General features: G+C 35.6%; 2 protein-coding genes, 1 long non-coding RNA gene and 1 other non-coding gene across 9 annotated transcripts; 3 read left to right on the forward strand and 1 right to left on the reverse strand.

The window, feature by feature from the left end:
* Positions 1–9,644: 9,644 nt before the first annotated feature.
* Positions 9,645–13,503, forward strand: LOC102628770 (uncharacterized). 3 transcript variants are annotated; one of them, XM_006487450.4, is made up of 5 exons: positions 9,645–9,808; positions 10,779–10,989; positions 11,605–11,698; positions 11,791–11,895; positions 13,046–13,503. In XM_006487450.4, the coding sequence occupies exons 2-5, from the start codon at positions 10,829–10,831 to the stop codon at positions 13,313–13,315; spliced, it is 630 nt and encodes a 209-aa protein (XP_006487513.2). In that variant the 5' UTR covers positions 9,645–9,808; positions 10,779–10,828; the 3' UTR covers positions 13,316–13,503. The 3 variants fall into 3 exon arrangements, with proteins under 3 accessions (XP_006487513.2, XP_006487515.2, XP_006487514.2); XM_006487452.4 differs by having other exon boundaries at positions 9,648–9,808; positions 10,800–10,989; XM_006487451.4 differs by having other exon boundaries at positions 9,651–9,808; positions 10,767–10,989.
* A 1,258-nt stretch (positions 13,504–14,761) lies between these two features.
* Positions 14,762–18,229, forward strand: LOC102629422 (uncharacterized). Of its 4 annotated transcripts, XR_001508985.3 has the most exons (7): positions 14,766–15,142; positions 15,241–15,283; positions 15,892–16,094; positions 16,287–16,370; positions 16,655–16,778; positions 16,884–17,049; positions 18,039–18,229. It is a non-coding gene; the product is annotated as an uncharacterized LOC102629422 (long non-coding RNA). The 4 variants fall into 4 exon arrangements; XR_008051233.1 differs by lacking the exon at positions 18,039–18,229 and adding an exon at positions 17,657–18,032 and having other exon boundaries at positions 14,762–15,142; positions 16,655–17,049; XR_008051234.1 differs by lacking the exon at positions 18,039–18,229 and adding an exon at positions 17,714–18,032 and having other exon boundaries at positions 14,762–15,142; positions 16,655–17,049.
* Positions 18,230–29,633: 11,404 nt separating this feature from the next.
* Positions 29,634–31,404, reverse strand: LOC127899307 (uncharacterized). The gene is made up of 2 exons (XM_052432656.1): positions 30,147–31,404; positions 29,634–29,974 (listed from the first exon to the last, which is right to left on the reverse strand). Exons 1-2 carry the CDS (start codon positions 31,402–31,404, stop codon positions 29,634–29,636), a joined length of 1,599 nt encoding a protein of 532 aa, XP_052288616.1.
* A 22,316-nt stretch (positions 31,405–53,720) lies between these two features.
* LOC127899530 (small nucleolar RNA R71) lies at positions 53,721–53,829 on the forward strand. Its single transcript, XR_008051407.1, has one exon. It is a non-coding gene; the product is annotated as a small nucleolar RNA R71 (small nucleolar RNA).
* The last annotated feature ends 14,859 nt before the right edge of the window (positions 53,830–68,688 follow it).

The following is a 68,688-nucleotide window of genomic DNA, read 5'->3' on the forward strand; positions in this document are numbered from 1 at the left end:
AAAGAGGTTGTACATAAAGAGGAGATTATACACATTCTCCATGAAAGATGAAGTAGCCATGAAAGATCACGTGGATGAGTTTAATAAACTCATTCTTGATCTTGAGAATGTCAACATAATTCTTGAAGATGAAGACAGCGCACTCATCCTTCTAAGTTCTCTTCCAGAATCTTATGAACATTTTGTAGATACTCTCCTCTATGGCAGACAGACTCTCTCATTGAAGGATGTCAAAGATGCTATGGAATCCAAGGATTTGAAGAAAAGAGCAGAAGTGAAAGATCAAAGCAATGGAGAAGGTCTAGTTGCCAAAAGAAAGCCAGAAAAAAAATACAACAAGCAGAAGAAGAACAATAATCAGAAAGATAAAACTGAGAAAAAGAAGAAGAAGAGGAAGTGTTACTTCTGCCAAAAGGAGGGGCACTACATTAAGGATTGCTTTGAGAAAAAGAAACTGGAGGAACTGCAAAAGAAGTCAAATGGGAAGGCTGCTGTTGCCTCTGAGGATGAATGTGACTATGATGAAGCAGATGTACTGGTGGCTGCAGAAAGGCACCTAACTAGTGAGTGGATTATGGACTCTGGTTGTTCATTCCATATGTGTCCAAATAAAAGTTTCTTCAAGACCTTTGAAAATGTAAATGGTGGGAAGGTACTATTAGGGAATAACCTAGCTTGCAAGGTAGCTGGAATAACAACCATCAGCTTAAAAATGTTTGATGGTGTCACTAGAGACTTGTACCAAGCGAGATATGTCCCTGAACTGAAAAGAAACTTGATATCCCTAGGAATGGTTGACCAATCAGGGTGTATAATTAAGGCTGAAAATGGAGAGATACAGGTGTCAGATCAGGGTAAAATTGTAATGAAAGGGGTTAGGAAAAATGGGTTGTATATACTTGTTGGATCCTCACCTGTGCATGGGATCTCAGCAAGTGTGACCAGAGATAAAACCAAGCTCTGGCACATGAGACTAGCTCATATCAGTGAGAGAGATCTCAGAGAGTTAAGCAATCAGGGCTTGTTTGGTAATGACAAGGTTACTTCCTTAAAATTTTGTGAGAAATGTATATTTAGGAAGGCCACAAAACTGAAATTCAGTTTGGGGAGAAAAGAAACCAAGCAGACTTTAGATTACATTCACTCAGACCTTTGGGGGCCATCACAAGTTCCATCTTTAGGTGGAGCTAGGTACTTTGTGTCCTTTATAGATGACTTCTTAAGGAAGGTTTGAATTTATGTGCTAAAACACAAAAATGAAGTACTAAAGAGGTTTAAAGAGTGGATAACTCTGATTGAAAATCAAACTAATAAGAAAATAAAGAGGCTAAGGACAGACAATGGGCTGGAGTATTGCAGCAAAGAATTTGAAGATTTATGCAAATCAAATGGGATAACAAGGCATAGAACTGTCGCCTAAATTCCACAGCAAAATGGGCTACTAAAAAGAATGAACAGAACCTTAATAGAGAGGGTAAGATGTACACTGCTGAATGCAAATTTATTCAAAGGTTTTTAGGCTGAAGCAGTCACTACAGCTGCCTATTTGATAAACAGAAGTCCATCCTCAGCCCTAGGCTTCAAGACACCTCAGGAGCTTTGGTCAGGGAAGCCACCAGACTTGAGTAATCTGAGGATTTTTGGGTGTCCAGCTTATGCACACATAAAGCAAGGTAAGCTTGAACCAAGGGCTGTCAAAGGTTATTTTTTAGGTTATCCAAAGGGCATTAAGGGATACAAAATATGGACCCTCAATGGCAAATCATCCAGAATATTAATCAGCAGGGATGTCACCTTTGATGAAGAGAAAATGCTTCAGTCAAAGGTAGAAACTAATATTGAAGTTGCTGAAACAGAGGAAGCAGAAAGTGCTGAACAGAAGGTGGAGCACTCTGATGGTTGTAAGATTTCTGAGGAGCCAACAGAACAATCCAAAGAAGGGAAGAAACTATCAAAATTGAAAACATACCAATTAGCCAGGGATAGGGAGAGGAGAGCTATCAAGATACCAAAGAAGTATGGCATAGCTGACCTCATCTCTTTTGCACTAACAGTGGCTGATGAAGTAAATGGTAAAGAGCCCTTGAGTTATAAACAAGCAATGTGCTGTGGTGATAAGCTGAAATGGTATGTTGCAATGCAGGATGAAATAACCTCTCTAAAGAAAAATAACACTTGGATCCTAGTTGACAAACCACCTAACAAGAAACTAGTTGGCAGCAAATGGATTTTCAAATTGAAGGCTGGAGCTTCAGAGAAGGAACCACCAAGGCATAAGTCCAGACTTGTGGCAAAGGGATTCACACAAAGAGAATGAGTTAACTTCAATGAAGTGTTCTCACCTATAGTCAAATACAGCTCCATTAAGTTGATGTTGGCCCTCTCTGCATATCATGACCTGGAACTGGAGTAGATGGATGTTAAAACTGCTTTCTTACATGGTAGTCTTGATGAAGAAATTTTCATGGCACAACCAGAAGGGTTCATTGAGAGAGGATTAGAGGACAATGTGTGCTTATTGAAGAAGAGCTTGTATGGCCTCAAGTAATCTCCAAGGCAATGGTATTTGAAGTTTGATGAGTTCATGATAAGGCATGTATATTGCAGAAGAAAATTTGATAATTGTGTGTATTATAAATTCCTATAAAGTGGTGGTGGCATTTACTTACTTTTATATGTGGATGACATGTTTATTGCATGTAAACAAAAGGAAGAAATAAATAAGCTTAAGGTGGAGCTCAGCACTGAATTTGAAATGAAGGATTTAAGTGCAGCTACAAAAATTATGGGTATACAGATAATAAGAGATAGGGACTCCAAGACTTTGTATCTGTCCCAAGCAGATTATGTGAAGAAAGTATTAGCCAGGTTTAATATAGAAGACTCAAAACCTATTACAACACCCCTGTCAACTCACTTCCAGTTATCTAAATCTCTGGAACTTACAACTGATGATGATCTTAACTATATGAGGAAAATACCATACTCCAGTGCAGTTGGCAGCATCATGTATGCCTTGGTATGCACCAGACCTGACTTGGCACATGGAGTTGGTGTCACTAGTAGGTTTATAGGGAACCCTAGTAAAGATCACTGGAATACTGTGAAATGGATACTGAGGTACCTTCGAGGGACTGTTGTCACTTTTATTATGTTTGGAAAAATAAGTGGAGCATCACCTGAAGTTGCTGGGTTTGTGGATTTTGACTATGCAGCAGATAAGGATAGAAGAAGGTTTATAATAGGCTTTGTGTTTACTATGTGTGGAGGTGCCATAAGTTGGCAGTCCTCTCTACAATCAGTGGTTGCTCTTTCAACAACAGAAGCTGAATATATTGCACTTACAGAAGCTGTTAAAGAGACAATATAACTGAGAGGGTTGGTCTCTGAATTGGGGTTTAAACAAGAAGTTGTTATAGTTAGCTATGATAGCTCAAGTGCTATTCAGCTAAGTAAAAATCCTAAGTATCATGAGATAACTAAATATATTGATGTTAGAATGCATTTCATAAGGGATGAAATCAGCAAAGGAGTAGTGAATATGGTTAAGGTGGCATCTGAGGTCAATCCAGCTGACATGTTAACCAAGCCTTTGCCATCAGTCAGGTTCAGGGACTTACTGAATCTGATTGGGAGTGTTAGCTTGTGAAACAAACTTACTGCTGTTGTTGCAGTGAAGGGAGAAACATAAATAGAATTAAAACTAAGGTGGAGATTTATGAAGCCATAGTTAGTTATATTCGGTTATGGGCTTGCTGAGGTGGCAGGTGAGCTGGCATAAGTGGGATCCAAACGAGAGACAACAGTTAGTAATAACAGACTGATTCGTTATAGTGGATACACACTTGAGAAGCATACATATAAATAAGCTGTCTCTAAGCTAGTTTCATATGTGATAGAGAGAAAGAAACACTTAAGTAATAGAGAAAACGCTAAAGCTTAGTAAGGTTTTAATCTGTATTGAAGATTCATTTGTAATCCACCATCTTCTTGTTCAATAAAGCTTCTGTCCTAGTTGGCTTTTTACAGCCGTGGATGTAGGTTCCTTTGTGGAGCTGAACCACGTTAGTTTCTTGGTGTATTGAGAGTCTTTGATTGGTCTCTGTTTCTTTGTTCCTTTCTTAATCTTGCTTTTGTCAATTCTGGTTTCGTGGGTTGCTTAGTTCTTGTTTAAAAGTCTGGTAAAACTCAGTTGCCATTACATCTAGCTGTTCTGTTTGTAAGCCAATGCGTCCTTGATGATTTTTCCCACCTGATTGACTCCCATACTCTTGAATTGAATATTCAAGATCGAGCTAAGGTGGATGCATTCTTTGCTTTATTATTTTTTTTTTGTTAGCATTCTTAACTTTGGTAGGTATGCTTGTCGTTGTAGCAATTTTTGTTGACAATAGCACATGCTGAGACATCGATGAAGTCATTAAAAAACCAAGGGAAAGTGGAAGAACTTGATCGCGCCTTGGCCAAAGCTAAACTTGACAATGAAAAGACAGCAGGCGAGTGGGATCGGTTTAAGCATGACCTCAATGTTCTGAATGAGGAGAATGCTCACTAGGTAGAAGACTTAGAAATGAGAACCGATCTAGTGCTTGCAAGGATTCCAAGATTGATGAACTTAACAATGAATTGCAGAAAATTCGACCTAATGTTGATCGAGGCATTCGATTGGAGAAAAAGAAATTGAAAACTAAGATCATTTAGACTTGTCTTGAGCTATTCGAAAAGAAGCATATATACTTGGATTTTCAGTGGATGTTGGGAGCTTATATGGAGAAAGAGAAAACTAGAAGAAAGTCTTCGGGTGTAAGCCAAAAGAGAGCCATGACAAAACGGTCCAAGGTGATGGATTCGTTGTTGACTATCAAGAGAAGACATCTGAAGCTTGAACTTCTAAAGGCTATTGTAGTACTCGCACATTGTTGTGTTTTGAACTTATGGTGATCTAATATTGTTGAGCTTGACTTTGATTTTGCACTTGGACAATCTTTACGTATTTTGTATTTTGTGCTCCCTTTGTTATTGAGCTTGTCATTGTTGGGGAAAATCAGGTTTTTAAAATTTTATAAAACCTTTTAAGGACCGCTCTCATATAATATATAGGAATACGTAATCCAGAAATCGTACCTTGAAAATCCGAGTTGGCTTATTTCCACTGGAGTGATTTAGGCTTCTAGATCATGATCTGTCATCACCACTCCTGTTAGATCACGATCCATCACCACCACTCCTGTTAGATCACGATCCGTCACCACCACGCTTGTTAGATCACGAACTGTCACCAATGATCTTCCAGGTTATGACTCAGGTTCGATCTGCACTTGACGTGTGGGCGCCTTTATCACTACCAAAGCAACTAGCACGAGAAAATTTTTCTCTCAACAATAGAGAGAAAAATCTTTTTCTCTGAGTTGTATAAAGTGGCTTCCCCGTTTTTCTTTACAGAAAATAAGCTTTTTATATCACCCTTTAGTGAAAACCCTAGCCTCCAAATAATAAAAAACAAAACACACGTTCTTTGCTTTTTCAATAGGGGACCCACCTTGTAAAATAACATAAGGCCCCTTATACAAAAGCTAATTAAATAGAGCCTCCCACTAAATAATATATTTAGGCTTTTGACCCAAATAGCTAGTTATCTTACTTATTAGTCCAGTAGTGGTGCAGTCAATTAAATGAGCTAACCCGGGGATCATTTGGGAACATACAATAGTGGCTACAATAATTAGGCCTGTAATTAAACTAGCCCAATTATTTAATTCCAAATCTACTCCACTAAAAGATTGGATCTGACTTTCATAATTGTATGCTCGAATAATAATTCGTCCCAAGCCACATTGATTTCTTTACTGCACAATCCTTTGTACCACATCGTTAATTAAATTGATATCTCAACTGTCCAATCAATTTAATAACATCTTATTCCTTAATCCTTACTGGTTTTCTCTAATGATCATTTTCAACATACTAAATATGTTGACACACTCTGGCCAGAGAATTCTATGATCAAGTGCTGAAAACCTATCAAGAGATGTGTTGTACAAATTCTATATTGTTAATCCATAACTCCAATACTCATAATTGCTACCACCAAGATACCGGGTAATCTTGACCACAAGGATGTGCCGTGCCCATTAGTAACTCAAATGGAATAACAATTACAATCATAAAATCATAATTAACTCAAGATTAAGATTACAGTAAAATCAACGCTTATGAGATTTAATAAGTCTAACAGTTATTACAAAGTTAATTAAATCTCATATGTGATCCTGTTCAATGTAGTCGTACTACATCAATAAATTCATACATGATTAAGACAAATCATTCAATGAATTTATTACAGTCTATACCTAAATCAAGTGCCCAACTTTATTTATCAACTACGAACTAAATTTATTTAATCATAAGATAACTTGTATTTATGTCTTCTATGAATCCACATGGTGATCACATAAATACATATAATATGATTAAATGGACTTTAATATAAATATGAATGCAATTAAGATATTTGAATAAAATACCTCATTTATTTTATTAATCAGAAAAATTGTTTATTACAATTAAATAAACACATATGCTTTTAAAGAGCATATTTTCCCAACAGTCATTGCTTGGTCTCCATAATTTGTAAGCCAATTTGAGTTTTGACAAAATTAGATGACGAAAAACGTAGTTGACCCCGATTTGAATAAGATCATAGGATTTGAGAACGGATTTTAATGTACAAAATATTTTGACCTAAATCTCTATGGGATCGAATTAAATAACAAATAAAAATTAGACCTCAACAAGGCCAAAACAAGCAACCTGAATTTTAATAAGATTGGATCAATAATTTATTCACATCAATAAGGGTAAAATTTGTTATCTCAATCTCAATCTTAATCTGACTGGATCAACTAATTTATTCATGTTGGACCTCAACAAGGCAAAAATTAGGACTTGGATCTCAATAAGATCGGATTATACAATTTGTTCACGTTGGACCTTAATGAGGCCAAAATTGACAATCTCGATCTCAATGAGGTTAGACCAAATAATTCATTCATGTTCGACCTTAATAAGGCCAAAATTGATGAGCTCGATTTCAATAAGATCGGATCAAGTAATTAATTAACATTGCACATGAACAAAGCCAAATTTGACGGCATAACTAGAGCCTCTAATTATAGTGGATCAATTGGAATTGGTACTGGTGGCCGACTTCAGCTACGAAACATAGGGTTGAGATATTGTTTGTTTTCATTTACTGATAATTGTTTAGTTTTATATTAGTTTTATTAATTTCTTTGCATTTATTTTATTTTTTTATTCTTAAATCTTGACTATTTTTTAATATTTTGTAGGAATTTTAGAGGCCAATAATAATAATAACAATAAAAGCTGCAAATTGGTCTGAGAGTCCTCAAACTACAACTTTATGGATTATTGCATTTTTAGATAATTTTTTGAGGTCCATCAAGAATCAGATTTAGCCCAAAAGGATTGACTCTTGAAGAGCTAGCAAAATATCCTCTTTGGGCCCTAATTATAAATGGATTTTTGAGCTATTTTGCTACATGGACTAATTTCGTTATTGGACGGATGGTTTCGTATTTGGAAAAAGAGAGATAAAACAAATTTTACCAAGTCAATCAAGGATCAGGTGTAAAAGAATCAAACTTTGACATCAAGAATTATTCCAGAATAAAGAACAAAACAAGAACAGAGGATGTTTTTAAGAGAAGAACAAACTGCCTTAGCCATATTTCAATCAATAAGATCTTATTTCTCTCGTCTTTTGTTAGTAATTTTCTTTAATGAATTTGATTTCGCAGATGTTAGTCATATGTGAGTAAACCTTTTTTGGTTGAGGGTTGATTTAAAAACCCTAGATATGGATTTTAGACTAATAAAGTTTACCAATTTCTTTATCATTATCTAGAAAATATTAATATTGCACTAATTTAATGTTCAAGTATTGTTATCTTGTTTATTTAGGTGCGCAAGGGCGATGAATTTGATAGTGGTTTGATTGCTAGTTTAGGATTTTGATCCATAATTATCAAAGAATTAAAGAAAAGCAGTAGACTGTGATAAATTATTATGAGAAATTTTTGTTTGATTGCATGTGGCATGTAATTGAAGATAAACTAACTGAGCTTATGTGTTTGTTTCTTGATTGAACTGACATCTTCCTTGTTTTTAATGCTTTCATTAAATTAAATCTAGAGAGCTTATTATAAGTTATATCATGAAAGAGATTAAGTAAATAACTTATTTTACTTAAGTTATTTTTAAAAGAAAAGATCAAAATGATTGAATTTGTAATTATTTTAAAGTTGTTTTCAAAAGAAAGTAAAAATTTCTTATAGGTATTATAATATGGTGGTTCTTTTAAAAAGAAAGTGAATGTTAATTCTAATTATTATCTTAATTTTAATGTTTAGTGGTAGAAAATGATTCTTTAACCATCATTCTCATTATATTATAATACCTATTAAAATTAAATCAGCTTTCTAAAATTTCATATTTTCACTTTGATTTCTTTAATTTAGTTTACGTACCAATTCAACTCCAAATCCCATAAAATTTTGTGTCTTTATAAGCAAGTCATGAGTATTTCTAGAAAGTTTTAAGTTCATTTTACCAAGTTCAGATTTGATTTTTTTTTTCATTTAATATTCATTTAAGGTCTGTTTTGTGTGTTTTGCATTATTCATTGGGAATAATCTTTTATGGAAATGACCCTAACTACTATGCTCAATAACAACAATATTTTCAGGCAATGATTTAAGTAATACGCTTTTTAACATATCAGTTACAGGTGAGAAGTTGATGTTAACTTCGAGGATTTCAAAATTTTCAGGTTTTAGATGATTCTCATGTATGTTGTTTGTTTCAAGTTATTTTACATTTTAGATGTAGATCTAGATGAACCGAAATCATGTGCTTTGCAGCATTTGCCACAATGTTTAACAAACGAGAGATTGATTCGCCCAACTTATGAAGATTCTTCAAAATCTTGGTTTCCCTAATTTATGAAAATTCTTCAAATTCTCTTGTCCAAAAATATCAATGATAGGTTCAAGGGTAAAAGTATCGTTTTGATTCTTTCAAATTCTTCATTGATTGAACACATGCCATTTTTAAGATTTTAGAGTTCTGAATCTGAAGACCTCAAGAAGTGTATAAAGCGCAAAATGGTTAATTTGGTAATTTTGAAGTTCCGAATGGATGTCATTTTCAAATTCCTAGAGGTTGAAAATTTTAGGATGCCTCAATTCAAAACTGGGTTTAAAGTAGAGAAAGAGAGGTGAAAATGGACTCCGAGAGAGAGACTGGAATCGTGCGTGGTATGGTGTACAGTCTTATGTTGCATATATGTTGACTTTAACTGCGGTATGATAAGACGAAGAAAGCTCACTGTTAGTACGTAACATTGGATCTCTGCTTATCATGGGGATGGATCAGACGAATCCGAATCAGGACCCTCGTGTCGATAGTTGCTGACCTGGGTTGATCCGAACAGACTTTCCATCTCAGCCGCTGATTTTGCTCCAATTTGGCGCTCCAGATCGAGCCACATCACCCGAATTCTGAACCATTGATCAAGCTTCATCCAACGGTGAGATTTTCAGTGATTCTTTGATATTTAAAGAGGCCAATCCTTTGCACAATAACTGCTGTCAATTTAACGCACCAGCAGCCTTCAAGAATAATCTTTTGCAGAGAATTTGAAGAACAATTTGAGCAGCAATTTTTTAAGGGCCAATTTTAACGAAGGGTGATTTGTTTTGAGCTCAAACTGGAGGCACACATCTAGGTTTGTGCATTTATTTTTTATTTTTTGAAAATTTGTGAATTTATTTTATTATTTTGGTATTTCCAAAACTTAATTTTTCATCACCTAGGTCTTTAGAGCCGTAATTTAATGTGTATCATTTATGATTGAGTATTAATAATTTTGGGAAAATTCAATTAAGTGATTTAATTATATTTATTTTTCCGAAATTGTTTTTAATCGATTTTTCAAATGTATTGAGGCTATATTTTAGATATTGTTGAGCTCTCGATTTAGGGAAAGTTGTTGTTAATTAATTGCATGATTTTATTTCCCTAAAAATTTATTCACCTGAAATTTTCTGGAAAATATTTTTTCAATATTAGAGAATTTTTCTTGAGAGAATTTTTGTGATATATTTATTTGCTTCTTATGATAACAATCTAGTTTTAATTTTTGAAATAAAACACATTAATGGTCTTGATTTTCATATCTCGGATTTAACCTCGTCAAGTACTAGATAAATACACGCATACACAACCTCTTGTATTTTGATCTGGTGAGGAGATTGTTGATGTCTACGCACTATGCTTCATTCACATGGGAAAATTTGTGAGGACTGTGAGGGTTGACGCAATAGGATTTAGATGCGGGTTACATATGGATGTGATATTTTGTAACTGTTCTTTATCAGTTGTAAACACGTATTATTTTCATAGTGAATTGTTTCATCTACGCGTGCACATAATCATGTATCAAAGTTTTTATCCTAGATCACGACAATCAAAGGTTTTCTTATAAAAATCTCTGTAATGTGGATGTTCATTTTATTTACCTTATTTATTATTGTCATTGATTGATTGTTATATCATTTGTATAATTGTTGGTGGAAGTTGAAATTGACATTTTTGAGAATATTGGAAGTGCCTGTGTACTGTTGATTCACTGATTAGTTGTATAGTTGATTTATTGCATCATACCCATTGATAGAGAGTTTTAGAACTTTTCTCAGATGGTGTCAAGAATGTAAGAGGTGGGCAGAATCAAAGAAATGAAGAAAGGATGGATGATTTTGAGAAGAAAGTTACAATAACCGATGCAATGGAGATGGAGGAGATGGACATTGAACAAGCAAATAACAATTCTTCAAAAACCCTCCAATTACTCCGGACTTTCCTTGATATTCAGCAGCGTAGAGCCCAAGCTTATGCCAAGCTTAAACGGTACCCACCTCCTTTTCTTTATTTTTGTCATCTTATTATTATTATTGATATGATTTTGTATGTAAAGAAGTACTCAAGAAATTGCTAAAGAAAAAGAATCCTATTTGATATATTTCTTTCAACTCATGTGAACCGTGAAGATTCATGTTTATTGAGCCCTAGACATGCAATGAATTCCATGTTGATATTTCCTGCATACATGTGGGTGTTAGTTTAGTTGGTAAAATTCTTAGGTTGAAACATAGGTCTTAGATTCGAACTCTGCTTATATAGGTGGGTTTATTGCTGACCATGCTATGACTAAATAGCAAATGAGTGTGTTTACAATATATTTTTGGCAAAGTATCGGAAAGGCTTCAGATCATAAGTATACTGGGGATTGAGGTGATGCAGCTTTAATTCACAGTTGTTTTTGCTATAAGATTAATAGTTTTCTAAATATAACAGGTGGGCAGCTGGTTAAATATTAGTCCCAAATAAGTTTGACCAAACAATTTAACTGATGTGCCTTGAAGTTAAGTAGAAGTACCACAGTTAATACCCGTCCTTCAAGTTTGCTTTAGTTTAGAATTCATTGATTTGGAACCGTTTTGATTGCGGAAATAAACTTGGCAGGGGCTTTTCTGAGTATATGATTTCAGGAGGTGAACTGGCTTATCAACAACTGTGCAGTGAGATTACATCAGAGTTCAATGACTGCTCAAAACAAGTTTGCAATCATTACCTTTCTTGGATGGTTGTTTTATATTTTTTAAATTTATCTTATAGTCTGATCTTAGTGTTTCTGCTTTTTATATATAGGTCCTTGAAATAGAGTCTCTGTTTCTGAATCCTGATTTTTGCCGAGTTGATCTAGCTCAGCTGCTAAGAGCTGTTCAGACACAGGAAAAGCAAAAATTGCATCTGGTATATCCAATTTCTCACTAGCTGTGCCCTTTCATTGATGATCTTGGGAGAATGGGTTGACCTGTACGACTTACCTTTTCTCTGCCTTTGTTACTATACACTTTTTGTTCATGTGCATTGGGTTGCATTTGAGCTGATGATACTGTTTCCTGTTTGGTGGGATGAAAATGCAGGATTTCACTTGTGGACTCTTTTGCCAATTAGAGTGAATATAAAACTTAATTTGTATTACAACTGCTTGAAAATATATAGTGTTCATGAAGATCAGCAATACTGAGAAACAGTTTGCTGATTGTGATGCATTTTCAAAGGACTTGAATATGAACTTACAAAGTGCCAAGATAAAATTTATTATTAGTTGTATTTATCGTGGTTGACTGCTGAATTGTCAGTTTTAACACTATGCATTCTTATATACCCCTAAATTTTGCAATAGGTGACTAGCTAATGTATCCATAGGCAACTGCTCTAACAACATAAATGTTTGATTCTTTTGAAAATCAGAAGAAAGTATGAAAATTTGGATTAATGCCCTGAGACAACCTATTATTTTCCCATCTGTTACTTAAGTACAATTTATTAATGTGCATTTTGTTAATTCCTCACATTGTCATTAGAATAGCTGCAAACAGTACTTTTAGAAATTTAAAGTTTCTTTTGGTTTGTTTTCTTAGAAGTTAAGGAAATTACTCCCTGTGATGCAAAAGACAGCAGTGCAAGTGTGCAACCTTCTCTGTCTTTTACACTTCTATAAATTCAGGAAATACTGCCTATGAAGCTAAAGAGAGCAGAGAGCAGTGTAGCTTTGTTTTTGTTTCTTTTGTTGACCCTGGTTCACTCTTGTGTGTCTCACATTTTGCTTATGAGTATACTACTTTTGTCCATTGAATAATAGTAATAAAATTAAATACACACACATTCGAAGAGAGAGAACTGTGAAACTGTGTTGCCATAGTGGAAGATGACATAGTGAGCAAACATTATTGAATTGCAAATGTTTCATTCGGTGTTTAATTGTTCTTCTTTAACAGCGTTTATATATGCAGAGGTCTAGTACATTGTTGAATTCCTTATGTTTTGTCCTTATCATGCAAACTTAACCGTTTCTTGCTTCTGACATTTCTGACAATCACGCTTCTTTGTCCGGAAGACGGCTACAATTCAGTTATTGAAGAAGGCTGGACGCCCATCTGAGCGTCTGGTGAGCCATGAGAATTGCAAATTTAGGGAGCCAAAGAAGCATGAGTGTGTGCATGTCCAGGAGATAACAGAAGCAGCTGGGACTGAAGAGGCAGAAGCAGATGCTGAGTATGATAATGCATTAAAGGAAGCCATTAGAGGTGTGCAGGATGCCGTGACTGCTATCAATGAACATTTAGAAGAAGTCAGATACGAGATTGCTGCGCTTGAAGCAGAGTGACTTCAGAATTGATGGAAGATCTTTTGACAAGAAAGTCTCTTCCGAAAAAAAACACATCGGGATAATCCTTGTTGTACCATAAATTGCTTGGCTGATTGGGTTTTATAACTTCTACTCATAGTCAATAGATTGTGTTGATGAAAATGTACATAAGATTTTCTATATTGGTATACATTTGTCTTCAAATATTTCCTCACTCTTGAATTATCTGTAGATCATCCATTTATTTTTGAAATTCTGAAGTTATTCTCATTTTTGTACAACAGACAAGGGAAGAGAAGGTAAAAATAGGAGTGAGTTAATGAATTTAGAATTTAAAAAATAAGGGATAATTCAAAAATAGTCAAATTACAAAAGATAATTTGAAATTAACCATAATCATGAATGGTGCTACTGTCACTCCTCAATTACTATCAATTACCACCAAGAAACTCCAGGTTTTTGGAGTTAAAATTTTGTTCTTTGCAACAATCGTGTTAAAGAAGCGAAAATTAATTTTTGAGTTTCGTATGCTATAAGCATGATAACTGATGTGCGTATTAGAAAAGAGATTGCAGACCTAAGAGTTTTCTTATTTTTGTTCGAGAAAAAAGTTTTCAAGTATAAAATTTACGCTCTGTTTTGGGAATGCTCCGTTGCGACAATCTAGAGATCTTAACTATTGAGTGGGAACACATTCATTTTGAAGCAGTTTTTTTCCTTTTAATATTTTTTTTTTTAATTATTGAGTCTAATGATGCGACTGGATTTTTACTTTTTAATGAGTCATTCCGCTCTTTTGATCCAAGAAGTGCATTCATTTAGACCAGACGAGATCATTTTATCCGACAATAGTAATTATTAAAGTATTTTTTTAAGGATTTTTTTATCTTGCATGCATGTAAGATACATCCCCTTACATAAATAATACGTAGATCCCACACATATATTGTTTATGTGAGAGAAAAGTATTTTACATTTGTGTAAGATAGGGATTGACTTCTTTTAATTATGCCTCAACCTCAAACAAAAAAAAGTTGGTAGCATCAAAAGCAAAGTTTTAGCGAATTGTGCGGTTGTAATACTCCTTTGGGAAAATAAAATAAAAAAAAATAAAAAATGGAAACAGATAGCTTATATGGGAAGGTTACCATTTTAAATATGGGAAATATACTGCAGTTATTAGCAAACTTCGAATATATGGTAATGGGTTGTCATAACAGCAGTCCAAAATGGTCAGTTAGGGGGATAAAACTGTGGTGCAATTGTGGTACCGTGCCACAGTTTCACCCAATCGTTGGATTCCCACTTATTTAAGTGGACCTTATTCATTTGAGTGGATCCAACAGCTGGTGTAACTGTGACACGGTACTACAATTGCATTGTAACCTGACCCCAGTTAGGGAGCTTTCGAAATGGCAATAGTTTACGGGCTAAAGCTACAATGCCGGGACACAAGTCCCCGGTACCATGCCGGAGTAATTAATTTACCGTTGGATTTAAGTTCAAGGAATCCAACGGCTCAAATATAATAATTTTTGAAATTAGAAAATAATTGGCTACCTTTGCAACCGGTTACACACACTCTATTTTCCTCCTTTTTTTGTTTTGAAATTCGTCTCTCAAATCCCTAAAGTTTTTCCATTCTAAAATCTAATCGCTCTCTCAACGACGATATTTTCTCTTTGGAATCTCTCATTGACAAATTCGGTCTCTCAAATCCCTAAATTTTTCATTCTCAAAATTGGCCTATCTATGTTCAAGCCCTAATTTTTTCATTCTCAAATTTGATATCTCTCTTCAGGCCCTACATTGCTCAGTGGGAGGCATGAATAAGAATGAATAAAGGTATTCTTTTTTTCTTTTTTATTAAGTTTCTAATTTTTAAAATTTGGCTTTCTCCTTCAAAGCCCTAACTTTTCAAACTTGATCTTTCTCTCCTGAAGCCGTACATTAACTCGCTGGGGAGCAACGCCGAATGAATAAAAGGTATTTTTTTATATTTTATTTTGTCTTATTTCTTATTTTTGGAATTTGCATTTCTCTTTGAAAGCACTAATTTTTCAAATTTGGTCTCTCTCTCTCAAAATCCTACATGAGCTCAATGGGAAGATGACTCGTAATGAACAAAAGATATTTTTCTTTCTAAATCTTTTTTATTTTGGTTAAATTTCTAATTTTTAAGAATATGGGTTTTTGCTATCCATATTGAATATCTAAGAATTTGGATTTTTGGTTAAATTCTTATGAAACAGATCTTGAATTTAATTTTATATTTTTTTTCTATGGCTTTAAGTGTTCTTGAGCATTTTGTTAGAGTCTCGTCAGGAAACTCAAGATTTCATGATGGGTGTGTGTGATTATTAGGCATTCCCCCTCCCCTCTCTTTAAATGGCTAAGTGTTTTGGGTAGACTATGGTCTTGGAGCTTGGATTAGTTGCTTATTTATTGTGATAGGTTTTGCTCTGAAAATTTTCATTTTTGATTGCAGTTCATATAATCAATATATCTTTATTAGGCAGTGATATAATAAATTCCGGACTTTTTTTTTTTTAAGATGGATCTTACTATTTATTTCTTGTACAAACTCTGGTTAGGTGTTGACTCAACACTTGGGGCTGGAGCATATATTCTTGTTGGAACGGTTGCTAGAGAGCATTCAGGACTGGCACTCACCCTTTTGTTTCCTTATAGCTGGAATAGCTTCTGCTTTTTCAGCCTTTTGCTATGCCGAGCTTGCAAGTCGTTGGCCATCTGCTGGGAGTGCCTATCATTATTCATACATATGTGTTGGAGAAGGGTGAGTCCTTGTTACCTTTAATATTGGTATAACTCGTAATAGTCATTTCTTGGAGATGTAGTTTATTGATTCATATAATTGGATCTTGTTTCTAAAGTGGGATAAACTGGTGATTAGCTGGAGCATAGTAATCGTTATTAATGTTTTGGTCTAATAAATTGATTTAACTTAGTTGATGTTGTATTTTGGCAGTGTTAGGTGGTTGATTGGTTGGCTCTGATACTTGAGTACACAATTGGCGGGTCTGTTGTTCCTCGTGGCATATACCCGAATCTGGTCTGGTGAATTTTATCGAGCTTTGATTGTATATTTATTTACTTTAGTTGTTACTATTGAGTCATATGTGTTTGCACTATCAACTAAATTGGAATGGTTTAATTGTATTGTTTGTTCATTTAGCTTGTTTACTTTTTCCTTTCCCTTATTTTCTCTGAGTTGCCTTTTTGACAACTAATCATCTTTGTATTGATTTGAATTCATATATTTTATGAGGGAGGTCTACAATTGCCTATGCAATTTAAACGTTTCTGTTCTTATGTTGTTGTTATTAATGATTATAGGCTGTGCATTCTTCCTTTCTTTTTGGCTCATCAAGAAATTCCTGGGATTGACATTATTGTTGATCCCTGTGCTGCAATTATTGTACTTTTTGTTACTGGACTCCTGTGTGTGGGAATCAAGGAGGTATCCATTTGTTCCTTTCAATTGTATTTATATTTCTCTTATCACCTTTTTCTATATATATTTCTGTATTGATTCTCAAATATGTCCCACCTGATGAGGTGCCAGTTCTATCCACACTTTAGTCATCAATTGATTCTGTATCATTGCAATTTAGTCAGAGTTCTCTGGCTATTAGTGGGGAAAACCTTGTTGATGTTGGCACTTTGAAATAAACTCAGCCTTGCCAAAAAGGGTGGAGCAGCCAGTTATCCTTTTATAAAACGAGTTCAAGGTATTGTGCAACCTTTGTATTTGGTCATCTAAACCTTTAAAATATGCAATTCTTGTAAATTTTCAAATAATGAGGTGCAATTTATTATTGCTTGATCAATAGCTGCTCTGATTGGTGTGCCTGAATTCACTGTGTGGTAATTTTCCTAATTTCAAAAGTAAATATATTCTTAACTTGCCATGTGCTTAATCAGAATATGAAAAGCTATGTTATCTAATGTAAATTACATCTCTTTGGAGTGTGTTTGAATTATGATCCTTTCACCATCATATTTAAACTTATGGAGGCTTGATTGAGCTGGACTCTTTGATATATTACTCTCTGGATTCCGCTGTGACATTTATTTCTTTTACCATGCTTTTTGTAGGTTATCTTCTGGGTTCTGCTTAAGTGTTTAATTATGTTTTATATGACTATTGCAGACATTTATAATGAAACAAGCAAATAGTTGCTGGATGGACTGTAATTGTAATTATGTTTTATATGACTATTACATGCATAGGGGTGTTTGTATAGGGATGTTTGTTCTTACATATGGAGCTTCAGATTTGAGCCTTCATTATGTTACCTTTAACTCTTTATGAGTTTTATTTCTTTTCTTTCATAGCTTTCTTTAGCAGTGGAAGATTTTGCTACTATCTTAGATTTTTTCTGCTGGTTTTAGGCAGTCTTCCAGCTGTTTTGGGCTTTTGTCTACTGTTTCTAGGCAATTTTTTCACTTTTGTTTTGGATTTATTTATGTTGTTTTTAGGCATTTTTCACTGTTGTTTTAGGGTAATTTTTATTGTTGTTTTGGGCATCTTTTTCTGCTGTTTTTGGGCATTTTTTATTGTTGTTTATTGGTTATATTTGCTGTTTTGGTGCTTTTTTCCTGCTATTTTTTAGTGTAATTTGTTGTTTCTTCTTATTGTGATTTGTTGTTGCTTCTTATTATGACTAACGACTATTTTTATCTTATCGATTAACTTGAAAATTTTAATTATTTGCAGGGGAGAATTCAACCGGATATTGCTTAGTTCTATAAATTATCTGGCATAACTGTTTTACTAGAAACTTTTTGATGTTGCGCACCCTCTTGGTTTACGAATACGAATGAAATTATAATTAGTTTGTAACTCAATTTGACGATGCTTTTATTTTTTGGGAGATTATGCTTATAATAATTTTTTTTTTCTTTTTATAGCCTACTCTTATAAATGAGTGCTCTTGATTTTCATTATTTTGTTTTTCATTAACAAATTTCTTTTGAAATAAGTGTACTGTAGTTTGTTTTCACACAATTAAAAAAAAATGAAAAAATTGTGATATAATTTAATCCAAAATGATTTAAGATATACTAGGTTCTAAGCCCTCAAATGTGCCATCAATTTGTTGCTATCTTTAGGTTTGGGGGGTGTTATTGGTGATATTGAAATTCTACGTCGTCAATTTTGGATGTTTAGCATATGGATTTACCCTGGGAAGATTTTCGCTTTATTTTTCCTATAACAATGATCATAGTGATGTTGCCTTTTTCTTTCTACCATATTTTCTTTTTATCCCTCAATATTTTTTTGTTTAGCTAGCATATTTTCATTCATAAACGATTGTAAATTTGAATTGAGCTTAGAATTTTTGTGACTCAGTAATTTAAAATATCCACCATGATTAGTTTGTTTAAAAAAAAAAAAACAAAATACACCTAAAAAATATTATTATGCAACAAATAAGAATAGTGATTTTCACTTGAATTATCAAATTCTTTTTCAAACTATTATTAGACTAAAATAAGGAAAAAAAATTGGATAGATATGTAATTTTATTATAATGAATTGGATTTTTTTTTCAAATTACAAGTTCTTTTTAAAGCCATCATTTTATCAATCATGTAAAAAATAGTTAGGCGATTAAATTTATATGTGTAATTTAATGAACACATTTATAATTTGTGTATGAGTTAAATAAAAATTAGTAAGTTAGATAAATTCCCAAATATAATTATTGGGTATAAGTTGAATTTAATTCAATTTAATGTATCTTTTAGGGATGGCAAAAATCCCCACGGGGACGGGTACCCTCGGGGATTTTCCCCATTCGGGGAGGGTACGGGGATAATTTTATACCCAATTTTTTTTTCGGGGAGGGGACGGGGAAAATTTTTTACCCAATTTTTTATTCGGGGAGGGGACGGGGATGAGGTGGAATCCCCATCCCCTACCCATTTCCCCATTTTAATTTTTAATTTTATTTTTATTTTTAAAATTACTAATAAATAAATAACAAAATTATAAATATTGTTAAAAATAATAAATATCAAAATAGTTGTATGTTGGGAAAGTGGTCACCTTTTGCCGGGAATTAGTTGAAGAGTATTAATTGAAGTTTTCACCAACTGTTTATTGCTTTGATTATACTGGTAGTAGTTCTTCTACTAGATCTACAGGGGATTCTTATAAGAAAGCAACCAAATGGATGATAGGTTTTGATGATTATGTAAACAATGGAGATTGTGCAGTTGTTGCAGATGAATTAGATTCATATTTGGATGAGAAAGTTATACCTCGGATGGAAGATTTTAATATTTTGAGTTGGTGGAAGACAAATGCTAATAGGTATCCTACATTAGCTCGAATTGCTAGAGATATTTTGGCAATTCCAATTACAACAGTTGCTTATGAATCAGCTTTTAACACTAGTGGTAGAGTTGTGAGCTCATACCATAACAGACTTCATCCAAGCACATTGGAGGCCTTAATGTGCTGTCAAAGTTGGTTACGAGCTTACAATAGCGGTATGAGTTTATTTTAATATGATTAATTTAAAATCGAAAATAAAAAAAAATGTATTAGACTATTAGTTATTCGGGGACCGGGGACCCTCGGGGATCCCCTGTTATTATTCGGGGAGGGGATGGGGATTCTCTCAAGCAATTCTGACGGGGACGGGGAGGGGACGGGGACATATGTAAAATATCGGGGATGGGTATGGGGAGATTGGTCCCCTCCCCTCCCCTCCCCATTGCCATCCCTAGTATCTTTATTAATAAAATCTAGTTTAGTAAAATAACATGAATCTAATGAGTAATTAATGGGGTTTCACCACAAACATAAGATCAAAATATTCATGTGTATGTATGCGCGCACGCACTCATGTCTCTATGCATATAACTCTATAATATTACAAGAGCTTTGAATATTTTAAAATACAAGAGATTTGATAATTCCAATTCCATAGCAAAGTATTTTGTTTATTTTCTATTATGTTTTACAAATTTATAAAATTCTATTTTTGTTACTATTAACTGTATTTTTTTATAATTTTTAATTAATATATTATCTTAATTAATATTTAAATAGTACACCGTTTTAAAGTGTTTAAAATTCTGGACAGTGACATGAATCATTATTGAGCCAACAGTTAACCGACAGTTTCCAGAAACATGTTAATTTAATTCTGCTAGATAACAATGAATCGTTTATTTGATAACAATTAGCCGATATCTTTCAGAAAGAAGTGTATTTGCTTATTCGATTCTGGAAGAGAACGGTGAACCTTTTGTAGATAATGGTGAACCGATATCATCCAGAGAGGTATATGATTGCAGATAAAGATCTGTTAACGACAAAGGTTAACTAATAGCAATTGCAAAGTTACTGGACAAACACGGCGAACAGACATCCAGGTAATGGTGAACCGCCATTTTAAATTTTAAAATTTTGGGAAAGGTGTGTGTGAATGAAACGGGCGGGAAATTTTTAAAATTTTTACTTTATTCAAGACATGTGACATTTGACGTCAAACATGCAACCCTGACGTCCAACATGCAACAACTGACGTTAAACATGAAACCTACAATATTTTACGTAAAAAATGCAAGCGGGACATCAGACATGCAACAACGGATGTTAAACATGCAACCTGCAACACTGCACGTGAAATAAACAACTTATCACATAAAGTTCGCAACTTTGACGTCAAACATGAAACAGACGAGAATATTCGAGAATATTTTTTATTTTGGCTTTATTCAAAACATGCAACATCGTACGTCAAACATGAAATCCAACCGTCGAACATGCAACAACTGATGTTAAACATGAAACTTGCAACACCTCACGCGAAATATACAACTTATCACGTTAAGTTTGCAACTTCGACGTCAAACATGAAACGGGCGAGAATATTCAAGAATATTCTTTATTTTGGCTTTATCCAAAACATGCAACATCTAACGTTAAACATGCATCCGGGACATCAGATATGCAACAACAAACATTAAACATGCAATCTGCAATACTGCACATGAAATATACAACTTATCACGTAAAGTTTGCAACTTCGACGTCAAACATGAAACGAGCGAGAATATTCGAGAATATTCGAGAATATTCTTTATTTTGGCTTTATCCCAAACATGCAACATCGAACGTCAAACATGCAAGCGGGACGTCGGACATGCAACAACAGACGTTGAACATGAAACCTGCAACACTGCACGTGAAATATACAACTTATCACGGAAAGTTTGCAACTTCGACGTCAAACATGAAACGGACGAGAATATTCGGGAATATTCTTTATTTTGGCTTTATTCAAAACATGCAACATTGTACATCAAACATGAAATCCAATCGTCGAACATGCAACAACTGACGTTAAACATGAAACTTGCAACACTTCACGCGAAATATGTAACTTATCACGTAAAGTTCGCAACTTCGACGTCAAACATGAAACGGACGAGAATATTCGTGAATATTCTTTATTTTGGCTTTATTCAAAACATGCAACATCGTACGTCAAACATGAAATCCAACCGTCGAACATGCAACAACTGATGTTAAACATGAAACTTGCAACACCTCACGCGAAATATGCAACTTATCACGTAAAGTTCGCAACTTCAACGTCAAACATGAAACGGACGAGAATATTCGAGAATATTCTTTATTTTGGCTTTATTCACAACATGCAACATTGTACATCACAACATGAAATCCAACCGTCGAACATGCAACAATTGACGTTAAACATGAAACTTACAACACTTCACGCGAAATATGTAACTTATCACGTAAAGTTCGCAACTTCGACGTCAAACATGAAACGGACGAGAATATTCGGGAATATTCTTTATTTTGGCTTTATTCAAAACATGCAACATCGTACGTCAAACATGAAATCCAACCGTCGAACATGCAACAACTGATGTTAAACATGAAACTTGCAACACCTCACGCGGAATATGCAACTTATCACGTAAAGTTCGCAACTTCAACGTCAAACATGAAACGGACGAGAATATTCGAGAATATTCTTTATTTTGGCTTTATTCACAACATGCAACATTGTACATCACAACATGAAATCCAACCGTCGAACATGCAACAATTGACGTTAAACATGAAACTTACAACACTTCACGCGAAATATGTAACTTATCACGTAAAGTTCGCAACTTCGACGTCAAACATGAAACGGACGAGAATATTCGGGAATATTCTTTATTTTGGCTTTATTCAAAACATGCAACATCGTACGTCAAACATGAAATCCAACCGTCGAACATGCAACAACTGATGTTAAACATGAAACTTGCAACACCTCACGCGGAATATGCAACTTATCACGTAAAGTTCGCAACTTCGACGTCAAACATGAAACGGACGAGAATATTTGAGAATATTCTTTATTTTGGCTTTATTCAAAACATGCAACATTGTACGTCAAACATGAAATCCAACCGTCGAACATGCAATAACTGACGTTAAACATGAAACTTGCAACACCTCATGCGGAATATGCAACTTATCACGTAAAGTTTCGCAACTTCGACGTCAAACATGAAACGAACGAGAATATTCAGGAATATTCTTTATTTTGGCTTTATTCAAGACATGCAATAGCTTACGTCAAACATGCAACCGTGACGTCTGACATGCAACAACGGACGTTAAACATGAAACTTGCAACACTTCACGCGAAATATGCAACTTATCACGTAAAGTTCGCAACTTCGACGTCAAACATGAAACTGACGAGAATATTTGGGAATATTCTTTATTTTGGCTTTATTCAACAAATGAAACATCTTACATCAAACATGCAATCGAGACGTCGGACATGCAACAACTGATGTTAAACATGAAATACTATTTTTTTCATTTTCAATTTCTTTATTTTTTTCCATTTTATTTAATTATATTATATTGTATTATAGGGTTTGTATTATATTATTTAATTTCTTTATCTTTTGCTATTAATTATATTATAAAAAACTATTTTTGACATTTTGTTTAATTTTTTATTTTTATATTGTATTTTTAATATATTTTTTAAAAAAAATATGGTGCAACCGGTTTGTTAACCGGCTGCACCAAGTCTTTGGCTGCCAAATGGCAGCCAAAGACAGCCGGGCTCTCTTTTTTAGGGCCTGGCATGGTGCCAGGTACAATGCCAACGACATTGTAGCCAAACCCTAGTTTACGAGTCAGGTTATTTTGGCCCAATTTATTGCCATCTGTATGGGTTAAATCATGTTGTTGGGAGTAATTCGCTTTTTTATGCTCATCAATTATTATTATTATTATTTTATAAAGTGAGCAACCGATTACATAGAAGATATTATAAAATATTTTTGTTGTATTACACTCGTTTAATATATATATATAATATGTATATTTATTTTAAAAAATGATACGTGATTGGTAGTTATATTGACTACATACACATATGTATACATTTATTTTAAAAAATCATTATGTGATTATTAATTATGTTTAATTCCTGTACACATGTCATACATACACTAAGTGGGTATAATATAATAAAATTACTCTAGGATTTCTCTTTATAAATTTCACATCAATTGCAATGATATAACAAACTCCACTATAATGATTTCTTAATTGTGATTTGGGTGATCAAAAGTTCTAATCCCAAAAGGAAGAACAAAGAATACTCTTGATCTTCATCTGCCCAAAATCAACCTATCTGCTCAAACTCAGTTGCATCGAGTGGATGCTTAGACTTCACTTGTTGATTTCTGTAGCTTTCTCAAATTGCTTCTTTTAAAATTTTGCAGTATTCAACAATCAACTTATATGTGTAATTGGCTCTTGACTTGTAAACTTTACAAATGGCCCGACTGTTTTCTATGTTACAATGAATAGGATACAAGATTGTTGGTTAGATAAATTGAGGGGAAAAAGCATCCACATTAATCAATCTACGACTTCTTCCATTTATTGACAACATTAAAGCTATGTTAGTATTATTCTAGCCGCATAAAATTGAAGAATAAAGATGTTTTCAATTGATTTTCGGGTAGGAAAAGCCAAACCTATCTAGAACAATAAATTTATATTTTTAGGGGAGACGAGGTACCTCACTGGTTTGTTGTGTGCGGTGCAGTGTATCTGAAATTCGGGAGAGGTGAGAAGGGGAGAGGGAGTGGTAACAATGGTGGAAGGTCAGAAACAAGAGAGAGGTCCTTCAAAATGAGCTTCACGCCTGCAAAATAGTGAAATAGAGGTTAGAGGTGAAGCCGGGGTACCCCAACGCTCACACTCCGACGCTCAAGTTAGCAAACTCAAGCTTTTATGACCAAGAGAGCTGGCTAGCCCTCTGTAAATTAGGGTTTAAGGTTGAAGAAAACCCCTGACGTGAATGTCAATCTTCTCTCATTTATTTTGAAAATCCTCAAACGATCTCCCAAAAGTTGATTATCTCCAGTGGCCTTCTTCTTTTAAAATTTCGTCTCTTCTCCTGACTGCATCAATATTGCTCACAGGTAAAAATTTCTTCTTTACTTTTTTTTTAGCCTGGTCGTCTTCCCTAAGCTTATTTTATCTCTTCACTTATCTTCCTTTTCTTTCTTTCTTTCTTCTTTCTCTTCCTCTCTCGGCCGGCGTTCTTCTCGAGTGTTTTCCGGTGTGTTTTCTCGCGTGTTTTCCGGCATGGGTCTCGGCTGCTGCAGTGGCGGTTTTGGCTCCCGATATGGTCGGTTCTAGGCAATCTTCACGGCTTCACGGTGAGATCTAGATCCACCGGTAGACACGATAACCCCCCTCCCTTGTGTCTTCATTTTATCCTTTTTTTCTCTCTCTTTTTTCTCTTTTTCTTCTCTCTTTTCTTTTTCCTTTTTCATTTCGGCCAGCGTTCTCCTTGGTGATTTTCGGTGTCGGTTTGGTGGTTACAGTCGCGACAATCAGCGTCGGTTCAGTGGCTACAGTCGCGGCAACCGGCGTCGGTTCAGTGGCTACAGTCGCGGCAACCGGCGTCGGTTCGGTGGCTGTTGTCCCCCTCCTCCGTGTTGTCTTCTCCGTTCTTTGTTTTCTTTTTTTTTTGGGCAGCGTTCTCCCTTGGTGGTTTCCGGCGTCCTTCTCGCGATCTTCGACGTCAGTTCTCGGTGGTTGCAACCATGACAGCCGACGCCGGTTGCTGCAGCTCCCCCCCCTCGCATTGGTTTGGTTTGGTGGCTGCAGCTTCTTCGTTCTTCATTTTCTCTTTTCCTTTTTTTACTTTTCATTTATAAATAAAGTAAATTGGCTAATTTCATTTGTGCTTGAATAAATAAAATAAATTTACAGTTTCTTCGTTCTTCACACCATTGGTTTTTATATTTGCATATTCTTACTTACTGTTTTTGGTTGCCTACAGCTTTATCTCCCCACGATTACCAATCCCAATCCGTCAAGTTGGTAAATAACAGGTATCCTTCATTGTTTCTCCTCCTTTGGCGCATTTACAATGGCGCTATTTTGCATACTCTGAGAAAAATTTGCTTGTTTGTTTGTTTATTTTTTTTTTTTTTGTGGTTGGTGTTTGCATTTGATGGTTGATGTGTGGTGGGTGGTGTATGGTATGAAAATGTTATTGGGGGAATTGTGGCTTGGTGGTTATGTTGTTGGCGGAATTGTGGCTCGATGGTTATGTTGTTGGGGGAAAGTAAATGGGCAAAAAACATACGGGACCAGTGAGGAAGCGTCGTGCAGTTGAAGCTAGTAACGTTGACAACCCTCCTACGGGTTCTCCTTCCCACATCTCCATTAGCGAGGGTGATAGGTCCCCCCTTAGTACCTATAGGAGTTGTAACTCTCACTCTGAGCTCCCCCCCTAGGAGTACTCCTCGTGTTAGCCCACGCTTTCCTAGTAAATGGCCAACCCCCCATCCTCGAAAGAAGGGTAGGTCATCCAAGCCCAAGGTTCCCGCTCGTTCCTCAGACCGGCCTCCTAAGCCTCCCTCTGCCACACCTTTAAAATCTGGCAATCTTTATTCCTTAGGCACTAGGAGGGTTACTTTGGAGGACTTAGAACAAATTAGAGCCAAATACAATATTCCTTCCTTTGTCCAGCTTAGGGTACCCCATGTGGATGAGCGACCTGAGTGTCCGAAGTCTGGTGGGATTGCTCTCCACATTGACCTCTTTGATCTAGGACTCCGCCTACCCCTCCAGCCTTTCTATATGAGGATGTTTAGTTATTTGGGGGTAGCTATTGAGCAGCTGTCCCTTCCAGGGTGGAGGACACTTACGGGCTTACATGTATTATGGTTGGAGGTATTGAGGTGCGACATCTCTATTCGGGAATTAAGGGGCCTTTACCAATTCAAAAAACCTAAGGGTCCCGTTATTGCTTACTTCTCCGCTTGGGGTGATCATGGCCATATTGTTGAGGGGGAGCCCACCTTGAAGAAGGGTTACAGAAAGGGATGGTTTGTTGCTGAGGGTAGGTGGGGGATAGAAACTCTAGGTGAAAAGGGCAACCCCGCGGAGGTTCCAAATTCCTTCAATGTAGACTGTAAGTATCTCCCTTACTTACGGTTCTTTATCGTAATCTTTTGCATGGATGTCTCGCTAACCTTGGGTTTTCCATGCTTTTGCAGGTGTGACGTGGGCTAAAGGATCATGCCCAGTTCAGGAGGTTGGGAGAGAGGTGAAGAAGTTTGTGGATAGGCTTCGAGGTGCACAGAGGGGTAGTGATGTGATAGAGGAGAGCCGATTATGGAGAGCGGGGCTAATTGACCGAAGTCCTCCACCTGCTTCGGGGGGTGACTCATATATGATTCAGGTGTCGGGGGGTACCCTATTATTAGCTATGGGACTGGGGTACCCTGTTATCACCGCATTCTTTATTTTGCTTCCCCACTTTTCATTTCCTATTTTTGCTTTTATAGTACTTAGTACTTGTCCGGCTAACATAACTTTTGTGCATTGAGTGCAGTTATGGAGTCGGCGGGTGACGCTTTTGATGCCTTTTTCCAAGCGGTAGTGGGTGGTGCTTCTGGATCTCAGGATTCGGCGGTACCCCAAAAAAGTTCCCGGCCACCTCGAGCTCCCGGACTAAAGGAGAAATTCCAGGGTACCTCCCATAGTGGGTCGAAGGGTACCCCTCGTTCAAAGAAGAGAAAATTGGGCTGGTTTCTGCTTTCCCCGATGTGTTGCGTGAAGGTGACCTAGACCCGGCTTCTAATAAGGAGGTTTCGTACTTGACTCACTATTTCTACTATTCTGCCGAAAATGTTACCTCCGAGGTTGCTGAAGGGACATGCAAGATGAGTTTGAGCCAGCGTTATGGTCAAGCACTCAGGGCTACCCAGGAGGTAGGCTTTCCTAGGGTACCTCGGGTGTATCCTTCATTTTTTACTTATTTAATCTTATTGCCATACACATATATTTAACATGTCTTTTATGACCTTCAGGCATATTTTCTCCTCAACCACTGCCTTCCAGACCTCGACTCCCTTGTTGCTGCCCAATTAGAGGTCGACAAGTTAAGGGGTGAGCTCCAAAGTCGTCAGTCTCGCGAGGATCAGCTTGCTCGATAAGTCAAAACTTTGCAAGAACACATTACTAGCCTATCGGGAGAGAAAGCTCGAGTGGAGAAGGACTGCGATGAGTTGAGGGCCGCAAAGGAGGATCTATTATCCCGACAAAAGACGATGGCGGAGGATGCGTTCTCACTCATCATGACGGAGGTGTGGAGCGTGGATCCAGAACTAGAAGTACCCCGTGTTCAGAAATTTGTCAACAAGGCCACGATTCTAAAGACAATTGCAGAGAGGAAGAAGTCTTCCCATGCACGGTCAGGTAACCCTTCCGGGTCGCCTAGGGTACCCCGCGTGCTTCAGTTGTTGCCTGCCTCATATGCCCCTACTCCGGTTGCTCATATTCCGGGTACCTCAGAGTTCTCTGCTGATCACCCTCTGGAGACGGATAGTGGGGATGGTGTTCCACCCTCGGTGTAGTCGTTTCATAGTGCTCTTGTTTTTTAGATCTATCCACATTTTGTTATTTGGAAATTGTTTCTTTCTTTTTTTGGTTTCTTGAGATATTTTGTATTATTGGGACTTCTCTTTAGTTATGGTACCATGCCACTGAGCCCTTTTGTATTTTGCATCCTTATTATTCTGCAAATGAATGCTGGGCTAAACTCTTTATCTTGCGAATTTCTAGGGTACCTCTCATGTTTTTTTTTTGAAATGGGGTACCCCCGGTACCTTAACAAATATTCGACATCATGCGCCTGCTGGTTTATATAGATCGACGAATTTGGTGCATGCCCTTCTCGGCAACTATGGCGGATTTCCCACAAATAGGTAATCAAAACATCATCACGACATCTCGATCAAAAATTGAAAGTGTGCAATTGGTCCAACCAATCAATTTCTTATTCTTTCGAAGTTCTCTCTGAATTTTTGAATAGCTTACCCCCTACTTTGCTCAAGTAAGAGGATGAAGGTGTGGGTGTACTCATACCTAAGCTGAACCTCGTGGTGCTAGGGTATGTCGGTTTTACTCCACCCTCGGGTCCTCTTTGACCCTCCCTCTCTTTGTTTAGGTAGCTTTGTCATGCTTCTGTAGAACGACTATCGTTGGGTTGTTCACTCTGTTGCCCATCTTGGCTTTGCATAGATCGTCACGATCAAGGCATATCAGGTACCCTGGCTGGTCCTGTGATAGGTTAGTCATAATTGACAAGCGTATGGCGAGAATTGCATATAACCAGATGCGTGGGTATATTAATGGTGATAAATGAATATAATCAGCATTCTAAGATCGAAGTGGCGAAAAATAAAGAAAGAACCCACATCATATTTGTTGAGAAAGAAAATGCATTTATAGATAACAAAAGCGTTGATGAATACATGACTTAACTTTGTTACCCTGAGGAGAATGGGAGACCGCAAGACCTCCTATCATTTTTATTTAAAAATTAAAGAAACTCTAAAGTTGCAACTGACCAACATAGGGCATCTGGGGTACCCCATTTGGCCTACCACACAAAAACATTAACGAAAGCAAATAATAGCAAAAGACTAGAGGTTAAGACACTGTCCTTTAGTAATATTTCCATAGCATTGCAGCATTCCAGGGGTGCCTCACGATTGTCTCATCCATGTGGAGTAGCCTGTATCCACCTGACCCAACGAGTTTGTCGATACAGTAAGGTCCTTCCTAATTTGCCCCAAAAGTGCCTTCGTAGGGTACCCTAGTGTTCTGAGTTACCGTTCTCAAGACCAAGTCTCCTTTCTTGAAGGATTGAGGGCGTACCTTTTTTTCATATAGACCCGAAATGCGATGCTGATATATAGTTGTCCTCAATTATGCTCTAGTCCTTTTCACAGCCACCAAATCAAGGTTTGAAGCAATCAAAGAGGTGTTCTCGGCCTCATCAAAGTATTCAACCCTGTGAGAGGGTACCCCAATTTCCACTGGAATCACTGCGTCAACATTGAATGCGAGGGAAAACGAGGTCTCCCAGGTGGAGGTGTTTTGAGTAGTCCAGTAGGCCCACAGAACCCCAGGTAGCTCGTCTACCCATGCTCTCTTTCTTTCTTCTAGCTTCTTCTTCAGGATACCTTTGATAATCTTATTAACGGCTTCGACTTGCCCATTAGATTGGGGATGGGTAGGTGTAGCAAACCGGTTGGCTATCCCCAGCTCTGAACAAAAACTTTGAAATTTTTCATTATCGAATTGCTTGCCATTATCACTAACAATTGCATAGGGGATCCCAAATCTACAAATGAGGTTCTTCCAAATGAATTCTGTGGTTTTCCTTTTTGTGATGCTTGTTAGTGGCTCCGCTTCTGCCCACTTTGTGAAATAATCTACCGCCACGATTGCATATATTGCTTGCCCCCTCCTGGTAGGTAACGGGCCAATGAGGTCCACTCCCCACATAGTGAAGGGCCAAAGGGAAGATATAACTGTTAGCTTCTCTGGGTGTAGGTGGGGTACCCTGGCGAACCTTTGGCATTGTCACAGCTTCGTACCATATTCTTGGCATCTTCTCACATAGTAGGCCAGTAGTACCCCTGACAGAGAGCTTTTTGTGCCAGTGATTGCCACAAATCCCCTCATGTATCTCCCTCATGACATACTTGACCTCGTCGCTTCCCAAGCATTTAAGGTAAGGAAGAGTGAACCCTCTTCTGTATAGGTTATCCTGGATCAGGCAATACCGCACGGCTTTATACTTTAGTCTTCTTGCTTCACTTTTATCTGATGGGAGGTCTCTGTCCTTGAGGTACCTTATGATAGGCTCCATCCAAAGTATCTCATTGGACAGTGATCCTACTTCCAACGGCTCTAGGAGATCAACGCTGGGGGCGGGTATGTGTTCTGTCGTGATGGGGCCAGCTGACTGAGCTACACCAAGGGACGTCATTTTTGCCAGGGTGTCAGCTTTGCTGTTCTCTAGTCGGGGTACCCTTTCCACCTTAACCTCGCAAAATTGGGACATCAGCTCGCTGGTTTTTCCGAGGTACCCCTTCACGTTTTCCTCTTTCGCTTGATATTGTGCGGTAACTTGGCTTACCACCAACTGGGAGTCGCTCTTGACGTGTACCCTCTTTGCTCCCAAAGCCTTCGACATCCTCAACCCCGCTATGATGGCCTTGTATTCGGCTTCGTTGTTCGAAGCCTTGAATCCAAATTGCAAAGCGTAGCATATTTTCACCTTGTTCGGGTCAATTATAATAACTCCCGCACCACTTCCGTGTGAGTTAGAGGAACCATCTACATGTATTTCCCAGACCTGTCCCCCTTCGTCGGTGGATGGGGTATCCAACAGGTACCTCGGATCACCTTCACCACTTGAGTCGTTGGCAAATTCCGCAATGAAATCAGCGATGGCTTGGGCTCTAATCGCCGAACGAGGCTTGAAAATGATGTCGAACTCGCTTAATTCGAGGGACCATCGGAGAAGCCGTCTGGACATGTCTAACTTCTGGAGGATTTGCCGGAGGGGAAGGTTGGTGACAACTGCAATAGTATGAGCTTGAAAATATGGTCTAAGCTTCCGTGCGGAGACAACCAATGCCAAAACGATATTTTCAGAGGTTGGGTACCTCTTTTCGACATCAACCATAGCCTTACTAGTGTAGTAAATAGATCGTTGTACCCCATTATCATCCTCTCGGAGTAACACAGAGCTGGTGGCATGCTCGGATACGGCGAGATACAACACAAGCACCTCTCCTGGCTCAGGTTTGGCAAGTAGTGGAGCATTCGCGAGGTACCCCTTCAGTTCTTGGAAAACCTCTTTGCAATCAGGTGTCCATTAGAGCTTTTTCCCGGTCTTCAAAGCTTTGAAAAAGGGCTTACACCGATCTGTAGCCTTGGAGATAAAGCGGCTCAGGGCAGCTACCCGGCCTGCCAAGCTTTGAACCTCCTTGATGGTGCATGGCAATTTCACGTCAAAAACCGTGCAAATTTTATTGGGGTTGGCCTCAATCCCCCATTGTTGTACCATGAACCCAAGAAACTTTCCTGAGGTAACCCCGAACGCACATTTTTCAGGGTTGAGCCACATCTGGTGTATTCTCAAAACGGTAAAGGTATCTCTGAGGTGCCCCAGGTGTTGCCCCGCATGCACCGATTTGATGATTATGTCGTCTATATACACCTCCATGGTGCGCCCGATTTGTTCCTTGAAAATTTTGTTCACTAGTCGCTGATAGGTAGCCTCGGTATTCTTCAAACCAAACGGCATAACCTTATAACAGTATAACCCACGGTTGGTGATGAAGGACGTTTTCTCTTGATCGGGTTGATACATTGGGATTTGGTTGTAACCGGAGAAGGCGTCCATTAAACTAAGCATCTCATGCCTCGCTGTTGCATAAACTAGCTGGTCCACCCGGGGAAACGGGAAGCTATCCTTGGGGCAGGACTTGTTTAAATCGGTGAAGTCCACACACATATGCCACTTTCTATTTGCTTTCTTGACTAGAACAACGTTGGATACCCAATCGGGGTACACTACTTCCTGGATAAATCTCGCTGCTAATAGGCAGTCTACCTCTTGTTCAATTGCATCGTACCTCTCTTGGTTGAAGGCTCGACGCTTCTGTTTGACCGGTTTATTATGTGGGCTGACATTGAGTTTGTGACAAGAGAGGGAAGGTGGGATACCCGGCATATCCGAGTGGGACCAGACGAATACGTCGTGGTGCTCGCGTAGGAAGGTGATGAGCCTCTCTCTTTGTTCCTCCGAAAGATTGGAGCCTACTTTCACGGTCTTTGTTGGGTCGGTGGCACAAATCGAGACTGAAATAAGGTCTTCAACTGGGGTACCCCGCTTTTCATCTTTCAATATTCGGGGATCCAAAGGTGCTTCAACTTCACATCTGGGCTCCACCTGGTCCCCGTGGGGCACCTGACACAACTTAAAAGTAATTTTTAACTCCCAAGTATAAGAGTGTCTTGTTGTATTATAACTCGGTGAGTCCAAGGTCAATCCACAGAGAAAAGATTTAATTTGTTTACTTTATTTAACTAGAAATTGAAATTAAAACTTAAATATAAACAACTTAATTTAACTGAAACTATGAAATTGAACAAGTTAGGGTTACAGATCCACTCTTAGAAGTAAATCAAACTTAATAAATTCTTTTTGCCTTTTTTTTAGATTTATTGCCCAAAAGATTAATTATATAAATTATTATTATTTTCCCTTTAATTTTATGATGGATTAAGTATTTATTGTGCCAAAATTTAATTTGTCTACAATAAGTCAAAATACCATTTTACCATAACTTATATTAAGATATTAAGAATTTATTATGCCAAATTCATTTGTTTGTCTACAATAAATCAAAATTTCAAAATATAAAATATGTATAAAATTAAATAGAAAATAATTTAATTTATAAAATTAAAAGTAGAATTTGCTTAAATCATATTTATTTCCTAAGAGTTTCACATTCCCCTAACTAATATTATTTAGTTAAGCATAATTAAAATAAAAAAGTAGTAAAATTGAATTACTTATAATTAAAAGAAATAAAAAAAACTAAAATTGGAAATAAAACTAATTTTATTTATAAAAATAATTATACAAAATATTAAAAACACACCTGAAAATCAAGATTACAAGGAGATAGAGAGAATTTGAGAAGAAGAGAGTTGTAGAGAGATGATTAAAAACATAAAAATGAGGCTCTATTTATAGAAAAATAAATTCATAATCCAGTGCTTTGCATGAAATATAAGTGTGCAACCCAAGAGGGGGGGTGAATTGAAATTTTAAAAACTATCCTAGCAAATCCACGTAACAAGCAATCTAATGTCTTAATAAAAATTGAAAGCAATAAGTTCAATAAAAGCACAATGATTAAAGAGTAAGGGAGAAGAGAAACAAACACATGAATTTTTATGTGGTTCAGCAATCCCCGCCTACGTCCACGCCTCCAAGCGATCTAAGCTTGAGGATTTCACTATCCAAGCCTTTTCAAGGCTTCAACCGATTACAATTGACTTCAAAGTGTCAATAAACCTTTACAACAAAGAGATTATCTCTCAATCTCTTCACTCAAGTGTTTTACACACTCAAACTCTTACAATTGAAATGAAGAAATGAATGTTACAATGAAACTCACTCAGTGAGTAGATATTCAAAAATGAAGAATAAGGAATGATTCATTGTTTTGTGCTTTGCAAGTTGAAGGCTCAAGATATCTTGTGTGCTTTTTGTTTTTGCTTGTTGGAGAGCTTCAAATTGAGTTGGATTTGAGTTCTTATAGTTTGAGCTCGAAAACTAGCCGTTATGCACATTTTGGGCGTATCCGGCTTGCCGTTTATGGAATCCGGTAAGCCGCTTTTATATTACCGTTAAGGCAAAAATTTGAATTTTGACTATCCGACTTGCCGGTTGCGAAATCCGGTAAGCCGTTTTCAATTCGGATACATTCTGCCCAATATCCAGTTTTTCGTTTAGCTGTATCCGGTAAGCCGCTTGCTACAGTAACGGCTACAATAACATATTTCTCAAAAATTATAGTTTGACCCCAAAACTTTATAAAACTATAGTATGGCCCAAAATGTTATGATAGTTTGCACATAGGTCCAATTTCAGAATTTTAAATAAAGCTTTGTCAATCCCAAAACTTTCTAAAATTATGATTTCTTCCAAACTATGTAAAATTATAGAATGACCCAAAAACATTTAAACAATTTCAAATAGGTCTAAATCCGAAATTTAAAAACACTATCAAAGATTTTAAAATACTTTCATTTTAGTCCAAAATACTTTAAGTTCATAACATCATTTTCTTATTATAAAAGTACAATTCATAAATCTTTGTTCAATCAATACATGTGGTTTGTTATCATTAAAATCAATATTTATAGCCATATAGGCTAACATTGCGGTCTATCATAAGCTTCATGTATGTGCTCCTCACAACCTTTAGATCAAGATCCAATGGCTGGTCAAACTTCAAAAGTCAACATCACACGTGGCATCGTTTGACTCATCCGATTTACCCAAAGAACAGTTGAGATTTGGAGGGTTAATGGGTGGATTGGGTCGACCCGAATACAAAGATTCGGATCCTGCAACTTGCTTCACCAACCATTGCCACGTGGCACAATCATAGCCATTGAATCATGAACGGTTGAGATTTAGTCAAAATTGCCAGCTATCCCATGCACTCATATCTATTGTAAGCTCGTTTCATCATCCAATAAGTGCTCGGTCAATAGGAAAAGTCAACTTTTTTTACACAAGCCCAATTTTAAGCCGATCTTGACTGATCTTAAGGTTTTCAGACCTCTGGAATCCAAATTTAACCTCCGTTTATCTGTTTAGAGCCTCGAATTACGTGAAATTAATATTTTTCCTAATAAACACATAAAAATACACAAAATTAAATATATTTAAAACATAATTAATAATTCCTAATATATTACATAAATACAAATATAAATTATAACATAAGCATAAAATAACATATTATCGCTTGATAATTAAATAATTTTTAATACTAATCATTCCCCCCAACCAGCTTATTGCTAGCCCTCTAGCAATTAAAGCATTATATTAAATTAAGATTTATAAAATTCACATGCAAGTTAATAGTTGTTCATCTATCCTCTAAACTACCAAATAAATGAACTCTCCCAATTTCTTTACCACATTGATGTTCACTCATTATCCAGAATATTATCAAACCTTCTTTTGTGCTCAAGTAATTAACACAATACTTATGGGGCTTCATTAAAAGAAAAACAACATTTTAGTTCCAAAATTCATTAGAAATTATATCATTAGGCAGTAGGTTATTCACACACATATATATATTTTTAAAATATTACATTTCTAACCCGTGTAGCGAGCTTTAGGTCAGTGACTCCCAGACTAGTTGGCCTTAGGGCACTAGGTGTTGAAGCACCCCTACGGACTTAATTACTCGGGTTTCTAATAAACAAACAATTTATCTATTACCCATGTAGCGAGGTTTAGGCCAGTGACTCCCAGACCAGTTGGCCTTAGGGTACTAGGTATTGAAACACCCATACGGACTTAATTACTCGGGTTCTAGATATAGCAAAATTAAAAACATTTTTTTCTTCTTTTTTTTGTTTTTTCTTTTTTTGTGCAATATACACTTTCTACTACCTTAGATACTATTCCTAATAAATCAAAAGAACTAAATGCTGTAAAATTTTAATTTACAACCCACTAGTATGTGTCATAGTATGTGTATAAAGAATGATTCAATAATACCTGTTAAATGAGTAAACAATTAAATAACTTAATAACCAAGTGGAGAGTTCACAAATTTGAGTAATTCAAAGAAAAGGGAACAAAAACAACTTATTATGAATCTCAAAATCAAAATATAATACAACAAGACTATTAGGATGCGTCTCAAAAGTCGTGACTCTTTACACAGCCATCCTAGACAAAAACAAAAATGTTTTTTTTTAACAAAGAAAAGAAAAGAAAAAAACAACACACATATTTAAAAACATACGTTAATTATCCCCACCCCACAACCTAATCTAAACATTATCTTAACATTTTATAATTTTACAAATATGCAAAAAAATAAAAATAAAAGAGAATAATAAAAGAAGAAGAAGAGGAGATCTCACCTGAACTTGATGCAGAAGCTTAAAAGTAGATAACAAAGATGAAGAAAAAGTCAAATTTTTTTTTAACAACACCCTTAAGATTAAGAAGATGCGTTTCTAGAGGTACTACATTCTCTATATCTTGCCATCTTCGACTCAAATTTGTCCTAAGTTAGTCTTTACAGAAAAAAAAAATTTTGTTTTTTTTTTGTGAACACATCACCAGGACTAAGACATTCCACAATTATCAACTATTCCCTCCCCCAACCTGAAAAAGACATTGTCCTCAATGTTTTAAAATGAAAGAGAAAGAGTTTAGAAGACAACATATGAACACTACAACAGAAAATATTTACAGACGGAGAATTAAATCTAAATCGCACTTCTTATTACTGTTACTGTTACCGCTACCATCATCAGTCGACCAATTTAGTGCAAAAGTCTTTGGATCTGGCTTTGGTGTATAAGCTTGTAAAAGATCAAGTAACTCATTAGCAGTAGAAGCAAAGATAAAGAGTTTTTTTACAGAATATGGAACAAAATGATTCTTTATTGCATGGTTAATAAAAGTTAGCAAGCCGTCATAAATATTATGAACATTTAACAAACCGATGGGTTTTTGATGAATGTTCAAGTGGGCCTAAGATGCAAATGTAATTAGTGCCTTAAAAGTTGCAAGATCTCATGGCAAGAAAATAAAAGCATTAGCATGATTTATCATTTCAGATATTCTCTCTTGCATACTTGATACCACTAATTCTTCTCCAATTGGTGGACTAGACATGCACACTAGCGGTTTCATGGCTTTTGGAATAATGCCTAGTACTTGGCTTCCTCTAGTAAAAACGGCTTCTGAGACAAGTTTTGATAACCTCGTTCACCTCCTCCATATACAAGATGTTGTTTCCTCTATGCTATGACACGACCAAGATCTACAGCTGCTTGAACGAACTCTTTGTACTTTCCATAATGAAACCCAGAAAGCACACAAATGTTTTTGAATTGTTTACTCGAAGATGCTGCCATTGGACTAATTTTTCAAAAACAAGTTGTGAGTGTTTGAAAAACGAGCTCATATTTAAAGATCTTGGTGACATAATTAATGAGAAACAACTGTAAATGGGTTGGCATATTTGTCAAATGACGAGTAAAGCTCGTGGCTCAATAATAAAAAAACAAACAGTAAAAAAAAAATAATGATTAGAAAAAGCAAACAGTAAAAGAAAATAAATATTTATTAAATACAAAATCACATTGCTAAATGCAATAATGCAAATGATAAAATAACAGTAAAGTAAAATAACAGTGAAGTGAAAGGATAATTACTGGTAGTTGTGATTGTGGCTCACATCTTCCTCTGGTTTTACGTCTAGTAACGGCTTGAATGCCCTCTATGGGTCGAGGATCGGCTTCCCATCCAGTTTTCTTATAAACTGCCAAACAAGGTCGTTTTGAGTCAGATTCCCAAGCTAAACTTGTTAGCCTAAAGGGCTACACATAATGTAATTTTGATGATAACATGTGTCTTAAGTAAAAATAATAAATATTGTATTTCACATTTTCACTAGCTTTTGAAGGATAATATTTATGCAAGTGAATCAAGTGAAATCAAGATTGAAGACACTCAACGGACAACGGCAACATCAAGAATATAGTTTAGACCTCAACGAACAAATTAGTGCGATAAATTCTTATAAAGCCGGTATGATTTAATTGATGCATGATTTAGTATTTGAGAAGCTCAAGAGATTAATTTAATTAAATACTTTTCATAAACTAAAATGTTTTATTTTTATAAAGTAAAGTATTTTGTGGATTTAAGTAATTTGGACTTAAATGCTAAGATTTGAAATCTTTAATTTTAATATGTATTAAATTTCAGAGTTGGACGTTTTTACAAACATTTGAAATGTTTTGGGCCATACTATAATTTATGAATATTTTAGACTAAAGTGAAAGGTTTTGAGAACTTTGAAAAATATGGGTATTATGTTGAAAATGACCTTTGTGCGAGATAATAAAATCTTTGGGGTCATATCATAATTTCAAGAAGTTTGGGAAAGACAACTATTCTTAGGAAGTTCTGAAATTGGACCTATTTGTAAAGTTTTATAACATTTTGGGCTATAATATAATTATAGAAAGTTTTGGGCCAAAGTATAATTTTAGTGAACAGTATTACTATAGCAAAATTCAAAAATAATGGTAATATCATTGTTCCTGATCGACTAGCCGGATAATCAAGTGGCTAACCGCTTGAGTGCGGGAATTTATCTATAACGGCTAGTTTTTAGGCTTTCACTATAAAAACTCAACTCAAACTTCATTCTAGGTACTAATGTACACAAATATAAGATCATACAACATATATTGAGCTTCCAAAACGAAAATCATAATTGATTGAATCATTGTTGAGCTATTAGTTGCATATCCATTCTTAAAGAGAGTTTTTGTTGTAATTTTCATTTCTTATCAAATTTTGAGTGTGTAAGTGTGGGAAACACTTGGGGTAAAGAGATTGGGGAGATAATCTCTTGGTTGTAAAGGTTCATTGATACCTTGGAAGTCAATTGTAAAAACTTGAAGCCTTGGGAGGCTTGGATAGTGAAATCCTCGAGCTCGGTTGGCTTGGAGGCGTGGACATAGGCGGGGATTGCCGAACCACGTAAAAATCTGCGTGTTTGTTTTTCTCTTCCCTTGCTCTTTTTATTTTTACGCTTGCTTGAATTTATTGTTCTCTATTTCATTAAGGCATTAGATTGATTTATTGTGCGAATCGTATTGCATTATTTTTAAAAACCCAATTCACCCCCCCCCATTTGGGTTGCTTTACTTGTATTTCATTTGGTATCAGAGCTTGATTCTCTTGTTAGGACTTAACCGTCTAGAGTAAAAGATCCATGGCAACCCAAAATGATTCAACCTTTAGGGACGGACAATCCACAACTAGGCCATCTTTCTTTGACGGAAATGACTACCCGTATTGGAAAACTAGGATGAGAATTTATTTACAAGCATTAGATTATGAAATTTTGGGAAGTTGTATGTGATGGTCCATTTATGCCTTTGACTAAAAATGAAATTGGGGAAGACATTCCAAAACCTTCAAGGGAATGGAATGAATTGGAAAAGAGAAAAGCTTCGCTAAATTTCAAAGCCATGAATGCCTTGTTTTGTGCACTTGATAAAAAAGAGTTTCATAGAGTGTCTAGTTGTGAAAGTGCTAATGAAATTTGGCACAAACTTGAAGTTGTTTATGAAGGCACGAATAAAGTGAAAGAGTCTAAAATTAGTAGGTACACTCGGCAATATGAATTGTTCCAAATGGAACAAAATGAGAGTGTGTATTCTATGTATACTAGATTTACGGACATAGTAAACACTCTAGGAGCCCTAGGAAAGACATTTTCAAATAGCGAGAAAGTTAAGAAAATCATTAGGTCATTACCTAAGGAATGGAGACAAAAAAGGACTGCCATTGAGGAAGCTAAAGATTTGAATATCTTACCTATTGATGATTTAATTAGTTCTCTTATTTCTTATGAGGAAGATTTGGCAGCTGAAAGAGGAAATGAAGAAAGGAAGAAAAACATTGCTCTCAAAGTCACCAAATATGAGAGTGATGGGAAAAGTGAGCCGGATGATGAGGAGTTGGCTATGCTAGCAAGGAGGTTCAGAAAATTTTTCAAGAAAACCGGTGACCGAAGAAAATTCAGAAATTTCAAAAACCAAAAGGAGAAGAAAGAGGTAATCATATGCTATGAATGCAAGAAGCCCGGCCATATAAGATCGGAATGCCCACTTCTCAACAAACTCAAGAAGAAAGTTATGGTTGCTACTTGGAATGATAGCGATGAAGATTCAAGTGATGAAGATGTGTCGCAAGAAGTATCAAACCTAGCACTTATGGCACTAGGAGATGATGATGATCTCAATGAGGTAAGTGATCCAACCTATGATGAATTGTATGATGCTTTTAAAGAAATGCATGATGAGTTGATGAAAATTGGTAAAAAGAATGCATGCCTTAAAAAGAAATTGCTAGAATCTACAAACGAAAAGGATGCCATGCAAAAATGCAATGAGTCATTGAATGCCTTGCATAATAGAGTTGCATTATCAAATGAAAAATCTAGCACTTCACATGAGCATTTAGAGTCACATGTAGATGATTGAAAAAGGAAAATGAAATGCTCAAGAAAAAGAATATTGAACTTAGTAATGTTGTTCTAAAATTTACAAATGGGCAAAAGATGTTGGATAACATGCTTAACTCCCAAAAATGTGTTTTTGATAAAGGAGGACTTGGGTATAAGCCTAACTTGAAGCAAAAGTATTATAAGAATTATTTTGTTAAAGCTACCTCCACAAATGATCATAAGATTGTTTGTTATTATTGTAATCAAAATGCTCACATGAAATATAGATGTCTCGTAAAAAGGAATGCATATAATGGTGTCAAATGTGTGTGGGTTCCAAAAGGAACTGTTGCTAACGATCAAGGACCCAAAAAGGTTTGGGTACCTAAGACATAAGATTTTCTTTACAGGGCTTGAAGAAAAAGAAAAATAAATGGTACTTGGATAGCGGATGTTCTAGGCATATGACCGGAAACTATGCATGGTTCTCAAGTTTCACCAAAATCGAAAATGGTGGAGATGTATCCTTTGGAGATAACTCAAAAGGAAAAATTCTCGGAATTGGAAATGTTGGTAAAATTTCTTCAACTCTAATTGAAAATGTATGTTTGGTTGAAAATTTGAAACACAATTTGATTAGCATTAGTCAACTATGTGACAAAGGTTATAAAGTTGTTTTTGATAAGTCAAGATGTGTTATTGAGAATGCATGTGATGGGAAAATTTTGTTTATGGGAAATAGATGTGCCAATGTTTACACGATTGATATAGAGTGTGCATCTACTCATGATAAATGTTTTTCGGCATTGCATGATGATGATTGGTTATGGCATAGAAGACTAGGACATGCTAGCATGGATTTAATTTTAAAAATTTCGAAAAACGATTTAGTTAAAGGTCTTCCAAAAATTAGTTTTCAAAAGGATAGAATTTGTGAAGCATGTCAATTTGGAAAACAAATCAAAACCTCTTTAAAAAACAAGAATCATATCTCTACTTTAAAATCTCTTCAATTACTTCACATAAATTTGTTTGGACCCTTTAGATATGCTAGTTTAAGTGGTAAATTTTATGCATTTGTAATTGTAGATGATTATTCTAGATACACATGGGTATTATTCTTAGCTAATAAGGATGATGCTATTGATGCATTTAGAATTTTCTGTAAAAAAGTTCAAAATGAAAATGGTTATTCTATTACTTGTATTAGAAGTGATCATGGTGGAGAGTTTGAAAATCATGCATTTGAAAATTTTTGTAATGATTTTGGCATTGAGCATCAATTTTCATCACCTAGGACTCCACAACAAAATGGAGTTGTTGAGAGAAAGAATAGGTCTATTCAAGAAATGGCTAGGACCATGTTAAATGAAAATGCATTACCAAAATATTTTTGGGCCGAAGTCGTCAACACCACTTGTTATGTTTTAAATCGGGTGTTGATTAGACCTCATCTCAATAAAACTCCCTATGAGCTTTGGAAAGATAGAAAACCCAACATTGGCTATTTCAAAGTTTTTGGATGCAAATGTTTTGTTTTAAACACAAAAGATAATCTTGGTAAATTTGATCCAAAATCTGATGTTGGCATCTTTCTCGGGCATTCAAACTCAAGCAAAGCTTATAGAGTTTATAATAAAAGAACTTTAGTTGTGGAAGAATCCATGCATGTTACGTTTGATGAATCTAACCCTTCCTCTGCAGAGAAAGGAGTTGTTAATGATGATGCAGATGGAGAGTTACAAGAAGAATCATCAAAAGAGAATCAAGAGAATGCACCACAAGAAAATCAAGAGGATAGACAAGAAGAACAAACAAATATGGAGCTGGAGCAACAAGAAGGTAGTTCTCAAACACCCCCCAAGGAGTGGAGGTATGTTTCCTCTCATCCTAAGGATTTAATTTTAGGTGATCCTTCAAAAGGTATCACAACTAGATCATCACTTAGAAACACATGTGAGCATGCTTCATTTATTTCTCAAATTGAACCAAAATCTTTTGCGAATGAGGAAAATGATAAGTTTTGGATTATGACAATACAAGAGGAGTTAAATCAACTTGAGAGAAATAAAGTATGGGAATTGGTTCCTAAACCGGAACATCAATCTATTATAGGCACTAAATGGGTATTTAGAAATAAAATGGATGAATCCGGTATGGTTGTAAGAAATAAAGCTAGATTAGTGGCTCAAGGATACAACCAAGAAGAAGGAATTGATTTCGATGAAACATTTGCACCTGTAGCTAGATTAGAATCCATTAGGATGTTGTTAGCATTTGCATGTCATAAAGATTTTATTTTATTTCAAATGGATGTCAAGAGTGCTTTCCTAAATGGTTATATTATGGAGGAAGTTTATGTGAAACAACCTCCTAATTTCGAAAATGAGAAATTTTCAAATCATGTGTATAAGTTATCAAAAGCATTGTATGGATTAAAACAAGCACCTAGAGCATGGTATGATAGACTTAAAAATTTCTTGTTCGATAATGGTTTTTCGATGGGAAGAGCGGATACTACCCTCTTTATTAAAATAAAAATCAAGATATACTTGTTGTTCAAATTTATGTTGATGATATTATTTTTGGTTCTACTAATGAATCTTTGTGCAAAGAATTTTCCTTTTGTATGAGTAAGGAATTTGAGATGAGCATGATGGGAGAATTGAAGTATTTTCTTGGACTTCAAATCAAACAAAACAATGAGGGGATCTTCATCAACCAAGCTAAGTACGTCAAAGACTTGCTCAAGAGATTTGGTATTGATGAATCAAATACCAAGAATACTCCAATGAGTACAACAATCAAGCTTGATAAAGATGAAAAAGGTAAAGAGGTTGATATTAAAAAGTATCGAGGTATGATCGGGTCCTTACTTTACTTAACCGCAAGTAGACCCGATATCATGTTTAGTGTATGTTTGTGTGCAAGATTTCAATCATGTCCCAAGGAATCTCATTTGCCTGCTTTTAAAAGAATTTTTTGTTATTTAAGTGGAACCATAGATATTGGCCTTTGGTATCTTAGAGGAACTCATATAGATTTAACTTGTTATTCGGATGCCAATTTTACTGGTCACAAGGTCGATAGGAAGAGTACTAGTGGAACTTGCCATTTTCTTGGTCATTCACTTGTTTCATGGTTTAGTAAGAAACAAAATTTCGTGGCACTCTCAACTACTGAGGCGGAATATATTACCGCAGGTAGTTGTTGTGCACAAGCACTTTGGATGAAACAAACACTTAGAGACTATGGTATTGTTCTTGTAAAAATTGCTATCAAGTGTGATAATACTAGCGCCATAAATCTTTCAAAGAATCCCATTCAACATTCTAGGACCAAGCATATAGAGATTAGGCATCATTTCTTGAGAGATCATGTTCAAAAAGGTGATATTGCATTAGAATTTATCTCTACGGAAAAACAACTTGCCGATATTTTTACAAAACCCCTTTATGAAGAACAATTTTCAAAAATTCGGCATGAACTTGGGATGATGAAATTTTCACATTAACATCTCTATTTATGTTATTGAATCTATTAAAATTGTTTGCTTGATGATTGTTAATGTTTATGAAGTGTTTGAGCATTTTAGATATATGTGATGTTTGATTTATTAAATTTTGAATGCTTATGTGCTTCATAATTGTATGCTTGTTGGATGGATTATTTGTTTGAGTTAATTATCTTTTGGATGTTTAAAATCATGAATCATGCATTAAATTGGCTCTTGAGATGTTTCGGGATCACAAAATGGTCACGAAATTGATTAAAATTAGCCGGAAATTAACTAAGGTGCAGCTGGACAGCAACCAGGCGGCTAGCCGCTTGGAAACTGTCCCCCCAACCCGAGAGCAAGCGGCTAGCCGCTTGGTCACGGGTGTGGCAATTTTTTTTTTTTTTTGCTTCTTCTTCTTCCTTTGTTAATTTTCTGCACATGCTCTCTCTTTCACTCAAAACCGTGAGCAACCCATCCATTTTCACTTCAAATTTCTTCCTTTTTAATCCATTTTCATGCCCAAATCAACCATTCAAACTAATATCCATGCATTTCATCTTCATTAAACACTTCTCCATCATGATTTCTTCACTTGTTCTTCATCATTCCATTCACGCATGAATAGTGTTCTCCATTTTCTTTCTCAAATTTCTTCATCTTTCACTCATTTTCTTGTTAAAATCAATCATCCAACTCATTATTCATCCATTACTCCTTCAATTTTCACTCTCAAAACAACATTTCATCAACTCTCCACATAAAACCCAAAATCAAAAATTCTCACTCTACCCGTTTCTCTCTCTTCATTTTCAAGCTTCCTTTAGCCCATTTTTAATTCACTCTACATCATAAATTAGCTCCATTCATCTCTAGGATTAATTTTCTTGCCTCAAACAATTCCATTTCACTCAATTTTCGTTAAACCCGAAATTGTATTTTTAAGCTCTTTTTTCTTCCAACAATGGCGGGTGGTGACAAGTCCAAGGGAAAACACGTGTCCAAGAAGCGTAAGGATGATCATGGAGATTATTCGGACTTTATGTTTATTCATTTTCCTCAACTCCAACTTCGGAAACATTTTCTCGACCATTTCAAGCCAAGGACGATAATTACTCCTTATTTTGTCAATCTCAATAATATGGAGAATTTAGAAATTTGTGATAACTCACCTTTGAAATCTCAAGCCTTACCCCTTCAAACTCAAATCCTTCATTATGTTCTTCATCATGTGATTACTCCTAGGGCTGGTCATGCGGATGAAGTTAGTCGTTTAGATGTAGCCATTTTGGACTGCATTCTAGAGGAGAGGGTGCTAAATATTGGGTATATTATCCTTCATCACATGCTTAGGACTCCCAACTTAGCCAAAAGATCCCTTCCATATGCTAGCATTATTACCTAAATTCTAGAGTATTTCCGTGTCCCTATAACCGAGCCAATCTCCTTGAATTCGAGGGAATTAGGCAATGAATCAATTGCTAATTTGGGTTATTATTGGAGTGATGATCAATGGCGTAAAGATAACAGAAACAAAAAGGTTGGGGACATTGCTCCTAGAGATCATCGTTTCTTTAACGATGTTTGTCTCCCACACTTGCTTCCTGATCTTAGTGCTCCATATATCTCTCGTCCTCCACCTTTCGAGGGCCCTTCCCACTCTACTTCAGCTGCCTATGAGGATCCGTTGCAGCAGCTGTTAACTAAAGTGGATTCACTTTCTGAGCGGCAAGACAAACTTCAGTCTACACTTGAAGCTTTTCACCTTCAGTCCATTTCCGAGCGAGAGCGTCTCTTTTCTCAACAGCAGCAGCTTCTTGATGGCCAGCAGCAACTTTTTGCAGCTCTTGGATTTCCACCACCATCCTTTTCATCACATCCACCATCTCCTTAGCACTCTATTTTATTTTGTTATTTGTCACTCTACACTACATTTATTCATGCATTGTTGTTTTTCATTTGCGGATGATATCTTGTCGTTTGATTTTTGGATATGTTATTTTTAATTTGTGGATTAAGGATGCTTGTTATTTAATCTTCGGATATGTTACATTTGGATGATGTTTTCGGATTGATTAATTATATGCTTAATTCTTATGTGTTGCTTGATAAGTTGGTGGAGTTGTTGGTTTTTTATACTTGTTAAACCTTATATGGAAGTGCTTTTAACCACATTGTATATTTGAGGATTTGTTTATTTTTAAGGGGAGACTCTGCTGAAATTTTTTACTCGCCCAAAATTGGTAATAGCTTCATTGAATTATTTTTGGTGATCTTGTTTCAAATTGCATATATCTATTTTTTAAAGCGGGAAATAAATATGATAAGTTTTTGATAATGTCATTTTGGTTAAATTTTTCGGTCTTAGCATACATTTCTAGTAATTTTGATGATGAAGGGGGAGAAGTCATGTATTTTGAATTTTGAATATGAAGACATGTAATACATATTTTGTATTTCAAGTATTTATGCATGTTTTTGAAATATTAAGGGGGAGCTTTCGAATTATCTAAATCAAATATTCAGGGGGAGTTTTTTTTTTTGTTTTGAATTTGATTTATAAGTTGAAGTCATGTATGCCATGTATTGAGGGGGAGTTTAATGTCAAAATACATGAGATGTTTGTCATCATAAAAAAGGGGGAGATTGTTAGCCTAAAGGGCTACACATAATGTAATTTTGATGATAACAAACATGTGTCTTAAGTAAAAATAATAAATATTGTATTTCACATTTTCACTAGCTTTTGAAGGATAATATTTATGCAAGTGAATCAAGTGAAATCAAGATTGAAGACACTCAACGGACAACGACGACATCAAGAATATAGTTTAGAGCTCAACGAATAAATTAGTGCGATAAATTCTTGTAAAGCCGGTATGATTTAATTGATGCATGATTTAGTATTTGAGAAGCTCAAGAGATTAATTTAATTAAATACTTTTCATAAACTAAAATGTTTTATTTTTATAAAGTAAAGTATTTTGTGGATTTAAGTAATTTGGACTTAAATGCTAAGATTTGAAATCTTTAATTTTAATATGTATTAAATTTCAGAGTTGGACATTTTTACAAACATTTGAAATGTTTTGGGCCATACTATAATTTATGAATATTTTGGACTAAAGTGAAAGGTTTTGAGAACTTTGAAAAATATGGGTATTATGTTGAAAATGACCTTTGTGTGAGATAATAAAATCTTTGGGGTCATACCATAATTTCAAGAAGTTTGGGAAAGGCAACTATTCTTAGGAAGTTATGAAATTGGACCTATTTGTAAAGTTTTATGACATTTTGGGCTATAATATAATTATAGAAAGTTTTGGGCCAAAGTGTAATTTCAGTGAACAGTATTACTGTAGCAAAATTCAAAAATAACGGTAATATCACTGTTCCTAAGCGGCTAGCCGGATAATCAAGTGGCTAACCGCTTGAGCACGGGAATTTATCTATAACGGCTAGTTTTTGGGCTTTCACTATAAAAACTCAACTCAAACTTCATTCTAGGTACTAATGCACGCAAATATAAGATCATACAACATATATTGAGCTTTCAAAACGCAAATCATAATTGATTGAATCATTGTTGAGCTATTAGTTGCATATCCACTCTTAAAGAGAGTTTTTGTTGTAATTTTCATTTCTTATCAAATTGTGAGTGTGTAAGTGTAAGAAACACTTGGGGTGAAGAGATTGGGGAGATAACCTCTTGGTTGTAAAGGTTCATTGACACATTGGAAGTCAATTGTAAAAACTTGAAGCCTTGGGAGGCTTGGATAGTGAAATCCTCGAGCTCGGTTGGCTTGGAGGCGTGGACGTAGGCGGGGATTGCTGAACCACGTAAAAATCCGCGTGTTTGTTTTTCTCTTCCCTTGCTTTTTTTATTTTTACGCTTGCTTGAATTTATTGTTCTCTATTTCATTAAGGAATTAGATTGATTTATTGTGCGAATCGTATTGCATTATTTTTAAAAACCCAATTCACCCCCTTCTTGGGTTGCTTTACTTGTATTTCAAAATTGTGCACTTTGTTTTTTGAATAGTATCCACAAATTATAAATCTCACGTTGCACAAATCCACTTCGATGCGTCTCAAGAGATCGTAAGATATCATCCAACGATTCTTTACTCATGCCATCTTTAATGAATTTAATTTTATCTTCACGAGTATCAGAAACCGTTCCTAAAGATTGACAATCTGGTCGTTCGCAACCAAGTCTTACACAGGTATGACATTTTGAGCCAAGTCGTTTAGCTCTCCTTTTCTTAGCAAACGTATTTTTACCAAAACCAGGCATGTAAGAAACAAATGGATCAGAAAACTCACCTGCTAATCGGACCTTTGCTTCAATTAACCAACGAATGTCAGAAGGAATGCCATTGATCATTAACAAACGTAGTCGTTCACAACGAGCTTTGTAAATTTTCCTGAGGGCATTCTGAGGGAGAGAGGGAAAATGCTTATGGAGTTTATGTTGTATTTCTTCCATGTTTGATTTTGGGGTTTCAGTTATTGTGGGAAACTGAAGATACCGACTTAAGAAGTCACGAAGTACCGTTATCCGCCATTTATACGGGAAAATAAATCAAAACACACCAAAATCAAATCTGCAAAATCAAATCAAGCGTAAAAGCGAGCAAAAAAAAGCACACAATATAAAAGGAAAATGAACTTACATTCGTCATCTCATTGAGTTAACCTCAAGCTCCAATTGAAATTCATATATGCCATTCTCTACCGTTCTGAGTTGTCCCTCTAGATCCTCAACATAGGACACGAATTCTGGTGGTTGCAGATCCCAAAGTGGATGTGATTTACAGCTTTGTATCAGGCCTCTTAAGTGAAATTTCACACGCAGAAATCTTTTAAGATGTGCGAACATGAATTTTCTCATTGAGGTGCTTATGATGTAAAATGAAAATTGATGAGAGAATGTACAACTGTCAAACAAACATGCTTACACAAGAAAAATAATGTTAAAAAAAATATGTACAGTGTATCAATCTAAAAAAAAATCAAACAACAAAACGGTAAAATAATAGTAAAACAAAAAAATAAATAAATCATTAAAGACTTAATCAAGAACTGGTGGGTCACCCAAATTAATTTTGGTGTCCTCGTCACGTGGGTGATGTTTCAGATATGGTTTTAATATTTGACCATTAACTTTAAATGTGACACCGTTCTTTGGATTCTCAATTTCTATGGCCCCATATGAATATACATTTTTAACAACAAATGGGCACTCCATTTTGACTTTAACTTCCCTGGAAATAAATGAAGACGAGAATTATAAAGCAACACTTTTTGACCAATCTCAAATGTTTTTAGAAAAATTCTTTTATCATGAAATGCTTTTGTTCTTGCCTTAATAATTCTTGAATTTTCATATGCATCATTCCTTAATTCCTCAAGTTCATTCAATTGCAATTTTCGCACATTACCAGCATCATCCAAATTTAAATTAAAAGCTTTAATAGCGCAAAGTGATTTATATTCAAGTTCAACAGGTAAATGACAAGGTTTACCATAAACTAACCGATAGGGTGACATTCCTAATGATGTTTTAAATGCAGTACGGTAAAAGCAAAGTGCATCATTAAGTCTAAGAGACCAATCTTTTTGATTTGGGTTAACCGTTTTTTCCAAAATTTATTTTATCTCCATATTTGCTAATTCAACTTGACCATTTGTTTGAGGATGATAAGGGGTAGCAATTTTATGTGTGATTCCATATTTCTTCATTAAAGACTCAAATGACTTATTACAAAAATGCTTACCTCCATCATTGATAATGGCTCGAGGGATTCCAAATCGACTTAAAATGTTTTCCCTTAAAAATTTAACCACAGTTTTACTATCATTATTTCGACAAGAAATTGCTTCAATCCATTCTGAGACATAATCAACTGCAACTAATATGTACACAAATCCAAAAGATGATGGAAATGGACTCATGAAATCAATTCCCCAACAGTCAAATATTTCAATTTCAAGTATGGGATTTAAGGGCATCATGTTTCTTTTTGTAATTGATCCCAATTTTTGACATTTTTCACAACTTTTGCAGAATTCATATGTGTCTTTAAACATGGTAGGCCAATAAAATCCACACTGTAAAATTTTAGCAGTAGTTTTTCTTGAAGAAAAGTGACCACCACATGTTTTAGAATGACAAAAATTAATAACACTACGTACCTCATTATCAGGAATACATCGCCGAAAAATTTGATCTTGGCAATATTTGAACAAATAAGGGTTATCCCAATAAAATTTCTTTACTTCAACAAAAAATTTCTTCTTCTCTTGAGCATTCCATTGCAAAGGCATTTTACCTGTAACAAGAAAATTAACAATATTAGCATACCATGGCATTGAAGTAACAGAAAATAAAAATTCATCAGGGAAAGAATCATTTATGGGTGGTATATCATTGCAGAATTCGGATGTGAGTCTTGATAGATGACCAACAACAACATTTTCAGCATCCTTTTTATCTTTGATGGTAAGGTCAAATTCTTGTAATTCTTTTTCAGTTGTAGAATAATTCATTTGAGCACTATTCAAAGTCTTACTTGCATAATAAATCACAAAAGGCTTACCATCCCTTCTTTGTCCTAAAACAACACCAACATCAAAATCACTTGCATCACACATTAATTCAAATGGCAAAGACCAATCAGGAGATTGCATAATAGGTGCAGATGTTAAAAGACAAATTATTTTTTCAAAAGATTTTTGGCAATCATCATTCCATTTAAACGATGCATCTTTTAATAAGAGGTTACAAAGTGGTTTAGATATGGCACTAAAGTTTTTTATAAACTTCCTATAAAATCCTGCATGTCCTAAAAAGGATCGCACATCTCTAACTGTTTTTTGTTGTGGCAATTTAGATATGACTTCGATTTTTGCTTTGTCAAGTTCAATTCCTTTAATAGAAACAACATGACCCAAAATAATTCCAGAAGTAACCATGTAGTGACATTTTTCCCAATTCAACACGAGTTCTTTTTCAACACATCTTTTTAAAACTTTCTCCAAATTATCAAGGCAATCATCAAAAGAATTCCCAAACACAGTCAAATAATCCATAAAGACCTCTAAACAATGTTCAACCATATCACAAAAAATGCTTAACATACATCTTTGAAATGTTGCAGGAGCATTACAAAGCCCGAATGACATTCTTTTAAATGCAAATGTTCTAAAAGGACATGTGAATGTGGTCTTTTCTTGGTCCTCAAGTGCTATAGGAATTTGACAATAGCCCGAATATCCATATAAAAAAAGTAATAGGGATGTCCTGCTACTCTTTCTAAGACTTGGTCAAGGAATGGTAATGGAAAATGATATTTTCTAGTGGCTTCATTTAATTTTCTATAATCAATGCACATGCGCCAACTAGATGTAATTCGTGTTGGAATTAATTCACCTTTTTCATTTTTAACAACAATGATTCCAGATTTTTTAGGCACTACTTGTGTAGGACTTACCCACTTACTATCAGAAATAAGGTAGATAATTCCCACATCAAACAATTTAAGGACTTCTGTTTTGACTACCTCTTTCATGTGTGGGTTTAATCTTCTTTGAGGTTGTTGACATGTTTTAGCATTTTCTTCCAAATTAATTCTATGTGTGCAGATTAAGGGATTAATCCCTTTAATATCATTTAAAGTCCATCCAATTGCATTTTTATACTTTTTAAGAACAGTTCGTAACTTATCGTCTTGGTCGCTTGTTAAAATAAAAGAAATCACAACAGGATAAGTTTGTTCTTCTCCAAGAAAAGCATATTTCAATCCTTCAGGCAAAGGTTTCAATTCCATTTTAGGTGCTTCTTGTTGTTCTATCTTTTCAATACTTCCAAGCTCCTCAAATTTTGTCTCGTCATCATAATTTTGTGAAGTCTGCACAGAATCAAGCAACGAATTTATATTAGAAATATTTAGTTCAAGTTTCTTATTTGACTCAATTGAATTAACTAAACAAACATTTGAGAGTTTAGAAAAATCTCCTTTTTGAATATTTTCCTCGATACAAGATTCAATCAATTCTTTTTGTTCATCAGTATCATCTTCATTCTCATTTTCTTCATTAGGTTGCCTGCACATGTTGAAAACATTCAATTCCAAAGTCATATTCCCAAAAGATAAATTCATTAAACCATTCCTATAATTAATCAAAGCATTAACAGTTGCTAAAAATGGTCGACCTAAAATTACAGGAATTGGTTTGTAATTATTCACAACAAGTTCAGTTTCCAAGACAATAAAATCTACAGGATAAATGAATTTATCAACTTGTACTAAAACATCTTCCACTATTCCTTTTGGTACTTTAATTGATCTATCGGCAAGCAAAAGTGTAGTTGAAGTTGATTTTAACTCACCAAGATTAAGTTGAAGATAAACTGAATATGGAAGCAAATTAACACTGGCACCAAGATCTAGTAAAGCGTGCTCAATTCTGTGGTTACCAATAATACAAGAAATGATAGGACAACCAGGATCTTTATATTTCAACTTATTATTAGTAGACAAAATTGTACTTACTTGTTCGGCCATTAAAGCACTCTTTCTTACCTTTAATTTCCTCTTAACAGTGCACAAGTCCTTTATAAACTTGGCATATGAAGGTACCTGCTTGATTGCATCTAATAGAGGAATGTTAACTTTCACTTGCTTAAAGATTTCATAAATTTTAGAAGAGTGGTTTGATTTCCTTGGTTTACTCAATGTATGCGGAAATGGTGGTTCAGGTGGAACACTAGTTATTTCTTCACTAGGTGTAAGTTCATTTAGTCCTTCCTTACCCTTTGAATTTTCATCATTTTCATAAGGTTCAGGCATAGGTCTATCAACAACGTTACCACTACGAAGAGTTATAACTGACTTGACTTGGTCTGTGGGTGGATTTTGTTGAATTTTAGGATTTGGTTGTGGTTGGGCTGGAAATTTTCAGTTTTCTTGAATGGTGAGTGCAGAAGCAATTTTAGTAAGAGTATCATTCAAATCAGAAAAAGTTTGTGCATTTTGATTGTTAATAACATCTTACTTTCTGATGAATGAATGCATTGTGTCTTCCAGATTTTTTCAGGGTGGTGGAACATTTGGTGCATAAGGCTGAGGATTTTGAAAATTTTGTGGAGGTGGTGCTTGTGAAGATTGTGCATTATTATTATTCCCCCAACTAAAATTCGGATGATTTCTCCAACCAAGATTATAAGTCTGTGAATATGGGTTTGGTTTATTGAAAGTGTTAATGACATTACCTTGATCATTTAGACATTCTTTAAGTGCAGGCAAAGTGGGACACTCTTGAGTGAAATGATCATTCGAACTACATATGTTACATGCAATTTCTTAAACAGATTTTACTTGATCAATCTTTTTATGCTCCAAAGCTTCAACTTTCCTAACTAGGGATGCAAATTTTGCTTGTAAATCATGATCTTCCCTAAGGTTATGGATTGCTCCACTAGATAGAGATGATTGTTGCTTATTTGTCAATTCAAAAGTTCCAACAGTATCCCAATGTTGTGCATTTTCAGCTAATTGGTCAAGGTAATCTAGTGCATCCTCAGGATTTTTATCCCTAAATTCACCATTACACATCATTTCAACAACCTATCTACTTTTGGGTATTAAGCCCTCGTAGAAGTAAGTGACCAATCGCCAAGTTTCAAAACCATGATGTGGACATATGTTGAGCAACTCTTTAAACATATCCCAACATTGGTATAATGTTTCTCCATTTTTTTGAGTGAAAGAAGTGATTTTCCTTTTAAAAGAATTTGTTCTATGAGGTGGAAAGAATTTTTTTAAACCCTGTTCTTGCATGTTATTCCAAGTTCTTACTGATCCAGATCTAAGGTTTTGTAGTCAAGTTTTAGCTTTATCTTTTAATGAAAAAGGAAAAAAGCTTTAATCTAATTATGTTCATGCTACAATTTTGGTCCGTGTATGTTGTTGTGCAAATTTTAATGTACTCGCAAGCGCACGAATCTATTGTAGTATAGATCTATGGTGACGAGTGTCGATCCCACGAGGAGGTGGATTTTAATTGTGTATAGAATTAATTTTGTAAATGGGTTGTTGGATTTATGGTGGAAATGATTTGGTATATGCTAAAACTTAAATTAAAATGGCGAGAATAAATTCTAAAATTGGAATTGCAATGGCGAGAATAAATTGAAGATAATTCTATTGAAATGACGTACTTGGGTATCTGGATCCGTATCAACATGCATCATGGGCTAAATAATCCGTATTAATGCCAATTAAATCATGAGGGGGGAATCCACACCTCATGAACCACGCTCTAATCAATATGGTGCTAAGGGCTTATCGTGCCAAATAATAATAACCTTATACTAGAGAGCCGGTGTAACCAAGGCGGTATCTAGACAAGACTATTATTATTTGTCGACGAGAAGTCAAAACATCCACAAAAATTAGAGGGGAAGAGAAAATAAATTTAACAATTAAGCCCATGACACATGTTGAGACTTCACCTTCAACCCAAGCTTGAAAGAAAATTTAGCCACTCATAATTGAACTAGGGGCAAAATGAGAATTTATTAAAATACGAAGAAAATACAAGATGGAGAGGGAATTACAGAAAATGGATCCCAAAAATAGATTCAGAGATCTCAAATTAGGGGGGGGATGCCCCCTTTTTATAGATACATGGAGTAAATCATGGCCATCGGATTAAAAACAGTTTGGACGCTCAGGATTGCGCCACGTCATCAGTCAACAGTCCACGGTTTGACCACGCGGATGAACAGTAACACGGTTTGACCCGACTTTGAACAGTAACGCGGTTTGACCCGGATGAACAGTAACGCGGTTTGGTTGAAAATAATCCTGTGTGATGCATGCACCGTACGCGAGATTTTTCGTCCACTGATATGCTGCCACGTCACCATCAACAGTACATAAGAATTTTAGTCCAACAGGATCGTGACACCTCATCAGTCAATGCCACATCATCGGTCAATGCCACGTCATCATCCGTTTATGTGAACAGTGTCGTGAACAGTAACGTATACAGTACCATACACGTGAATAGTACTGTACATGTGAATAGTGCCATTTTTCCTTTTATGCTCCTCCTAAGGTTTTCGACCGTCCTGAGTTCAAAAGTGATGTCCGTTTTGCCGTCTGATCTCTCCTTTATTGTGAAATGACTATAATGCCCCTAAAATACATAAAATACTTAATTAAAATAAAACACATGTAATTAAATCACAAGAAGGTTAAATATATAAAAGTAAGGGTTGTTAGTAAGACTTAAAATGTAAAATGACGGTTTTCTCCTTTATAAATATGCATTTTCTAACACTCAACATATGTATTACAAACTTCCTCAAAATATCTTAGATGCAAGTACGGATTCTCAGATTCTAAACCATGAAATGTTGGTAAAAGTTGAATAAGACCTGGTTTAAAGTTGAATCAAGATGCTTCTGGAGGGAATACTATACACGACGGTGCTCCGGTTCTGGTTGGATTCATGTAGTCTCTCAGAGTTCTTGGTTGATTTTGATCATGCCCATGTTGAGAATGGTTGTCTCCCTGATCAATTTGAGGATTAAGTGCGCCCAAAACATTTTTGTCTTGATTCTCATCCATGATTGGTGGTAGAGGCTGAGATCTACAAATTAACCTGCCACTTGAAGATCGAGACCAACGTCTCATGCAATGGTTATGTTATAAAGATAATATTCACACAAATTAATAAAAAAATAAAAAATTAAATATGCAAATAATATAAGTGTACAAAATAAAATCAAAATTAAAATTAAATAACAATTTTAGTGGTTGAACCCACCAATTAACAATAAAATTAAGTATAAAATAAAGGCGAAAGAAAGAAAAAGAAAAAGAGAAAAAAATGGTGGTTGAACCCACCAATAAAGTAAAAATAAATAAATAAATAAATACAAAATAAGAAAAATAAAAAAAAATGGTGGTTGAACCCACCAATTAAAAAAAATAAAGCAAAAAAAAATAAATAAATACTAAAAATTAAATAACTGAAAATAAAAATTAAAGTTAGTAGTTAGTTTGGTGGTTGAACCCACCAATAAAGCGAAAATAAATAAATGCAGAAAATTAAATAACTGAAAAAAAAAGTTAGAAGTTAGCTGTTAGTAAGTTAAGAGTTAGTAATTAGAGTTAGTAGTTAAAGTTAGTTTGGTCCAAATTAAATCTAAAATAAGTCCAAATATGTCCAAAGTATGTCCAAGATGTAAGTCCAAGTCTTAATTATTTTGAGGAATTTCGTCTAGGGATTCTATTGCAAATTATTTTTAACTTTATGGCCACACCGTAATTTTTAGAAGTTTAGAATTGAGCCCTTTGGGATGAAAGTGAAACGACTGAAAGATGTTAGGGTCATAACGTAATTACCAGAAGATTGGGCTAGAAACGGGAATTGTTGTGGTGAAATGAGAATTAAGAAAGATATGGGGACAAAAGACAATTTAAGAAAAAGAAAAGGGGGCAAACGAAAATTTACATAAAGAGAAAAATCGAAAACCAAAAAATAAAGCAAAATAAATTTTTTTTCCTCGGCAACGGCGCCAAAAACTTGACACAACTTAAAAGTAATTTTTAACTCCCAAGTATAAGAGTGTCTTGTTGTATTATAACTCGGTGAGTCCGAGGTCGATCTACAAAGAAAAGATTTAATTTGTTTACTTTATTTTAACTAAAAATTGAAATTAAAACTTAAATATAAACAACTTAATTTAAATGAAACTATGAAATTGAACTAGTTAGGGTTACGGATCCATTCTTAGAAGTAAATAAAACTTAATAAATTATTTTTACCTTTTTTTAGATTTATTGCCCAAAAGATTAATTATATAAATTATTATTATTTTCCCTTTAATTTTATGATGGATTAAGTATTTATTGTGCCAAAATTTAATTTGTCTACAATAAGTCAAAATACCATTTTACCATACCTTATATTAAGATATTAAGAATTTATTGTGCCAAATTCATTTGTTTGTCTACAATAAATCAAAATTTCAAAATATAAAATATGTATAAAATTAAATAGAAAATAATTTAATTTATAAAATTTAAAATAGAATTTGCTTAAATCATATTTATTTCCTAAGAGTTTCACCTTCTCCTAACTAATATTATTTAGTTAAGCATAATTAAAATAAAAAGAAGTAGTAAAATTGAATTACTTATAATTAAAAGAAATAAAAACAACTAAAATCGGAAATAAAAATAATTTTATTTATAAAAATAATTATACAAAATATTAAAAACACACCTGGAAATCAAGATTACAAGGAGATGGAGAGAATTTGAGAAGAAGAGAGTTGTAGAGAGATGATTAAAAACATAAAAATGAGGCTCTATTTATAAAAAAATAAATTCATAATCTAGTGTTTTGCGGTCCATCATAAGCTTCATGCATGTGTTCCTCACAACCTTTAGATCAAGATCCAAAGGCTGGTCAAACTTCAAAAGTCAACATCACACGTGGCATTGTTTGACTCGTCTGATTTGCCCAAAGAACAGTTGAGATTTGGCGGGTTAATGGGTGGATCGGGTCGACCCGAATACAAAGATTCGGATCCTCCAACTTGCTTCACCAACCATTGCCACGTGGCACAATCATGGCCATTGAATCATGAACGGTTGAGATTTAATCAAAATTGCCAGCTATCCCATGCACTCATATCTATTGTAAGCTCATTTCATCATCCAATCAGTGCTTGGTCAATAGAAAAAGTCAACTTTTTTACACAAGCCCAATTTTAAGCCGATCTTGACTGATCTTAAGGTTTTCGGACCTCCGGAATCTAAATTTGACCTCCGTTTATCTGTTTGGAGCCTCGAATTACGTGAAATTAATATTTTTCCTAATAAACACATAAAAATACACAAAATTAAATATATTTAAAACATAATTAATAATTCCTAATATATTACATAAATACAAATATAAATTATAACATAAGCATAAAATAACATATTATCACTTGATAATTAAAATTTTTTTAATACTAATCAGTACCCTCGAGCTATCCCCCTCAACTGCTTCTACGCCCATTGGTGAGGATTCCAACTGTTTTTGTGGGTGGGCTACCTGAGGAGATTTTTTTGAGTACCGCTCTCCGTTGTCTAGCAAGTGCTCACTTTGAGGGATAAGGTGTGGGCTGGCTGCCACTGGGTACCCCTTAATTGGTGGATCAGAAGCTATTTGGTAAGTGACTTTGGAGGCCACAAAGTAACATCCACGGGCCAATTGCTGGTCCCCTTTAATGGTGATAACTTCTTGGGCGGCCGGGACTTTCATGGCAAGGTAGTGCATGGATACCACCGCTTTAGTTGCTACTAAGAACGGCCTACCCAATATAATATTGTAGGCACCCGGGTGATCTACAATAAGAAAATCAATCATATGAACAACACGGTGAGGTACCTTACCAAGTGTAACGGGCAGCGTAATGATGCCCTTTGGTATAACCATATCTCCTGCGAACCCAATAAGAGCCGTAGCATAGGGGTAATCTTTGGTGACTCAATCAATAGTTGATCCAAGGCGCTTTTGAAAATGATGTCAACGGAGCTGCCGGTATCTACAAGAGTTCTTGCTACCTTACCAGTGGCAACCTTCAACGTAATTACTAAGGCATCGTCATGGGGGTGATACCCTCCACATCATTTTCTGTAAAATGGATAGGCGGTGGATGGTGGGGTACCTTCGGTGTACCCATTTATTAAGGTTGACTTCTCTGCCAATATTGGTGGTTATCGACAGCGATCTACCATAACCTTTGATGGCCCTCCTAGATTAGCTCGCTAAAGTCGGTCCACCCATGATCATCCGGACATACACGCCTTTCTTATGTCCCTGGGGTACCTTGTTGTGTAAATTTTAATGTACTCGCAAGCGCACGAATCTATTGTAGTATAGATCAATGGTGACGAGTGTCGATCCCACGAGGAGGTGGATTTTAATTATGTGTAGAATTAATTTTGTAAATGAGTGGTTGGATTTATGGTGGAAACGATTTGGAATATGCTAAGACTTAAATTAAAATGGCGAGAATAAATTCTAAAATTGGAATTGCAATGAAGAGAATAAATTGAAGAGAAAATCTATTAAATTGACGTACTTGGGTATCTGGATCCGTATCAACATGCATCATGGGCTAAATAATCCGTATTAATGCCAATTAAATCATGAGGGGGGAATCCACACCTCATGAACCACGCTCTAATCAATATGGTGCTAAGGGGTTATCGTGCCAAATAATAATAACCTTGTACTAGAGTGCCGGTGAAACCAAGGCGGTACTAGATAAGATTAGTATTATTTGTCGACGAGAAGTCAAAACATCCACAAAAACTAGAGGGGAAGAGAAAATAAATTTACCAAATAAAGCCCATGACACATGTTGAGACTTCACCTTCAACCCAAGCTTGAAAGAAAATTAGCCACTCATAATTGAACTAGGGGCAAAATGGGAATTTATTAAAATACGAAGAAAATACAAGATGGAGAGAGAATTACAGAAAATGGATCCCAAAAATGGATTCAGAGCTATCAAATTAGGGGGGAGAGGCCCCCTTTTTTATAGATACATGGAGTAAATCATGGCCATCGGATTAAAAAAAGTTTGGACGCTCAGGATTGCGCCACGTCATCAGTCAACAGTCCACGGTTTGACCACGTAGATGAACAGTAACACGGTTTGACCCAGATGAACAGTAACGCAGTTTGGTTGAAAATAATCCTGTGTGATGCATGCACCGTACACGAGATTTTTCGTCCACTGATATGCTGCCACGTCACCATCAACAGTATATAAGAATTTTAGTCCAACAGGATCGTGACACCTCATCAGTCAATGCCACATCATCGGTCAATGCCACGTCATCGATCCGTCTATGTGAACAGTGTCGTGAACAGTAACGTAGCCAGTACCGTACCCGTGAATAGTACCGTACATGTGAATAGTGCCATTTTTCCTTTTATGCTCCTCCTGAGGTTTTCAACCGTCCTGAGTTCAAAAGTGATGTCCGTTTTGCCGTCTGATCTCTCCTTTATTGTGAAATGACTATAATGCCCCTAAAATACATAAATTACTTAATTAAAATAAAACACACGTAATTAAATCACAAGAATGTTAAATACATAAAAGTAAGGGTTGTTAGTAAGACTTGAAATGTAAAATGACGGTTTTCTCCTTTATAAATATGCATTTTCTAACACTCAACACACCCCCCAACCAGCTTATTGCTAGTCCCTAGCAAATAAAGCGAAAACAAAATTCAAATTCAAAATAATATTTTTTTTTAATAAAAACACTCGTATTTATTTCATCAGATTAATGATAGCAATCAAATAAAAGTATAAGCATTATCTCCAGTCTAAAGCAACATCACACCCACATCAACCATCCACATGAATCAGCCCAGTAGAGTTTGTTATAGTTACTTTCAAGAATGACATGTCAAACCCCAAAATCTCACTGGAAGTAGTGACACTCTCACAAAGAAATTAAAACCAATAAAAATAGTCACTCCAATAAATGGTAATTGAGAGAGAAAATAATAAAGAAGTGATATCACATGCTCTCACCAAGATGAAATAAATATGCCCTCAGCTTAGAAATAATACGATCTCAAGTCAAATAAAAATGCTAGTCAACCCAATTTATTTATCTTTTTTATTTATTTATTTATTTATTTTTATTATGCACCACTATATCTTTTTAGCCCATATAACTAGCTTCTACTTTGGACTATAGTTCCCTAAAATCAAGAAGGACTTTTATTAGGACGTAACGTAGGCTAGGGATATGGCTAACAAAGAAAGGAAATAAGGAAAACAAAGTGTATGTTTGAGAAAAATGTAGAGAATTTTTTTTTTTTGGAAGTTGCAAGGTGGATTTCACCTATTTTTATTCTTTTGAAACAACAACTTTTGTTTTTGTTTTTGTTTTTGTTTTTTTTGTTTTTTGTTTTTTTGCTTTTATTTGGCATAACTTCACTGAACAAAATAATTATTTACATTTTCTCAAACATAAATAGGTGATGGAACTTATAAGATATCGGGTAATACTCCAAATCGGAGTGGGTCAAGATGATAAGTTGACAAAGAAAATATTTTTTTTTTTTAAAGGCTCAAAAGGGTTAACTATGGATATTTAATAAAAGAGATGGCTTGAAAGGCTCAAACGGATCAAAGATGGCCTCTCCATCGTCTTTTAGGGCTCTAAATAATCATCCATATCTACTAGTTAGATGGGCCTCCTAATGTAACAACACACATTTTTTTCTTTTTTTTTTAATTTTACAATTTTTTTTAAGGGTTAACTCAAAAGCAATTTAGACACCGTGTGTAAAATAATAAACTGCTAAGCTGTATAAAGAGTGGGCAAAAGGGTTATTCTCCAAGAAAAATAATAGGCTCAAAAACTCACTTGGTACTTATTATGACATGTTCATTCCTTCAAGCAATTCATATTTGTCTCCGACATCAACATGTAGAGTAGCAAACATAATGTAACATCACTGAAGACAAAAAATAATACAAATACTAAAATTTGAAATTAATCATGTCATCCAATGTTAAAACAAATCACACTAATTTTTTTTTTCAAACAACATTCTACCCCCCAACCTATTCTAAGCATGAAAGGAAAATATTCATGCAGAAATGTGAAAATGATGCATAAAAACTAATTAGAAAAGTTACACGTAAAATGATAGAAAACGAAAATGATTTTTTTTTAAAGAAGATGCGTTTCTAGAGGAACTACACTCCATATTCAGCCATCTTCGACTCAAAAGTTAGAAAATGTATATTTATAGAGGAGAAATTAAAAAGAAGAAAAATAAACATAAAAACATAATAAAAAAAATGTCTGAATTTTTTTTTAAGTTCTTTTTTTAGTTTTTTTTAAAACGATAAAGATGCGTTTCTAGAGTTACTACACTCCATAGTCAGCCATCTTCAACACAAAAAGTTAGCAACAGTTAGTTTTTACAACAAAAAATTAGTAAAAACTTAACCAAAATTCCACAATTGTCGACTATTCCCTCCCCCCAACCAGAATGAAACATTGTCCTCAATGTTTGAAAGGAAAGAAGTAGAGTTTAGAAGACATCACCTGGGTGGTGCAACACAGAAAACAATATTTACAAGCGGAGAGTTAAATCTAATTTGTACTTCTTACTGCGGCTACTGTTACCATCATTATTTGGGCGCTCCAACACAAAGGTCCAGGGGTCTGGCTCCGGTTTATAAGCTTGTAACATATCAAGTAGCTCATTAGCAGTGTGAGCACAAATAAAAAGTTTTTTCACATTAGAAGGAATGAAATAGTTTTTTATTGCATGATTAAGAAATGCGATAAAGCCATCATAAAAGTTATTGACATTTAACAAACCGATGGGTTTGTGGTGGATGTGCAGATGGGCCCAAGATGCTACTGTGATAAGTGCCTCTAGTGTTGCAAGATCTCCTGGAAGGAAAATAAAAGCATCAGCATGATTAAGCATTTGAGTTATTCTTTCTTGCATACCTGAGACGACTAACTCTTCTCTAGTTGATGAGTCAGACGAACTGCCCAATGGTTTTAGAACTCTTGGGATGATGCCTAACACTTGGCTGCCTCTGATAAAAGCTGCTTCTGAGACCATTTTCGATAACCCTCGATTACCTCCTCCATATACCAAGTGTAATTTTCTCGCTGCTATGCTTCGACCAAGATCTATGGCTGCCTCAACGAACTCTTTATGTTTGCCATAGGTAAATCCGGAAAGCACACAAATGTTCTTGAATTGTCTATTGGGAGTAGCTGCCATTGCGATACTTCTCAAAAACAATTTGTGAGTGCTTGACAAAAGATATCACATTTAAGAGTCTTGGTGATAGTGGGTCATGGTTGTGTATGAGGTAATATGTCAGTGTCAAATAACGCGTAAAGCACGTGGCTCGCAAGTCAAAAAGAAAACAGTAAAAAGGAAAAAGCAAACAGTAATAAAATTATTAAAGACAATAATGCAAACAATAAGACAATAGTGAAATAAAATAACAATAAAGTAAAAGGATATTTACAGGTAGTTGCGACTGTGGCTCACATCTTCCTCTGGTTTTACGTCTAGAAACGGCTTGAACGCCCTTTATGGGTCGAGGATAGGCTTCCTATCCAGTTTTCTTATAAACTGGCAAACAAGGTCGTTTATAGTCGGATTCCCAAGACTATATCGTGCATGCTCTTTCTGGAATAATGGCCATAACTGGAGAATCGCTCCTTGCACATATCCACTGGGATGCGTTTCAAGAGACAAAAGGATATCATCCAATGACTCCTTATTCAAGCCATCCCTAATGAATTGAATCTTATCTTCCCTGTTATCAGACACCATTCCTAAAGAATATGGGTTTTTATTGCAACTCATTCTGGCACATTTATGACAAGCAACAGAAATTCTTCGAGCTCGTCGTTTTCTTGCATAATTTCCTTTACCACAACCAGGCATGTATGCAATAAATTTTGGAGGTAACTCACCTGCCGATCGTACTTTAGCCTCGATTAACCAACGGATGTCAGCAGGTATGTTATTCCTCATGAGTAATCGCATGCGTTCGGACCGAGCTTTATAGATCGTAAGGAGGGCATTCTGAGGAAGTGAAGGGAATCGCTTGTGAAGCTTCGCTAGAGTCTCGTTTTTGTCCATACTTTCGCCTCAGAATATCAGTTATTATGGGAAACTGAAGTAACCGACTTGATTGTCACGGAGTACCGTTATCCGCCACTTCACCGGGGTAACAAACTAAAGCACACAAACAAAAAAACAAATTAAAACACACAAAGAAAATTAAAATCGTCCTCTTATTGAATTTACCTCAAGCTCCAACTGGATGTCGTAAACACTTCTCTCAATGTCTCTGAGTTGGCGTTCTAAACCCTCAACATATGCTACTAACTCTGGTGGTTGTAGAGCCCAAATGCGATGTGTTTTACAAAATTGAATTTGCCTTTTGAGATGAGTTTTGACACGTTGAAGTGGTTTAAGAATGTTCAGGAGGAACGGTCTAAGTAAGGTACTCATGATTAAAAATGATAAGAGAAAACTTAATAGTTAAACAAACACACTTATGCAAAAATAATTTCAATTAGCAAAAGAATAATATAAAGAAAGAAAGAAAGAAAGAAAAAATCAAATCACCGAAAAGAAAAAAAATCAATTCAAATTTGGTGGGTCACTCAAATGTATCTCGGTGTCTTCTCCATGTGGTTGGTACTCTAGATATGGCTTTAATCTTTGACCATTAACTTTAAACGTGACACCGTTCTTTGGGTCCTTAATTTCAATTGCCCCATGTGGAAAAACAGTATGAACAATAAATGGGCCAGACCAACGAGAGCGTAACTTACCTGGGAATAGGTGCAAGCGAGAATTGAATAAAAGCACTTTCTAACCTGGAGTGAATGATTTTCTCATAATTTGCTTATCATGGAAGACTTTCATTCGTTGCTTGTAAATCTTGGCATTTTCGTATGCATCATTGCGAATTTCTTCAAGTTCTGCCAGCTGTAATCTTCTTTCTGAGCTGGCTTGCTGCATGTCAAAATTGAATTTCTTGATGGCCCAATATGCACGATGCTCGAGTTCCACAGGTAGGTGGCAAACTTTTCCATACACTAGCCTGTAGGGTGACATCCCAATTGGGGTCTTGAAAGCCGTTCTATATGCCCATAAGGCATCATCAAGTCTTAATGACCAATATTTTCTGTCCGACCTCACCGTCTTTTCTAATATATGCTTTATTTCTCGATTGGAAATCTCAACTTGGCCACTGGTTTGCGGATGATACGGGGTCGCCACTTTGTGTGTGATTGAATACTTTGTCAAAAGTGCTTTGAATGCTTTGTTACAAAAGTGGGCACCACCATCACTGATTATTGCTCGAGGGAATCCAAAGCGTGAAACAATGTTGCTTTTCAAAAATGCTATCACCACCTTGTGATCATTGGTCCTACATGAAATTGCTTCTACCCATTTCGATACGTAGTCAACAGCAACCAATATGTATTGATGGCCAAAAGACGGGGGAAAGGGTCCCATGAAGTCGATACCCCATACGTCAAAAATTTCAACCACTAAAATTGGATTTAGTGGCATCATGTTCCTTCGTGTAATGCTCCCCATTCGTTGACACCTATCACATGAAGAACAGAAAGTGTAAGCGTCTCGAAATATAGATGGCCAATAGAAACCACATTGTAAAACTTTAGTCGCTGTTTTCTTAGCACTGAAATTGCCTCCACAAGCTTGTTCATGGCAGAATGAAAGGATATTCTGAATTTCACTTTCTGGGACACATCGTCTAACAATTTGATCCGCACAATACTTGAACAAATACGGGTCATCCCAAAAGAAATTCTTTATCTCTGCAAAGAATTTAGCCTTATCTTGCTTGGTCCAATGCCCTGGAAGTTTACCTGTAACAAGATAATTAACTATATCAGCATACCAAGGTAATAATTCCACACTCATTAATTGTTCATCTGGAAATGACTCATTCAATATTAATGGCTCCGTAATTGAGTCAAAATGGAGACGAGAGAGGTGGTCCGCCACAACATTTTCTGTGCCTTTCTTATCTTTGAATTCTAAATCAAATTCCTGCAAAAGTAACACCCAATGAATTAGTCTAGCTTTTGCATCTTTCTTTGTGAGAAGATATTTAAGAGCAGCATGATCTGTGAATATAATTATTTTACAACCAATGAGATAAGATCGAAATTTCTCTAATGCAAAAACTACTGCTAGCATTTCTTTTTCAGTAGTTGAATAGTTCAACTGTGCATCATTCAATGTCATACTAGCATAGTAAATGACATGGGGAATTCGATCAACTCTTTGTCCTAATACTGCTCCTACTGCATAATCAGATGCATCACACATGAGCTCAAATGGTAAGCTCCAGTTCGGGGGCTGAATGATGGGTGATGATGTCAACAACTGCTTTAGTTTTTCAAATGCCACAAGACATGAATCATCAAAGATAAAAGGTACATCTTTAGCAAGTAAATTGCATAATGGTCTAAAAACTTTGCTAAAATCTTTAATGAAACGTCTATAAAAACCAGCATGCCCAAGGAAAGATCTTACTTCTCTGACTGTTTTGGGTGAAGGAAGATTAGAAATGAGATCCACCTTGGCTTTGTCAACCTCAATACCTTTGCTCGAAATGATATGACCGAGAACAATACCTTGTTTTACCATAAAATGGCATTTCTCCCAATTTAAGATCAAGTTCTTCTCGATACATCTCTACAGAACTAGTGTTAGATGATGTAAATATTGATCAAACGAGTCACCAAAGACAGAAAAGTCATCCATAAAGACTTCAAGGAATCGTTCAACCATATCAGAAAAAATGCTCAACATGCATCGTTGAAATGTAGCAGGTGCATTACATAATCCAAATGGCATTCTCATATATGGAAAAGTGCCAAAAGGGCAAGTAAAGGTGGTCTTCTCTTGATCTTTTGGTGCTATGGGAATCTGATTATATCCTGAGTAGCCATCTAGAAAGCAATAAAATTCATGGCCTGCTAATCTATCAAGCATTTGATCGATAAATGGTAAAGGAAAATGGTCTTTACGTGTGACAGAATTCAATTTTCTATAATCAATGCATACACGCCATCATGTAGTTACTCTAGTGGGTATCAATTCATTATCAGCATTGGTAACTACTGTGACTCCTGACTTTTTGGGGACAACTTGTACAGGACTGACCCATGAACTATCAGAAATTGGGTAAATGATACCTGCGTCTAATAGTTTAAGAACTTCAGTTCTAACAACTTCTTTCATATTATGATTTAACCGATGTTGCATTTCCCTAGTAGATTTAGCATTTTCATCGAGGTGAATGTAATGCATGCAGTCTACTGGGTTTATACCTTTTATGTCTGCTATGGTCCATCCTAATGCTCCTTTGTGCTCTTTTAAAACATCCAACAACTTACCTTTTTGTTCGTCATTGAGGGATGATGAGATGATTACCGGCAGAGTGCTTTCTTCTCCCAAAAATGCATATTCCAGAGTGTTGGGCAATGGTTTGAGCTCGAGTTTCAGTGGTGATTCTGATGATGGGATGAGTTTCTTCTCTGATGGTGCTAGTTGTTCAACTCTTGACTTCCATTTATTAATGTCCATAGATGGTTCTGAGTCAAGTAGGGCGTTGACCTCATCGACCGATTTGTTAATATCAAAATCAAAACCAAAGTGAGTTAAACATGTTTGTAAAAGATCATCACTAAGGTTTGAAAGAAAAGTGTTATCAACTATTGCTTCAATTAAATCCACATCAACAATTCCATCATCTGCACTGTGAGGTTGTTTGGCAATGTTGAAAATGTTCAGCTCCATAGTCATGTTGCCGAAGGACAACTGCATATTTCCAGTCCTGCATTGAATGTGAGCATCCGCAGTTGCCAAGAAAGGTCGGCCTAGAATAATGGGGATGTGCTTCCTCGAATCCTGTATTGGTTGAGTGTCAATTACAATGAAATCAACAGGAAAATAAAACTTGTCTACCTTGATAAGCACGTCCTCCACAATACCACGAGCTATTTTCGTGGACTGATCTGCAAGTTGTAACACCACTGGAGTTGGGTGTAATTCTCCCAGTCCAAGTTTCACAAATACTGAATAAGGCAACAAATTTACACTAGCTCCTAAATCCAACAAAGCATTCTCAATTGTGTGGTTCCCTATACTACATGAGATAGTGGGGGAGCCTGGGTCTTTGCATTTTAAAGGAATTTTATGTTGGAGTATAGAACTAACGTTTTCTGTTAAAAATGCCTTCTTTTGAACATGCATGTTTCTCTTGTTAGTACAAAGGTCTTTAAGAAACTTGGCATAAGATGGAACTTGTTTAATAACATCAAGTAAAGGGATGTTAACACTTACCTGTTTGAAGATTTCGAGAATCTCACCTGTGGATTTTCCCTTTTCTCCTTTAGCTAACCTTTGAGGAAATGGAGCTTTGGGAATATATTCTCGTGGGTTGGTTTCTTCTTTTTCCTCCGGTGGTGAGTCCTCAACATTCACAGGTACAATTTGATTTTCTTTTGTCACAGGCATCTCCACTTTGTTGTCGACTTCTTTTCCTTTTCGCAAGGTCATAACTGCTTTGACCTCTCCATGCTGCTGTGGTGAACTGGTACTTGCTTCATGTACTCCTTTAGGATTAGGCACTGGTTGACTTGGAAACTTGCCTTTCTCAACAGTCATTGCCAAGGTCTGAACTGAAGAAGCAAGTTGTCCCACCATCTTCTCGAGGCTTGAAACTGATTGGGCTTGTGAATTGAAGCCTGCTCTCAACTCATTTCGTAGTCTATCAATGGTGCGATTCTGTTGCTCAATCGTGGAGTGAGTAACATTCTTGAAATTCTGAAATGCATCCTCCCATGGTCTGGGTTGTGAGTAGTTCTGGTTTTGATTGTATGGTCTAAATGGGGGCTGAGAGGCTTGAGGATTTTGTGGGATTGGTTGCATTGGTGGAGCTGGAGCTGCTGGTCCATTCTGTTGGAATCCTTGAGACCATGAAAAATTGGGGTGGTCTCTCCATCCAG

Source organism: Citrus sinensis, chromosome 8, assembly GCF_022201045.2.
Source record: "Citrus sinensis cultivar Valencia sweet orange chromosome 8, DVS_A1.0, whole genome shotgun sequence".
NCBI lineage: Eukaryota > Viridiplantae > Streptophyta > Magnoliopsida > Sapindales > Rutaceae > Citrus > Citrus sinensis.

Excerpts from the sequence above, each read along its gene's own strand:
- LOC102628770 (XM_006487450.4), top strand. The coding sequence starts at position 10,829 with ATGGATGATTTTGAGAAGAAAGTTACAATAACCGATGCAATGGAGATG. Across the intron at positions 11,699-11,790 it reads TCAATGACTGCTCAAAACAA|GTCCTTGAAATAGAGTCTCT; the intron begins GTTTGCAATCAT and ends TTTTATATATAG. Across the intron at positions 11,896-13,045 it reads AAAAGCAAAAATTGCATCTG|ACGGCTACAATTCAGTTATT; the intron begins GTATATCCAATT and ends TTTGTCCGGAAG.
- LOC127899307 (XM_052432656.1), bottom strand. The coding sequence starts at position 31,404 with ATGGTTGATGTCGAAAAGAGGTACCCAACCTCTGAAAATATCGTTTTG. Across the intron at positions 29,975-30,146 it reads CAATATATGCAATCGTGGCG|AGCTGGGGATAGCCAACCGG; the intron begins GTAGATTATTTC and ends GTTTTTGTTCAG.